The sequence below is a fragment of the Sturnira hondurensis genome, unplaced genomic scaffold, assembly GCF_014824575.4.
Source record: "Sturnira hondurensis isolate 20B ecotype Veracruz unplaced genomic scaffold, ASM1482457v3 Scaffold0021765, whole genome shotgun sequence".
Lineage (NCBI taxonomy): Eukaryota > Metazoa > Chordata > Mammalia > Chiroptera > Phyllostomidae > Sturnira > Sturnira hondurensis.
Window position 1 is genome coordinate 2,439,759 of NW_028094396.1, and position 72,089 is coordinate 2,511,847.

General features: G+C 41.2%; 1 protein-coding gene across 2 annotated transcripts; it reads right to left on the minus strand.

The window, feature by feature from the left end:
* Positions 1-2,347: 2,347 nt before the first annotated feature.
* TFRC (transferrin receptor) lies at positions 2,348-32,503 on the minus strand. 2 transcript variants are annotated; one of them, XM_037033650.1, is made up of 19 exons: positions 32,396-32,503; positions 26,116-26,174; positions 25,336-25,546; positions 24,213-24,393; positions 22,775-22,924; positions 22,546-22,648; positions 18,799-18,912; positions 18,338-18,436; positions 17,310-17,449; positions 15,219-15,376; positions 14,360-14,479; positions 12,697-12,782; positions 12,419-12,482; positions 11,006-11,073; positions 10,075-10,133; positions 9,781-9,862; positions 7,374-7,595; positions 5,898-6,038; positions 2,348-5,327 (listed from the first exon to the last, which is right to left on the minus strand). In XM_037033650.1, the coding sequence occupies exons 2-19, from the start codon at positions 26,149-26,151 to the stop codon at positions 5,085-5,087; spliced, it is 2,277 nt and encodes a 758-aa protein (XP_036889545.1). In that variant the 5' UTR covers positions 26,152-26,174; positions 32,396-32,503; the 3' UTR covers positions 2,348-5,084. The 2 variants fall into 2 exon arrangements, with proteins under 2 accessions (XP_036889545.1, XP_036889546.1); XM_037033651.1 differs by lacking the exon at positions 32,396-32,503 and adding an exon at positions 27,054-27,072.
* Positions 32,504-72,089: the final 39,586 nt, after the last annotated feature.

A 72,089-nucleotide genomic window follows, 5' to 3' on the forward strand; every position in this document is an offset into this window, starting at 1 on the left:
GTATAATTCCAACTACATGACACTCTGGAAAAGGGCAAAACTATGGAGACAGTGAAAAGATCAGTGTCTAACCAGGGGGTAAGAGGGAGGGAGGACTAAGACACAGCACAGAGGATATTCAGGACAGTGAAACTATTCTGTAGTGCACTGTAATGGTGAATGCATGTCATTATACACTTGTCCAAACCCACGGAATGTACAACGCCAAGAGTGAATCTTTATGTCAACTATAGTTTTGGGGTGATAAGGATGTGTCACTGTAGACTCACTGATTGTAACAAATGTCCTACTCTGGTGGGAGATGTTGATAGTGGGGTAAGCTGTGGGGTGAGGTTGCACAGAGTATTTGGAAACTCTCTGTTCTTTCTGCTCCATTTTGCTGTAAACCTAAAACTGCTATTAAAAAGTCCATTTTTAAAAAATGGGGACTTTCAGCCAAGATGGAGGTGTAGGTAGACACACTGTGCCTCCTTGCACAACCAAAATTAAGGACAACAAATTTAGAAACAAAAAAACAACCAGGACAGAAAATTGAACTGTATGGAAGTCTGACAACCATTCGTCCACACCTGTAAGAGCGGCAGCGAGGAGTCTCGGCAGGAAAAAGCGGTGGCTGGTGGACCCAGGCACACAGGCAGCAGCAAGCAGACCCCGCGTGCGGGGTGGTAACGAGCAGATCCAGTGAGGTACGCAAGGCCGGCTGACTGACCCTGGTCACACATTTGCGCGCAGATATACCAGACAAAAACAGGTAGTGAGACAGACCGCAAAACCCAGGGCCCCGGCCCTGGGAAATAGAGCCTAAAAGCACCGACTGAAAACACTTGTGGGGGTTGGGGTGCCTAGAGAGACTCCTAACCTCACAGGAGAGTTCATTGGAGAGACTCACAGGGTCTTACAACGTACACAAACCCCCCACCCACATAGGAACCAGCACTAAAGGGCCCAATTTGCTTGTGGGAAGTGGGAAAAGGGACCAAAAGCTGAGAGCGGAGCAAGCACCATTGTTCCCTCTGACCCCGCCCCCAAACATATGCAGCATAATTCCGAAGCTGGGTTGCCTCGCCCTGGTGAACACCTCACTACATAACAGGCACGACCAGACCCCCCCCACCCCAAAAGGCTCAAATGGAAGAACAGATCAAAGCCCCAGAGCCAATACATCTAAGCAACAAAGAGACAGCCAACCTATCAGATGCACAGTTCAAAGTACTGGTGATCAGGATGCTCACAGAACTGGTTGATTTTAGTCACAAATTAGATGAAAAAAAAAAGAAGGCTACATTAAGTGGAATGAAGCAAAATGCACAGGGAAACAATAGTGATGAAAACAAAACTGGGACTCAAATCAATGGAATGGACCAGAAGGAAGAACAAAACAACCAAACAGAAAAGAATGAAGAAACAAGAATTCAAAAAAATGAGGAGAGGCTTAGGAACCTCCAGGACATCTTTAAACATTCCAACATCCGAATTATAGGGGTACCAGAAGGTGGAAAGAAATAGCCACGAGTAGAAAACTTATTTGAACAAACAATAAAGGAGAACTTCCCCAGTCTGGCAAAGGAAATAGACTTCCAGGAAATCCAGGAAGCTCAGAGAGTCCCAAAGAAGTTGGGCCCAAGGAGGAACACACCAAGGCACATCATGATTACATTACCCAAAATTAAAATGGAGAAAATCCTAGAAGCAGCAAGAGATAAGGGGACAGTCACCTACAAAGGAGTTCCCATCAGACTGTCAGCTGATTTCTTGCCTTACAGGCAAGAAGGGACTGGAAGAAAGTATTCGAAGTCAGGAAAGGCAAGGACCTACATCCAAGATTACTCTACCCAGCAAAAGCTATCATTTAGAATGGAAGGGCAGATAAAGTGCTTCCCAGATAAGGGCAAGTTCAAGGAGTTCGTCATCACCAAGCCCTTATTATAGGAAATGTTAAAAGGACTTATCTAAGAAAAAGAAAATAAACATGTACAGTCAAATGACAGCAAACTCAGTTATTAACAACCACACCTAAAACAAAAACAAACTAAGTGGACAGCTAGATCAGGAGCAGAACCATAGAAATGGAGATCACATGTAGGGTTAGCAACAGGGGAGTGGGAGGAGGAGAAGGGGGGAGAAGGTACAGAGAATAAGTAGCATAGACGGTGGGGAGAAAATAGACAGGGAGAAGGGCAAGAGTAGTGTGGGAAATGTAGAAGCTAAAGAACTTATGACACATGGACATGAACTAAAGGGGGGGAATGTGGGTGGGAGGGGGTGTGCAAGATGGAGGGGAATGAAGGGGGGAAATGGGACAACTGTAATAGTATAATCAATAAAATATATTTTAAAAAATGACAGCTCAGTGTTCAAGCATTTTATTATATCAGATAAGAATCTCCACATTGTTGCACATACCAGCTTGTATACAATTAGAAGGGCATATCACTTACTTATAAACATATAGCTGAGCAGTAGGTTGAGATGTTTAATTAATACGTCATCTTTAGCCAATTAAAATTTCGAGAACATTCAAAGAGGAAACACAGTAAAGACTGTGCAAGTTCTAGAATAGGGAATAATGACAGACCTCACTCCTTTTATCCTTTACCTTCAAAATGCACGTTTTCTACATCCAGAAAAAAGTGAAAACCAGCAGATATACATAAGTCATATATATATCGTTTTCATCCAGGAATAGTAAGCCTCTTACTACTTATTGGCTTGTTTGATTGGAAATAACTCAACCTTAACCAGAGAAGGGAGTTTTCTGGAGAGATTTACTGCTGTAAAATGTATGCCCATTACTTACATTACACCTGAAGTCACTGAGCTTTTATTAAAGTATGATAAAGCATAATACTCAAACTGGGAATCCCAGCTCTGACCTTTTTACTTAGCTACACTAAATACTGAACAAGACAAAACACTGTGAAGACTAAACAGACTGAGTAGAGAAGCAATTCAGTGAGGCTGTAGTAATCTAGATCCATTTTAACTCAGGTAAGTGACACTAAGTTTAAAGAACCTTAAGAGCCCTGTGGACTTTTTCTTAGGTAACAGTATTGAACTGCTGTACAACAAACAGCTGATTATCAGGTTAAATAGAAAACCAAGCCTTCCCTCATGTGGCCTCAAACTTATTTGTTCACACCTCCACTTAACTTATGGTCGCCATAATTTAAGGTAGGTAGACACGAGCAAAGATCCTTTTGCAAGCTTCAACTGCCCACACCCCTCACTCTCCCTCCCCCCAGACATCCTATACTAGTTTCCCCTAATTTAAGCTAAAAGGTCAGTTCTGGATTTAAACTTGTATTAACTAAGGCTATAGGAGGTAACATGCACATAGGGAATCAAGTTATATTCACTTGTCAGTAGCAAACATTATAAACGTATGCTACTATCCTGATAAACAGAAGACCCAGAGAAACCACAAATATAACAAAACAAAAATCCTGAAGGAAGTAATTTTATCTTACTGTGGTTGAATTTACCCACCAAATGTTTAATGACCAAAAAATGTTTCTGCAACTAAAACGAGAAGATAGAGAATTATAGGGAGCTAGAAATACATGTTAGATACTAACGATCTTCAAGCTTTGAAGATGTCATTGCATGAAGAAAATTATGGGAAACACTGTTCCCGATAATTATGTACACCCTTAGTGTAACATATGGAGATCACTGTCTCCGATATAGACACTGTGGTAGGCAAAAACTACCTTGTTCTTTATCCATTATGGAAGACACTGCTCCCGATAATGTGAGTTAGGTATGTGACAAAGGTACTGGAAATTTTGCAAAATTAAAGTTACACCTTGGATAAAATGAGCTGTTAAATTTTGCATGTGAGTACTACCACAGCCTGAGTGACATTAATTCATAACTTGGTCACAAATCACTGCATTTAGGAAAACTACCATTTTTATCTACTTGGCTAAATGGAAGTCTAACTTGATTAGCAACCCTAATTAAATTCAGTTATTTTCTAATGGCTTTAAAATTTTTATTTGAGGCTGTTCTAAAACCCTCAAGTATTGACCATTATAATGCAAAACTTCCAGTATCTGTTGGGTTTTATTAGCAGATGCTGCTTTTATTTAAAAAAAAAAAGACGACAGTATAACTGTCATAATTATGGAAGGCACTGCTTCCGATAATTATCTTCTATAAAAAAAAAACACCATTTATAGTGAACTCTGTCACTGATAAATAAACAATAAATATCTCAGAGCCAAAATGATAGAAAGCTTTTCCAAAAACTTAACACTTTGACCAAAATTTGGCAGTGTGTTCTTTAAAGTCTGACAAACTTGAGTTTGATATTAAACACTTAAAACTGGTTCTCTTTCAAAATATCTTGGAAAAAACTAAACAAGGTTTAATGGGAGAGGGGACAGAGGAAAAGAATAGATACTAGGTCTTTGGCTTCTGGTCTCCTTTTTTCATAGATGATCTTGAGGTTGCACATTAAGGCATTACTCCTGCGACAAACAGCTGAACCTCATTTTATCTAGCAAGAGGACCTCTACTTTAGACCTTGTTGGTAAGAAAACAAGTCCTATCTCTTCTGAAAGTTAACTGTTTCATTCAGGGATGTGGAAACCAACTAAATCCTCAAAGAAGGCATTTATCTCATTTGGAGGATAAGGCCTCACACAACCTGGTATCTGCTATCTAGCATCAAATGAAGATGGAGAATCACACTGAGCTACCACTTTTCACCTTTAACAGATATCACCTTCCTCCTCCTCCTACTCAAATGATACCAGTTCATGTTATTAGGATTTAGAACAACAGTTCATATAACTAGATCTGACTTTTTTTTTTTATAACTGTAACGGGAAAGAAGCAGTTGCCATTACAAAGCACTTAAAATCCTAGAGAAAATGTTCTATCAGGAACATTTAAAAATAATTACTCACTTTAACTTGAATTGCAGGCACCTACCCTGTATTAAAAGTTGCTGCCTAAAGACATCTAGTAGTACCAAGATAATTTGGGTAGAATTTTAACAATATTAGGTTTTGTAGCCCTACTGAAAATTTAGCACAGCCAGCACAAGTCATAAGTACCATAAGTTCTGGGTATCACATTTAAAATTCATTGTCAATGTCCCAAACGTCACCAGAGAGAGCATTTGCAGCTCCCTGAATCGTCCAAGTAGCTAAAGCCAACTGGTTCCTCAACAGCGTTTCGTTGAAAGCACTGTTATTTTTTCGACGCAGCTTTAGGTGCTCTAGTAAAGCGGACAGAGTGTGAGGGCCAGAGCCCCAGAAGATATGTCGGAAAGGAGAATCTCTTGGAGATACATAGGGCGAGAGGAAGTGGTATTCCACCTGAAAGGCAAAACATACAAGAGAGCTTAAATGTTACGGTGTTTGTTGTGCGGAAAGGACCCGACAGTGTAAAACAACCGCCATTCTCTCGGTTCAAATGTTAAAATTGCCCAGGATATTGAGAACCCGGCTACTAATCTTCTAACCTTAGAAGTGTAAAGCCCAATGTCAATTCCTTTGCAAAAGCGAACTTTTTTTATGGTGGGCACACACATGTGAAAGGTTTACAAGTTTCTGCTACAAAAGAATCTTCTTCTTCCAAGCAGACTAAGATAAAAGCAGTTATGGGCTGGATCCGGCCAACAGAAATAGAAAATATGACAGCTAAAAATTATTAATGATCTCTTCTTCAAAATGTTTTCAAAGCCTAAAAAAATTAATACTAGGTCAAATGTCTCTTGTATTTACAATTTTGATGTTGGTTTTAGATCTTGTAAAAAGAGCTAAAATCTGTGAATTCTAAGGCAGCAAAGGATTCTTAGGCTCCTAGAGTTATTACTGTATTTTTTAGGAATGTACAAACTGAAAATTAACATATTTTACTTCCTCCTTTCCTATGAGTTTACTTACTCTCATGATACGGTCATTGATTTCCCTCATGACAAATTTGCTGGTTCTCTCTGCATTCTTATAATCTGTTGTGAGTTTAGAAGTAGCACGATAGAAGTCTCCGCGGGCAGAATACAGCCACTGTAGATTCAGACCCATCTCCTGAAGTGAAAAAGACATTGCATTCACTGTTAGGTGTTGCATCTCTTAGGATGTTATTCTATATACCTTCCTCATTTAGGTGTAGCAACTGAGATTCTGATAAAAGGGAGACTCCCAGACAAGTGCAAGACCCAGAGAAAGCAAGACTGCAGCACCTTGTACCAGAGGTTCGAAGCTCTACAATGAGCACTCCATTCGTATTTAAGCCCAAAATATAGCATAAGAATCACTCTTAATCTCATGAGAAACCATCCTCATCAAAAAATTTAACATAAGCACCCTGGCTGGTGTGGCTCAGTGGACTGAGTGCCGGACTGTGAACCAGAAGGGCATGGGTTTGGTTCCTGGTTGGGGGACATGCCTGGGTTGTAGGCCGGGCCACAAGAAGCAACCAATTAATGTTTCTTTCATCCTCCCTCTCCCTCCCTTCCCCTCTGTAAACATAAACAAAATCTTTTTCTCTATGGGAGAACACTTGAAGCATTTTGGGTCAACAAGCTCCAGATTTAGTTACTTCCATATGGTTAGGCACAGGTTTCTGATCAGTTATGATTTGTTTCAAGAAAGCCATACGAATTAAGACTTGTGCCTTAATTAGTGCCTTACTGTCTTAGTGCCTTAAGACAGTTGGCAACCACTTTTAATTTTATCACATAGTTCAACATACCCAGGATGAACACTAAATAAGACTGTAACTAACTACTGGCTGTGTTCACTCTCCACTGATGTCATTTCCAAATGGCACATATGTCCAAACTCACAGGTTCAAAGTCATGGTTGAGATCTTTACAGTCTCTGCAACCTAGCTCTTCATGGGTTGCTTGGAACACATGCACAACAGAAAACTTAACATCATCCTAGATTCTGAAATACTTGGTGTGGCCTATCCTAGGTCTATAACCAACAGCCCCCAACTTCCCTTTCAAATGAGTTATGGATCCTAAGCAAAATTACACCTCAGTTCACTTTAAAATATATTTTGGTTACCAATCACGTCCCTCCTCAGAACAGCTAAATATCATTTTTCAAACTGTTTTAATACTGCAGCAATAAAAACCTGGTTTTTGCCCTGGCTGGTGTAAGCTCAGTGGATTGAGCGCGGGCCTGCAAACCAGAGGATCGCAGTTTGATTCCCAGTCAGGGCACATGCCTGGGTTGCAGGCCAGTTCCCAGCAGGGGACACACGATGCATTGTGTGTTCTCAGCAGAAGCAACCATACATTGATATTTCTCTCCCTCTCTTTCTCCCTCCCTTCCCCCGTCTCTAAAAATAAAAAAAAAAAATTTAAAAAAGGAAGTAAAAAAACAAAAAACAAACAAACAATTAGTACTCACCTTTATGTCTGTTCTGAACTGGTTCATATCCCTCACAAATTCAAGTATTTCCTCATTATACATGTCATAGTTCAGGTTCAATTCAACATCATGGGTAAGTTTAATCATGAGCTGGCCAGCCACTTCTGCTGCTCCACGTGCCATTCTGTTCAACTCAGGGACTTTCCGATACAGTTCCTCATAGGTATCCTGGGTAGTACCTAAATAAGGGTAGTCCAAGTCCTGGAAAACAAAGTGAGGTTAATGCACTCAGGTGGGTTAGAAGAGTAGGGAGGTGCCTCATATTCCAGTCACACCATCAAGGTAATGACTGCAATTCTTCCCTTGTTTCTAGTATATTCCTAACCCCAATGCTATCCCTTACCCATTACTCTAAGAAGACAACACTTTTGCTACTTTCTTTTAATCTAACCTACTGCAAGAATGATACTTTCTTCTAGGTTTATGGAATCCCTGTTCTATTACACCAGATACCCAGAACAGATTTCTAGCCAAATTCCTTCAAGTTATACCCTTATTATCTTCTCTCTGGGAAGCCTGGCCCATTTTAATGAGGAGAGGAGAGAGCATGGGTGAAATGTATTTTCAATACAAAGTGATACTACTACTCTTAAACTAAAATTTGCGTTCTCCTTAATCAAGCAGCATTTGACCCATTCATACAATTTTACTTTTCTAACAAGAATGTCTGATGCTCACAAGAACTTCTACCTTCATTAGACAACTTTAGTGAGTAGTTCTTCAGCTCTAGTCCCTACTACTGTCTATAGCAACAATCCTTTGGTCTGACCTCAATTTTTTACTTTCAGACTGTACATTTCTGTATTATCTCTACCTGAAAACCAACACTGGTAGGTTTTGACATCTAAGATGTCATTAAGAGATTTATTTAAAAAACATGACTTCTGAAGGTCAACATGAATCATCCATAAATTTCCTCCGCCACAGGTGATGACATATTGCTCTTGGTAATGTACTAAATAGACATCATGACTGGCTATTTATTTATTTAAATTGTTGTTCAAGTACAGTCTTCTGTCTTTCACTCCCAACCCAGCCCACCCCCCAGTGCTCCCCACCTCCCTCCCATTTCCACCCCCTTACTTGTTGTCCATGTGTCCTTTACACTTGTTTGGCTATTTCAATATCATTTATACCGCTGCTCTGGCAGGTCAAGGGAACTCTACCTACGTTAATCTCCAAATCCAGATCTTTCATCACTCCCACAATTCAGACCTCTCCCCGTCTTGTGCCAGGTGAAGTCTAGTAAGGAAGGACCCGGCCTCTACTGGATCAACAATTTTGCAACCATGATTGAAATAAACATACTATACTAAACAGGTGGTCATAGAGAATGGGCTGTACTAACAAACTCATGGAAAATTCATGTATTAAAAGTTTCCTCATAGACGTCAGCACTTGCAGCTTCTGCTTAACCAAGGAATGACCCTGACCACAAGAAACTGAGCAATCATCAGCAGCTCTTATCAGAACCAGCAGAAATTCTGCCTGAACATCCTGTTCCCAGATATCAGCAGTGAAACTGTGGATTGAGCTATGAAACTACGTGACGGCACTCACAGGAGGTAACAATGAAACCCACCAAGAACAGAGCTGAGAAAATGCTCATCGCCAGAAACTCCTTAGTCCCCTCTTCCATGGTTCCCCTACATAAACTAGCCAAGACACCCGAGATGCTGAGATGGTAATGAAGGCATGAGCCGGCCATCTTCTCAGGTTTGTCAACTCCTGAATAAACAAACCTCTTTGCTTTACTTACCAGCACCTGTCTCACAAGTTTGCCTTTCATTAGGGCAGGCAGCTGATCCTCGGTTTCAATTATAATTTAAGGCCAAAGTCAACAGCTTCCACCCTGACCCCCTCTACTACCTCAAGGATCTCTTCACTTTCAGAAGAGTCTGCTACAGAGCGGGTCTTCATCATTCTGTTTATTCTGCCTATCTTTCAATGCCTTCTAATCAGCTCTTGTACAAAGCCAATCTTGTTTGCTTGCAACTCCGTCAATTCAAAGTTTTATCTCATAACAATCTTATATCTGTTTGTTTTTTGCTTTTACCTGAAATCCCTGCTTAAGAACAAATACTTGAGGCCACATTTCAAGAGGTAGCAAGAACAGCATTGTCCAGTAGAGCAACTGGTGAAATTGTTCTACACCTCCACTGTCTAAAGGTAGCCTTATTATTAACGGATCTTACTGAAGTTTCAGCAAATAAAATCAAATGCTAATTGAGCTGAGATAATAATTCTATGTTAAGACTGATCACAAGGTAGCAGGCAATAACTGTGTGTGTATAACTTCTTAGAAAACATTTTAAGCAGCCTGGGAAACTAGGTCTCAAAACTGATGAAAGATCCAAGGTAACGCTTTAGAGTTCTTCAGACTTACCTCACAAAAACAGAAAGAAACTGCTGGGATTCCAGAATACGCAAGGAAAGGGAAAGCAGCATTATCCAAAGAAAGTTTCTCACTGCAAGGGAAACAAGAATATGTTTAGCAAGTTTTTCAAAGGCCAGACAGTGCTACCATGCAACTTTATCCCTAGCCTCAATATCTTTGAGTGAATCTCTCTAGGTACAGGTAAGCTCACTGCAAGGTCATGTTTAGATCTCTACTTAACACAGAAGGTGCTACTGAATGATTGTTTTTCTATTAACTGTTCATTCACTTTTCTCAACTTACACTTTTTTGATCCAGTTGCTATCCCGATATAGAGGAAGCCCAGTAACTGGATGTTTCACCTGTAAAATAAATTAATTTATTATTAAAAGGAACCTTTCTAAAATATGTTTGTCTTTATATACATTTATAATATTAAAATTTTATCTCCTTAGAAAAAATGTTTCAAGACAAAACAATCTCAAGTTTCTGAAGTTATTCCTACTCAGCTTGTGTTAGGGTCTTTAGTTAAAATGAGCTAAAAATGTTTTCCTACATGATATTTTAAAGGTGGTTTAGCCACAATTTTAAAAACTGTCTCCTAGCCAGCCCTCAGGATGCCCTATCTCATTTCTGATTTCCTCCTTCTAGCACACCTTATACTACTGCCTTACTGGAGACCCTATAGTAATCACTAGTTTCCCATGCAGTCAAGGTTAAGTTCCCTGACCTGTGTTCCCTTCCAACTGTAATCACTCCAAGATATAGCCTCTAATCCTATTAGGCAAATCTGGTTCCTCACTCATTCTCAAAACTGTGGCACATCAGTAGCACGTCTGCCTTTATCCAATAAACATTTCATCTGGCCTCTTATTTAAGTTTTAGGGATAGTTTAAGTCCACCTAAAACCTTCCTTACACCCCGACTCTTTTGACAATCTCCTGGGGGCACCTACAGTACAACTTAGGCCTCATGGAATTCCGCTATATATTCCTGAAAAGACTACATGTTGTTTGAGTTACAGGCCCTTCATATATCACCTCCCTCAGCTTACGTGGTTTAACAGGCTGGGGACAAATAATCCAAGAGCATGACTGAAGTAATGCTGCTATAAAATTTACTCTCAATTCCAATTATTGGTTACTTATAATAGTTTAAATATCAATGTTGTTTATCTTGTGCACACTAGGCAAAAAATTAAGTAATACATTTTCATAATTAGGTACACACTTACATCTTGCATCGTTTTCTCAATAAGTGAATACAACAGTGGGCTGGCAGAAACCTTGAAGTTGCCGTCACCTGCAAAGAGATTATTTTAACATTGCCCCTTGTCTAGCCAAGCAATTTTCACACTGCTCCTTCTACAGCTACAAGTACTGAGCAAACAGGACAGGAGGACAATAGCCTAGATCAGAGTCATATGCAACAACTATCCTCTTAATGAGATAGATAAAAACGTGATTTAGCAAAGTTCTTTAGTGACAGCTAACCTTAATTTGATTCAACTGAAACACTTACTTCAAGTTGGTATACTTTAATATTAATGATTTGCTTTTTGGTACCTTTTTGGTTCATCCACTAAGGCAGTTCATCCACTCCAGCTAGTTATACTAAGCTTGCTATATTCAATACATTCTGCTGCATAGGTAAAATGGCCATAATAACAAATCTAATAAGCTTTTCTTTAATTGTAACTCCCCCTTTTTACTTCCCAATGGAGACATTTCACTATTCTGAGTTCATCCATTGGCTACATCTGCATTTATAACATTCAAACTCTAGCCCCGACCAGTGTGGTGTGGTTGGCTGAGTGTGCCCCTCAAAGTGTAAGGTCGCGGCGCTGGCTTGTTTCCTAGTGAGCGCACATGCCTGGGTTGTGGGTCCCCGCTGGGGCACATACAAGAGGCAACCGATAGATGTTTCTCTCCTTCTTTCTCTCTCTCAAAAAAAAAAATACATAAAATTTTAAATTGGTATTTCTATCTATGATACCACAATCTAGCAACATGTGAACTAGTCTCTATCAGTACCATTCTACATGGCATTGTTTCGTTCCTTCTGGTCTAAAATAAAGTCCAGACTGGTGGTTCTCAAACCTCAGTGCATCAGAACCACCTGGAATGCCTGTTAAACCAGTTTGCTGAACCTACACTCCAGTTTCTGACTCAAAAGGTCTAGGATAGCCCTGGCTGGTGTAGCTCAGTGGATTGAGTGCGGGCCGGCGAACCACACGATCGTGGTTCGATTCCCAGTCAGGGCACATGCCTGGGTTGCAGGCCAGTTCCCTGAAGGGGACTCACGAAAGGCAACCATACATTGATATTTCTCTCCTTCTCTCCTTCCCTTCCCCTCTAAAGATAAATAAAATATTTTTTTTAAAAAAAAGGTCTAGGATAGGGCCTGAAATTTTTTCATTTCCAACAATTCCTAAGGGATCCTGATGCTGCTCATCAAGGAACCACACTGAGAACCACTCTCTACACAAGGCAATCTGCGCCCATTTTATAACTTCATGGACCATCAAGAGAAAGCTAAGTCAATCTTTTGATCTGTATATGGCCAATGTAAATGGTAAAAAAGTAACAAGTTCTGCTTTAGAAGAGTTCATCTAAATTCATAAATAGTTAATGAAAAGAATACTTACTAAGGACAGCTTTATCCAGATTAATGTAAGTGAAAGCCTTTAAATGCAAGGAGGAAAGGTATCCCTAGAAAAAAGGAAAAATACCAATGTACTACATGTGTTAATCTAATTATCACAAAGTTACTATACTCTTAAGGGTTTCTTTTTTTAAACTTGGATTCTACTGAGATGAAAATATACAAAGGCAGAAGTGATATATACTCCAGTCTATCAGAGCATGGTTTCTGAGAGACGGAAAGTCATCCAAGTTTGGGCGCCACTCTGGGTCCAGTTCATACCTCCAGCCATTCAGTAGCGCCCACGGCTCCAAAGTCTCCCGCGCTCCAGCTGGCGAAGACAATGCTTCTGCTAGGCTTAAACCCACCTAGCAGACAACAAAAAGTCAGTTATATCTTGGGAAAAGTTATACGCAGGCAACTGACTTCAGATAAAATCCAAACTTCTCATTTAAGACAGCAGACTCAAAAATTTCTTTTCCTTTTGAGGCCCAGGTGAAAAAAATTTTTCAAAAGTGATACACATGATCACACTGTAAGAAAATAACTGTCGAATCACTGGGGTGCACAACTGAAACTAATAATATTGTATGTCATCTATAAGCAGTGAAAGTAAATTTCTGAAAATTAAGAAGTATAGGCAATCATTTGCAAATAAGATGTCAAGTACACAGCAAGGACCAGCTTATTGAAAGTCACTTTTTTTTCAGCTCTGTTCTTCAGGTCCCTTAACTTCTGGACCACGAGATACTTGAAATCACAGTGTATCTTCTTTGGGAACAATTTGCTTATAAGTCACTTAAAACACTGGATTACTTTAAAAACAACTGTTATGAAACAGAATAAAAATCATAGATTTAAATAACAGCAAAGAGTTTCCAGAGAAATTACATTAGTTCCTTTGGGACTGTATGTACCATTGCCCTCCATCCATTCCCTTTCCCAGTTACTGCATGAATGTACTTTTGTATAAGAGTTAAGCATTTCAATTTAACCTCTGCTCCAAAGATTCAAAATTGTGATGAAGATTTGCATGTGTGTGGGTAGGTGTAGGAGTGGCAAATACCACGGGAGAAAGGCTTGAAAGTAAGCCTTCATATATCATGTTTATAATACATAAATATATTCCACCTTATATTTACAAATGTATCAAATTATACATTATAATTTTATAACATAACAATAGATCTTAGTTCGGAGGTATGCCACTGCTTGCTTTTAAATAGATTACTTAGGGACCATGTTAGAGTTGCCATATCATTCTAGGTATGTCAAACTAAGAATTAGGGCTAAATATACACTTTTCAGTGTCTCCAAAGAAACAGATGATTCCCAGTATAACTAAGAGACTGGCCCTGGCTGGTGTGGCTCAGTGGATTGAGTGCTGGCCTGTGAACCAAAGGGTTGCTAGCTCTACCCACTCAGAGCACATGCCTGGGTTGTGGGCCAGGTCCCCAGTAGGGGGCACATGAGAGGCAACCACTCATTGATGTTTCTCTTTCTACACCTGAAACTAATGTAATACTGTATGCCAACTATGCTTCATTAAAAAGTCAAAGGCACCCTGGCTGGTGTGGCTCAGTGGATTGAGTGCCGGCCTGTGAACCAAAGGGTTGCTGGCTCTTCCCAGTCAGGGCACATGCCTGGGTTGTGGGCCAGGTCCTCCACTGGAGAAGTGCTAGAGGCACTCATCCATGTCTCTCCCACACATCAATATTTCTCTCCCTCTCTTCCTATCTCTCTAAAAAAAAAATAAAACCATGAAAAATAAAGAAATATATTTTTTAAAAAATCAAAGGCAAACATTACATAAGGCAATCTGCTTTGTACTTAAGAACTCAGGGTCTAGAAGGAGTAACAAAGGCAAAAGTGGGCAAAGCATATTGTAACATTTAAAACTATCTGTAACACATAGTTATTCAAGCTCTCAAAACGTGCACTCTACCTTTTAAGACCATATCAGAAAATACCCGGGCAAGTTCCAACAGAAGAGCTGTTCCCACACTGGATTTCACAGCTCCAGGGCCCCAGGCATCCCTCTGGGCCCCCACCACAACGTAGCGATCTTAAAAAGAAAAAAATTATACAATGAACTCTTAAACTGTTTTCTAAGTCGAGAAAAAGTGAATTTGTAGAAGAGTAAAAATGAAATATATGTATTAAGGATAAGAGAGCCTTAGAACTTTGGGGCTTAAAAATTCACACGGCAATACTAATCTTTTTCCTTATTAATATCGCTAGTCTTTTTCTACATTACCAATTGTTTACTCATATACTGTATTTGTCCTCACTTACTGTTTAATAAGCAACTGAAGTCCAAGGGCTTTCCATACTAAATAACATGACCATTTGATTGCACTGAAATAGACACATGACCTATTCACAGGGTCAGCAAACTACAACCCACACACCCATTCATTATGTATTGTCTATGGCTGTTTTCTTGTTACAATGCCAGAGTTACATAGTTGCAACAGAGACTGTACTGCCCACAAAACGTTTACTATCTACCCTCTTAAGTAGAAATTTACTGCTTGCTGTTCTACTAAATAATTAAAAGTGATTCATAGTCATACTGGTCAGTTTCTGACACGTTACTTTGCTAGTGCCTTATTAGCTCCCAATGATATTGACACTTCAACAATTCCCTTTAGGACAGATGAGATAGCGTTTCTCAAAGCCAAGCCAGGATTCCTCCTCTGGCCTCATGCTTAAGAAGAGGGAGAAAAACAGAAATACATAAGTAGAACAATAGAGAGACAGAGACAGAGAGAAAGAAAGAAAAAATAAACAAGGGTCTTTACCTGGTTCTTCAAAGCCTTTAATAACACCAAAGACATTTAAAATTCTTGTCTCTTTCAGTACATTGTTCACGGTGAGTTTCACATTCCTACTCTCTGTTGTTACCAGCCTACATGAAGAATCTGTTTTCCAAGCAGAAGGACAGGGTTGCTCCATATTTCTAGAAGTAAAAAACAGAAACCAACATTCTGGGTTATTGTTACTTTCCCCGGGTTTGTAAAATCAGTCCTCCTTACCATCCAGTAAAGTCACATAGAAAACTTACTCCCTAGTAGCTGTTTGTGTCTTATTCTGATCTGTAGTCGGTCATTTAAAAACCATGTGTTACTTCCTTGTTTAACCAATGTTTTCAATAAAAATCTCCTTACCTTTTTCTTCCAATGTGTGCCTTTCTAACAGAGACATGCTTATAGTGTACATTTAAAAGATATCAAGATCGATTCAGAATGAACTTTTTATGAACATATTCCCATATTTCCATGAACTTTCCATGAACATATTCCCATATTTACTAGCTCTCTCCACTAAGAAGGGTGGTGTGTATACAGGCTTATCTCAGTTATAAAAGAATATCCTCATGCTCCTTGTAATTAAATGTTTTCTCCTAATTTCTCTGAAGGGCTTACCTACATAAACACAGTTGACCACTGGACAACACAAGTTTGAACTGCTTCCTTCTGATTTTATTTATTTTTTGAGACTTACTTTATTTATTTTTAGAGATAGAGTAATGGAGGGAGAGAGAGAGAGGAAGAAAAACATGGATGTGTGAGAGAAACATTGATTGGTTGCCTCTTGCACACCCCCAACCAGGGACCTGGCTCTCAACCAAGGCCATGTGCCCTGACTGGGAATCAGATCGGCAGCCTTTCAGTTCATAGGCCAACACTCAATTCACTGGGCCACACCAGCCAGGGCCTTTATGATTTTATTAATACTTATTTCTAGCTTTATTGTAAGAATATAGTATATAATATATACAATACATATAACAAAGCATGTGTAATCAGCTGTTTGGGTTATTGGTAAGACTTCCAATCAACAGTAGGCAATTAGTAGTCAAGCTTTTGGGGAGTCAAAGTTGTACATACATTTTCAGCTGTGTAGAGGGAAGGGTTGGTGTCCCAACCCCTGCATTGTCCAAAGATCAACTGTATATCAAAACATTATTACCCTTCACTATGCAAGGGTAAGACCGGGGGCTGGTTTCACAGACCGTGGTAGGAAGAACCTCTAAGTTTGGTATAAATCGACTAACAATCACCTTTCACAAATGCCTCTTAGACTCAGATAGCATTATTAATAGTGACATAGTACCTCGCAAAGTCCTTACACATAGATGCTGTTCGTTTGAGACCAATCACCTCATTAGGTAGAATATATTTTAGCTATCCAATTAAGCCAAAGGAACATGATTAGTGGGGTTAGAGTAACTCGCTCTACGTCACACAGCAAAAAAAGTTTCCTGTGACTGTCCAAAACTAGATCTACCACATATGCCAATACCAAGTAAGAATCTAGACAAAAATTAATGACACATACTCTAATCAGACTGGATTCTGTTTTTAAAGAGGGGTACTAATACACTAGGGATATCTAGGACTAATCATGGCTGCAAACATCTGGAAACTGTAGTGAGAACTGAAGATATTAAGTCTTTCATCTATAGACAAGAAAACTTAAATTTTTCATTGCTAGAAAGAAAATCCAGAACCAATCAGTGTCACAGGGAATAAAAGTCAGCTCAACATGAATTCTAACACATCTCCAATAACCCAATAGGTTGCCATAGGCAATAAAGCGCCCCACGACAGAAGTATTCACACAGCAGCTCTGCCAGGAATCTTCCACAAGGAATTCGCTGCACGAATTGAACAAGGCCTCCTTGAGTTTACAAATCCAGTGTCTATTATCACTTTATGGAAGAAAAATTTCATTTTTATCTACACCAAGATGGCTATCCATCCTCCAAAATGTTCTGAATTTGGAAAATTAGAGCCAATTGTTTTGAGATTTAAATAAAATCAACTTAGATTATTGCTCTGTAATCATAAAACCTCACCCTCCAAGACAGTTTTCAAATATGAACTTACTCAAACAGTTTCTCTGCAGAGGCTCTGGAAATTGTTTGGACGGGTATGTTAGGCAATCCTGATGACTGAGATGGTGGAAACTGAGTGTGATTGAAAGAAGGAAATCCGGGTGTGTAAGGGTCACCTGTGCCCAGATGAGCCTAGTAAAACAAAAGAGGAGTCAGCTCTATCAGATACTTACTCCAGCAGTTTCCCTGGAAGTTCAGATTCAATATAAGGCTATATACATATAGCCCAAGCTTAGTTTAGCACCTTAAAGTATGGAAGTCTGAGTGGCTCTATGATCCAAGACTCTTGATTTTATGACATGTACCAAATTCTCAGTTGAAGACACCACAGTAGTCTCCCCATACCCGTGAGGAATATGCTCCAAGACCCCCGCTGGATGCCTGAAACTGCAGATAGCGCTGAACCCCACATAGCCTGTTTTTCCCTATACATACATATACTTCATGCTTCCTCTTTCGCATATCTGAACTGCTAGCATCACTACTCTTGCACTTTGGGGCCACTAACAAGTAAAATGAGGTTTTCTTGAACACAAGCACTGTGACAGTCAGTCTGATAACTAAGACAGCTACTTGATGAGTGTGTGTGCAGGTAGCGTGTACGGGCAGGTAGTGTGTGCAATGCTGACATGCTGAGCAGGGGGATGATCCAGTCCCAGGCTGGATGGAGTGGGATGGCTCAAGATTTCATCATGCTACTCAAAAAGGCTCACAATTTAAAACTTACAAATTATTTCTGGAATTTTCCATTTAATATTTTCAGATGGCAATTGACGGTGGATAACTGAAAGCAAAACCACATAGAAGGGGGACTCCTATACTGATAAAGTACTTTTATCAATAAGTAGTAACTAGGTTTCAAAGTCATGTAACCTATCTTCTTGCTTATTGCTAAAACTCTCCCAGAAAAAAAAAAGCATTTAAGGCAGAATTCTAGCCATATGTCTACTAATATAAGTAAGAGCTAGCAATAATTTGGAGAACCCAAAAACTAATTTAATATAAAAAATAAGAACTCACATGTCCGAAGAGCGGAAGTTCCGCATCAATAATGGGAAATTTAGTACGGTCCATGTAGATCAAAACACCTATTGCATTAAAACTTTCAGCATTCGCAACCTAAAGAAAAACACATAAAGCTCAGAATATGAATATCTAATCATATAAAATTGTAAGAATACATACTGGACTTTATTCTAAAGAACAAAGGGTTCCAAAGTATTACATAAGCATTTTTGATGAGTTCATCTTCACTGAAAGACTAGGAATACAAAATAATCCAAGTGGATACACCATAGTTTTGAAGTATCCTATTCACTTTAGATAAGTAGGACTCCTTGAGTTCTTTAATAAACTGAATTACATCATCAGATATGAGAGTTTAAGGTTGCTGGCCTTCGGAACATAATAAAGTTAACAATACCACTTAAATGAAGAATGATATGACACCAACGTGTTTAATAACTTATACTCAAACTCACCTTTTCAGCAAAAGTGATTTTCCCTGCTCTAACGATCACTAAAGATCCATTCACAGAAGTGCTTAAACTCTCAAAGTCTTGTTTAGTGCCATAATTAGCATGGACCAGTTTACCCTAAAATAAAAACATTACATGTAATTACCATTAGGTTATTAGAACAGCCACAGAGTCTGAGACAGAATGGTTTTCAGATCAAGATTTCTGGCCTCCTATATTCATCTTTCATTATCCCATGCTATCTTTAACATACATTGATGTATTTACGTTAATTTACGTTTAATCTATTTTTATATTTCTTCAGACCTCTTGGAGGAAGAGCAAGGGTAACAGAGACATACACCAATACAAACTTTGTAGGCCAGCCAGGGCAGCCAGCACCAGTCACACAATGTTCCTGCACTTGAACCCCAGACAAGTGAGGATATACATAACAACGGGTCTTAATGGAAAGTTCTGACAATATTTTTGTCCTAAAGTGGCCTATTATAATAAAGTGATTTGCACAGATCAACTTTTAGGTGTTTATATACGCTGTCATCATTAATACTCCTAAACTCTGTTACAGTTCAGATGTATAGCTACAAGCTGACATTAATAACCAAGTATCTAAATATAGAAAGCTTGCAGAGGAACTAAAATCTTCAAAGTTTTAGGGTTTTTCTGACAGAACAATCCATGCACCTCCAAACCACAGCTGATACGTAGCCAAATAAAGTGATACACACAGGTAAGCAGGAAGGCAGAGAATAACCATAAAACTTCATCTGGCTTGGAAGGGCTCCACTAGATAGACCCCTGATATACATGCATGACTTTTTTTAGTTCTTTTTCAAGAGTATATTTTACTGATTATGCTATTATAGTTTTCCCATTTTTTCCCCCTTTTATCACCCTCCACCCTGTATCCCCCTCCCTCTACACTCCCCCGGCCTTAGTTCATGTCCATGGGTCATACATGTAAGTTCTTTGGTTTCTCCATTTCCTACATTATTCTTAACCTCTCCCTGTCTATTCTGTACCTACCATTTATGCTTATTCCATGTACCTTTCCCCATTCTCCCAACCTCCCCACTGAAAACTCTACATGTGATCTCCATTTCTGTGAATCTGTTCCTGTCTAATTGTTTGCTTGGTTTGTTTTTGTTTTGTTCTTGTTTTAGTTTGGTTGTTGATAGTTGTGAGTTTGTTGCCATTTTATTGTTCACATTTTTGATCTCCTTTTTCTTAGATAAGTCTCTTTAACATTTAATATAGTAAGGGCTTGGTGATGATGAAGTCCTTGAAATTGACCTTATCTGAGAAGCACTTTATCTGTCCTCCCATTCTAAATGAAAGCTTTGCTGGATAGGGAGATTTTGGATGTAGGTCCTTGCCTTTCACAACTTTAATTACTTCTTCCCAGCTCCCTTCTTACCTGTAAGGTTTCTTTTGAGAAATCAGCTGATAGTCTATGGGAACTCCTTTGTGGGTAACTGTCTCCTTTTTTCTTGCTGCTTTTAAGATTCTCTCCTTATCTTTAATCTTGGGTAATATAATTATGATGTGTCTTGGGTCCAACTTCTTTGGGACTCTCTGAGCTTCCTGACTTCTATGTCTATTTCTTTCTTCAGATTGGCAAAGTTTCCTTTCACTATTTTTTTCAATGAAGTTTTCAATCTCTTACTATTCCTTTTCTCCTTCTGGCACTCCTATGATTCAGATGGTGGAATGTTTAAAGTTGTCCAGAGGCTCCTAAACCTCTCCTCATTTTTTTGAATTCTTGTTTCTTCATTTTGCTCTCACTGAATGTTTATCTCTTCCTTCTGGTCCAAATCATTGATTTGAGTCCCAGTGTCCTTCCCTTCACTGTTGTTTCCCCATGTATTTTTCTTTATTTCATTTTATATAGCCTTCACTTCTTCCTCTATTTTACATCCATACTCAACCAATTCTATGAGTATCTTGATTACCAGTGTTTTGAACTCTGCATCTGATAGGTTGGCTATCTCCTCATTGCTTAGTTCTTTTTCTGGAATTTGGATCCATTCTCTTATTTGGGCCATATTTCTTTGTCTGGGCGCACCTGTTATGTTTTAAGAGTGCGAGAGCCTTAGGTAGTCACCAGGGCAGAGCAACCCTCTTTGCCATGTTCTTGTGCTGTCTGTCGAGGAGGGGTCAGAAAGGGAACAATGCTGCTTGTTCAGCTCTTACTCTGCTTCCCATCACTTCCCCTGCTATCCATAAGCGAATTGTGCCCTGTTGGTGCTGATTCCCGGGTGGGTGGTTCTGGGTACATTCTAGGACCCTGTGGGCTCCTCCAATGGACTGTCCTGTGAGACTGGCAGTTTCTCCTGCTACCACAGCCCCCACAGGTTTTACAGCCTGAGGTTTTCTTTTCCTGTCGCTGGAACCCTGGGTTGTACAGTCTGTCTCTCTCCCCAGTTGTTCCTCTCAGTTTATCTGCATGTACAAGAATGTGGGATATCCCGGTCTGCCAGCCACTGCCTCACCTGCCCCAGTCTGCCAGTGAGGACCACTTTATCACGAGTCCTCGTCACCCTGGCTGCCCGTCTCTTCCCTCCTACCAGTCTGGATGAGCTTCTTCTTTAACTCCTTGGTTGTTGGACTTCCATACAGTTCTATTTTCTGGCAGTTCTGGTTGATTTTTGTTTTTAAGTGTGTTGTTATCCTTTTTTGGTTGTGCAAAGAAGGGAAGCTTATCTACTTATTCCTCCATCTTGGCTGGAACTCTCCATATATGTGATTTTTAACCTGAAAAACCTAGATAAAGCTATTCTATGTAGCTGTTTTTTTTTAATTTCTGTAGTAGTGTGGCTACACTTGTGTAAGTTTTATAACAGCAATCATTAAAGAATCAAGCTAAGACTAGACTGCAGCCAGGACGATATTGGTATCTGTCCCCACATTAGGGGGAATCTGATATATGCATTCATTCCGCAAATACTACCTTATGTCAGACACCGTCCAAGGCTGTAGGATATAGGAGCAAATGAAACCAACCCCTAGCTCTCTCTGATTTTATTTTTAGAGAGAAGGGTAAGGAGGGAGGAAGAGAAGGAGAGAAACATTAATCAGTTGCCTTTTGCACTCTCCCAACCGAGGACCTGGCCCACAACCCAGACATGCACCCTGACCGGGGATGGAACTGATGACCTTTCACTTTGCAGGAGGACAGTCAACCCACTGAGTGCCAACCAGAGCCCCTAGCTCTTTAGTAGCTTATATTCCAGTGTGGAACCAAATGAATAATGTATCTTGGGTACCATACGTGCCATGAAGAAAAATAAAGGGAGGTAAGGGGAAATGATTAGAGGACGGACATTTTTGATAAGATAGTCCAGGAAGACTTCTCTAGAAAGGTAATGTTAGAGGATAGAGACTTGCACCATGAGGAAATAAGCCATGCAGATATTTAGAGAAGACTGGTCCTGGCAAAGGGAAACGCAAGCCTGTAACAGCCTTGAGGTGAGACTGTGCTTGAATCTGAGTGTCTGCGGTACAGCAGGGAGGTTAGAGTGTTCAGAACAGAGTGGGAGAGCAGAGCAGTGGGCCACGTGGGGCCTTGCCAACCAAGAAGAGGACTTGGCATTTTATTTAACCATGGCACAGGAGGGTTAAGAACAAGAGTATCTCATGACCAGAGTTGTGTTTTACAAGTCAATTTATACTGTAAGTCCTGAGAATGACAATAAATTTTCGGGTTATTCAACAGAGAAAACAAGTCATGCGCTGCCCTGCCTTACTTACGGTAACTGTCCCAGCCTTGCTGTATGCCACGTAACCCGCAGGGTTCTCCAACAGGTACCCGGTGCCGCTGCTCACGGCCATTATGGTCACTGAGTTTTGAGCACTGTTAAAAAGACTTAAGTTAAAATGAAGCTAATACCACCACTGGAAAAAAATTAAATGGCTTTAATATATTTAGTCTTTGCTATTTTTATCACAACTAAAAGTAGCTACTTTATAAGCAACATACCTGCCTTTGACCTGAATCTTAACAAAATGCTCATCGTGCCAGGCTTTGCTGAGTTGAAATTTACGGAATTGACCTTCAAGATAAAAAGCAAGGCTTTCATCTTTTTGAGATCCAGCCTCACGAGGGACATAGGCATCTTTATTTAGCTGCCTGGAGGAAAAAATGTCACTGTTAAACCAACTAAAGTTTAATTTAAAACAAACATTAAACTCAAATACCAGGCAAATTTATTTTCAAATTAATACTTTTTAATAACATTATGTAGGTTTTTAGGTATACACCATTATAATTTGATATCTGTATGCACAACAGATATTCATAACCAAAAGTCTAGTTTCTAACAAGTAACTTGTTTTAAAATCATAACTCAATACTTTCCATAAGAGTTAAGATAGATTAATGGTGACCCAAAATGTCTGGACTAACCAGATAAATGTAGAAGAAAAAACTGTGCCCAATATCTGAAGAAATTTATGACTTCAAACACGTTAAACCCACTCATCAACTGGAAAGCACTCCTTCAAGAGCCTCTTCCCAATACAATATATCTGCTTAGGGTAGTTTTAGGGGAAATGAGCAGCTTCCAGAGGATCTTTCATGAGATCAATGAGGTAGTATTACTGTTGGTAAACTCAACATTACAGCTTCCATTTTCACCTACTTTGAAGCACTGTGAACCCCCCAGAAGCAAAACCGCTTATTCTGATCTGCCATGGCCATCTGTAACTATACATGGCAGGTTAGTTATTTTGTCTTTTAGGGGGGCTGGGGGGGCAGACGATACACTCACATCATCTATGGCTGTACAATATACCTGTCATACAATATACACAAAAGTATTCTTAAATGGAATAAAAATGCCAATGTTTCTAATTTAAGACTAAAATAGTTATTGTACCACTGAAACTACAGGAAACTAGTAAAAAACAAAAGATGAATTTGTTTTTTACAGAGTCAGATATACGTCTAAGTAAGATCTTAAAAATCTAAAGATAGACACCCTAAGGACACTTCTTAGGACATGAATTAATGAGTGAGAACCAGAAGAAATCAAGGAAAAATAGAGACATATCCAGTTGGGCAGCCAAGTTCGTCTTGATCTAGAGGATGAAGGCTACTGATGCCCTGGAGAGCTGCAGAGCTCAGCACGACTTAACAGGGGTTAAGATAGAAAATCAGAGCAAAGAAAGTCCGATAGCAAGCAACAAGCTACAAAGAAACAGATGACAAAAAGATTAAGGACCTGTCATTTTTTTTTTTTTTTTTTTAGAAAAGGTGAGTCCCCACAAAAATTCTAACTTGTCCCTAACAAAATAGTTTGAATTCTTTACAAATCCATACTCTCTGCTAAACATGGGAAGTCTCCCTTACTCTTTCTAGCAGACTGTCACCTTTGTTTAGGTATTGAGGTTAAATTTGTGAAGTAGCTCAAGCTTACTTGATTGTGTTGGCGAAGTCCACGTTATTCAGGTTCTCTGACAACATTGCTTTGAGGTGTGACCAAAACAAACGGGGAGGTGTTTCGGAAAGGTACTCCTCTGTCTCCGGAGACTCCGTTATTTCACATTCAGCTTTTGGTTCCACACGTGTACAGTAGCCCAAGTAGCCAATTATAAATCCTAAGGATGAAAAGTTTCAGAGCTCAATTCACAGAATTTCATTTACAATCTATTCCCAAAAGAATTTTTAATATTTTCAGCTGAGTCTGGAAAACACTGGTTTTAGCCAAACTTAAAGCAGTTTGAAAGTAAATAATGAACCTGCTTTATATATTTTAAACTATTTACTCTAAGAAAATATATACTAACTTTATTTTATTTCTTTATTTTTATTTATTTTAATTTTTAGAGAGGGGGAAGGGACAGAGAAAGAGAGGGAAAGAAACATCAATTGGCTGCCTCTCACACCTCCCCCCAACTGAGGACCTGGCCCAAAACCCAGGCATGTGCCCTGACTGGAAATCAAACCAACGACCTTTTAGGGCCAGTGCTCAATCCACTGAGCCATACTAGCCATGGTAATAACTTTATTTTAAAGTTACCTTTTCCAAGTATATATACCTTTTCTTCCCAGAAGCCTTCCTTGAATCTTTGAGCCAAAATTCTATGCTACAAATATTCTGCACATATTTCTAGTATAACATTCGCAAATAACACTGAAATGATTCACATGTCTCTTTCTCCCACCAGGGTAAACCCAAAGACAGGTACAGAATCTTAATGATTATATTCACAGAACCTAACACAATGGCATATAAAAAGGTACAATAAAAATATTTGCTGAGCCCTGGCTGGTGTAGCTCAGTGGATTGAGTGTGGGCCTGCGAACCACACAATCTCGGTTCGATTCCCAGTCAGGGCACATGCCTGGGTTGCAGGCCAGTTCCCAGCAGGGGACGCACGAGAGGCAACCAGACATTGATATTTCTCTCCTTCTCTCCTTCCCTTCCCATCTAAAGATAAATAAATAAAACATTTTTTTTTTAATTTTGCTGAACTGAATTAATGAACTCCCGAGAGTTAGTGACAAGAAACGTTTAAGTTTTGAGTGGCCACGCTTACCAATGAAGAAAAAGATGATTACAGCAATAGTTCCATAGCAGATACTTCCATTAAACCTTTTTGATTTTGCAACATGGGCAAGATTACTCCTCATGTGACTGTCATCATTTTCTTCCTCGTCTGCTGCTAGTTTCATCTCCACACGACTATTGTCGCCATCCATTTGCCGTGCAAGACTAAACCGGGTGTATGACAATGGTTCTCCACTAAACTGGGGTTTTTAGAGAGAGAGAGACAAAGCATTATGAAAAAGAAGAAAGGGAGTAGGAACACTTACAGAAAGTCTGGTCAGGTACTATAGTTATTATTGGGCCATCTCTGTGACTTGTTATACATTCTTACGGAGAAAGAAGTTCTCCTTTCAAACCATTATCCTTCCATGTGCCCAGTTGTGTCAGTGGCAGGAGAGTCAAAGATCACACACCGACCTTCCTCTCATTCAGCCTTTCATTCAGAGTCTCTGTTATGTATATCTACTTGTATGCATTTTGATCTGTGCTTTTTTTAGTTAACGTGACCTACTTGCAGACCCCCTCCACCATGTCCCAAATACCCTGCCTTCCGACAATATTTTCCGTAATTAATTCTACTCTAGATGAAATATACAAGGATTTTTCTTTTGTGGAATGAGTTAGGCCTCAAGATCACCATTTCAAATGTAAGTGAATACCTGATAATAGCTCTGGGTATTATTTCATGCTTAGTTGGTGAAAGGCATTATTATAGACTTCATATTCTTACAAACTGGCAACAAAGAAATGCAAACCTAAAATATCTTACCAAGTTAGAGAATGCTGATCTGGCTTGATCCATCATTCTGAGTCACCACACAGAAGAGCCTAGTAATGTAATACAGAATTATGATAATGAGATACATGCCATTGTATCAGATTAATGAAGGCTTTTCATTACCATGCTAGATTTTTATGTATCAAACTCACTTTTAAATGTACCACCAACTTTCTACAAAGGGTATTTGACAAAATATTTAGTTTACATGACAACTAAATTTAGTGTGAGGTAAACATGATAACCACTACACTACAGAAACTAGATTTGGTGTAATCTCTGATTACATCTCAAATTAAGGTGGAGTGGGTGTGAGGGTAGCTTGAAGGACATTATTGGAAGAAATAAGAAATGTGAGCCCCGGCTAGTGTGGCTCAGTGGATTGAGTGCTGGCCTGTGAACTGAAAGGTCACCAGTTGATTCCCAGTAGGGGCACATGCCTGGGTTGCAGGCTAAGTCCCCAGTTAGGGGTGTGTAAGGGGCAACCAATCAATGTATCTCTCACACCTTGATGTTTGTCTCCATCCCTTCCCCTCTCACTAAAAATAAATAAAATTCAAAAAAATTTTTAATATAAATTATATATTGGAATATAGTATTGTATTAATGTTAGGTTTAGGGAGTGTGATGATGGTATTGTGTTTTGGGAGAATTCATTCTTAGGGAGATTAACAGTTAAAAATTTAAGGATAAAGTATTGTAATATCTATAACTTACTTTCAAACAGTTCAGTTTTTAAAAAGTATATAAGAAATAAAGCAAATGTGGCAAACTGTTAACAATTAATGAATCTAGATAAAGAGTAAATATGGACATGCACAATACTTTTTCAAATTTTCTTGGAGGCTTGAAATTTTCAAAATTAAAAACGTGGGGAAAACTAGTTAGATTATCATCCATGGTAAGTAGATTTAACTGAATTTAGTTACAGGGACAAATACAAAAGACGATAGAGTGGCACCTGAAAAAAAAAAGCCACAAGTAGAATTAAGTCAAAACTGATCATGTGATACAGACCAGTAACAAAGCATCTCCAATAGAAAAAGAGAGCCCTGGCTGGTGTAGCCCAGTGGATTGAGCGCAGGTTTGCAAACCAAAGGGTTGCGTGTTGGATACCTAGTCAGAGCACAGGCCTGGGTTGTGGTCCAGGTTCCCAGTAGGGGGCATGCAAGACACAACCACACACTGATGTTTCTCTTCCTCTCTCCTACCCTCCCCCTCTCTCTAAAATTAAATAAATAAAGTATTTTAAAGAAAAAAGAGAGAAAACCTGATCCTTCTGATTAAGAACAGTTCCTATGAATGATCTGATAGATCTTGAGGCAAAAAGCATATACAAAAGACAAAACACAGAGTGCACTATTTTCTAGATGGACTCTAGAAGAGTCCAATGAGCTGAGAGGTTAAGCAAGTCATTCAGACCTGAAAAACGATACTTTAAAAATGTGTTACAGGGTTATAGAAATTGTGTTCTCATGTCCAGAAATATCAAGAAATTAATGTTAACTTTTTTCAAGGCAAAATACACCTCTGTAACCAACTGAGTCCTAACTGGTTTGGGTGCATCTAGATCCTTGATAGTGATTATACTGAGATGCATAAAAATTAACATTTACATCATGCTATCCATTTTACAGCTTTTCAGATACAAGTGTATTTACAGCACATTTAACACCCACGTGGCACAAAGCAAGTTGTGAGATACATGCAGACTGTAAAACATGACCTTCTATAAACTGAAACTAGAAGTCTATCAAAACCTATTAATAAATTCTTTTAAACTCGTTCGTTTTAAAGACTGGAGCCAATAACCAACAAATAGGTCATATTCTTAGAAGCACAATCTCTTGCCCCATCTGGTGCAAAACGCTTATCACGGTCACTGCACCAGAACCGTGCAAACCCAATCACCAGAGCCAGAACTGGAAGGCCCCGCCCTGAACCAATTTTAATCACCCTTTTCTAGGAAAAAACAACCGACCAGTTTAATTCTCAACCAAATCAGCCACTCCTCAAGGTTTCTAGTTTTAAATTAACTTTAACACTAGAGGGACAATATATTTAAATAAATGAGATTCATCGATTGCAAATCTACAAAAACAGGTAGGGATTAATAGAACATGTAATTATGGTTTTTATGTAATTGAAATCCAAGTACATTTTTGAGTGGGAAAACAGATGTTAGTTATTTCTATTTCAATCCCCAGTGCAAAATTAAAACCATAACATTAAAAAAAATCAAGTCAGAGGGAAAAAAACTATGACCCAGGTAACTCCTAGTTTGATCTCACCATTGAACCTCACAACTGTGAAGAATACAATAATTCTATGATGTCCACAAAAATGATTCCTGGAATTTTATATACAACAAGTCTGAGTCATTCTTTCAAAATTACCTCACACACAGTAAACTTTTCTATTTAAAATAATTCCTTAATGAATTGTCTTCCAACTGTAATCACTCTAAGTGCTCTGAAAGTGCGGAAGAAAACCTTCCATACTAGTTGCAACAATACTATCCTGTCTATAAAGAAATAGTTCTGTTGAAGGCCACATCTACAAGCCAAGTAATTCTTATTTGTCTTATTTCAACATGGCACCACCAATGCTGATAATCGATATAAGAAACCATCTATCACCTGGATTTTCATTCATATTAGCCATTGATATTTCTTTGGTGTTCTTAATAATAACTGGAAAAACCATTCAGTTTCTCACATCAATGAAAACAGAGCCCCATGTGCTTGGAACATGAAATGGAAGGAGGATCTGAAATGTCTTCCCTAGAGTCGTGGGATGGAAGGCAGGAGACAGCAAAGGTACTAGTTAGACTAGTCTCAAACTTCTTAAAAATTCAAATCCTCTTATTCCCACTCTCTTCAAATATGGCATTAATTTCTATTTAATTTTTTTCACATACAGTAACTAACTTGAGGTCTTCAGCTCCTTTGGGGTGTCTCAAAACCAGGGGTCTGCATATAATACATACAGAGAAGGTGGGGGTCGGGGGTAGAGTGCAGGAGATCATCAACCAAAATATACTTTCACCTATTTTTTAACACACTCAAAGCTGCTACTCCATTTTACCTGAAATAAAAACAAGACACTTGTTTGTTTTAACTGAAAAGCTCACTTCAATTTAGAAAAGAGGCCACAGTTTCAAGACCTTGGAGCTCATGTAGGTGAAGTTCCTCTGCCTGCTTGAGGCTCTGTTCTAGAGACCTTCACTGCCCTCTGCTTTCTCCAAAATGGGAGACAATCCAGCCTCTGTCTCTGCCCTCTAACATTCTTCTGTTCTTGAAGTCCTACTCATTTTTTCCTGGCTCAGCTCAAGGGCTACCTCTGTGAAGAATCCTCTGATTTTCCTGTCCTATATAGTACTTGACATGGAATTACATTATAATAGAGAAATTTTACTTAACAATATAGGGCCATGGTTAATGTATGAGGTTCTTTTTTCATATCACTTAGAAATGATAAGAAAAAGAATATAGCCCTGGCTGATAGATGGAGGGCCAGCCTGGGAACCAAAAGGTCACCAGTTGGACTCCCTGTCAGAACATGTGCCTGGGTTTCAGGCTAATCCCCAGTAGGGGGCGCAGGAGAGGCAACAACACATTGATGTTTCTCTCCTTCCCTTCCCCTCTCTCTAAAAACGAATAAATATTTTTTAAAAAAGAAAAAATATATAATGAAAACCTTATACTTGGGATCTTTTCCTATCCTTGCCACTATTATGATTTATCCTGAAATTATTGGGCAAAGCTTGACTGAAGAGTTTTTTAAAAGCAAAAAAGTATTATTTATATGGTAGGGCTCCAAGACCTCAAGCAATTGGTTATAGATACCCACTTTGCAAACTACTTCCCTAGACAGCTACCCATTTGCAGGTGAAGTACAGGAACTCCTGCAAGGCCCTCAGAACTCATTAATTGTATATACACAGGATGACTTGTAAAGAGCAGGCCAAGGTTTTTACTAGCTTTAAGAGTCTAAATTGAAAAGGCAGTGGAGGAAATCAAACAAAACAAGTAGCATCTTTATTCCCATTCAGCTTTCTGAAAAAAAGATTGCCTAGGGGAAGGCCAGGACCACCTTAAGTCATTGCAGTTTATCTCTGTAGTGCTCATCAAGGAAAGCGCAGATATACACGAAAAGTTCCAAAGTCTCAGAGGATCATTTTTAAATAGTTTTCATTGTCTGATTCAAACTTAGCTGTGAGCCTTGCTCCATTATAGATAAGTGCATTTTCAGAGGCAAATAATTGCCACGCCTTAGGGCAGAGTTGGCCAAGGTGTTCTTCCCTATCCAACAACCTTCAGCACAAGCTAGTAGTACGCCATTACTTGACCAGAACGTTCCATCAAACACAAGTTAAAGGGTGCTATGATATATTCAGACTTTTGGAAAATATTTTATAGCAATGACAAAACTTTTAATTCTAGATGTTCTTGTGAAGCTCATTGAATTTATTACAATCCAACAGTGAGGGGGGAATAAAACAGAAGGTCCTACAAGTACTTTAGAGCACCTAAATCTTCACAGAGAAAAACTTGTCAATCACCTAAAAGGTTTGTCAATAAAGTCAAACTCCCCAGCTCAGAAACAATGGAATCAGCACCTAGTATTTCAAACTCATATTTAAGCAGAGAATAAAGAGATCTAAACACTTATGTAACAGAGCAATTACTTCCCACTTCAATCCTGTTAACAGACCCCCTTCTCCTCCCCCCCCGCCCGCCAAAAAAAAAACAAAAACAAAAACGAAAAGAGTAGCAACCAATTTCTCTGACAGACCCAAAGTCACTACAGTGTGCAGAGGGAAATCGTTAAGTGAAAAGAGCCAAGTCAACAAAATACTATTCTTACCCACTCTCCCCTCTACCACCTTTTAGAGGACTGTCCACCAGAAGCACTGACACAAATGGCCTCTAAAGTATTTATCAATACAGCACAACCCTTTGACCATATCGCTAATTTACTGAAGCAAGCGGATTCCAGTCCAGAAAGCTTTTACTAAACCTCTAAACCAAAGCTTTCACAAAGTAGAAATTTTATTCCCNAAACGAAAAGAGTAGCAACCAATTTCTCTGACAGACCCAAAGTCACTACAGTGTGCAGAGGGAAATCGTTAAGTGAAAAGAGCCAACTCAACAAAATACTATTCTTACCCACTCTCCCCTCTACCACCTTTTAGAGGACTGTCCACCAGAAGCACTGACACAAATGGCCCCTAAAGTATTTATCAATACAGCACAACCCTTTGACCATATCGCTAATTTACTGAAGCAAGCGGATTCCAGTCCAGAAAGCTTTTACTAAACCTCTAAACCAAAGCTTTCACAAAGTAGAAATTTTATTCCCGAAGTCTCCCGTCTCACAGTGAGGGGAGCCAAGCAATCTGAATATCCTCAACGCGTTCGCTGAACCTGCGGTGTCCAGTTAGCTTCTGTCTTGGGAAAACTGAGAACCCATACACAAGGCCAACAGGCAGCGTGCGGCAAGGAAGATCAGGTTATAAGAAGCTCAAATGTACAGCTTCCAGAAAACCCCATCTAAATGCCTAGGACATTCTCGTAACGGAATCCAGGCCAGCTTTGTCCTTTTCAGGAGTGAGACCAGGTCCCGGAGCGAGCGCCGAGGAAGCGGAGGGCTACGAACTCAAGGTCACCCAGGTACCCAGACAGCCATTCCCTCGGGACTCTTCCTACAGCAGCCACGTGCTCGCAGCAGAGAGAGCCAACCCTGCGGCAGCACGGCTTGCCCGCGCAGGGCGGACTCCTGGATTCCGAGGCCGCGGCTTAGGGCTGTCGCACGAGGACCTGTATTTTTTTAAGGGCCAGCTAGGGAGGACGAGGGATCAGGGTGGCCCGAGGAGCCGGAAGCAGAATTGGCGGGGCGCAGAGTGACAGTTGAGAACCCCTCATTTTGCCCTCAGAACCCTAACAAGGAAACCAGTCCCCGTTCGGCGACTGAGGCAGGCAGGGAGCAGAAAGAAAGAGAAGGGCAGACCCTCTCTGCACTGTGGACCCATTCCGCTGCACCTGCAGCCCGCTCCTCACGCCGTTGCCACCCCTTCCTCATCCGCACGCGGGCGGATTCCGCTCCATCCCTCCCGCTCGCTCCACCCGGGGGCGCGACAGCCTCCTCGCGTCCCCTGCGGCTCCCCGAGGATGCTGGACAGCACTAAGCAGGGCGGTCCCGCAGAACGCCCTGATCAGCCTGCGGGACAGGCGAATCGGCCGAATACTAGCAGCGGCGCGACACTCACTCCGCAGCCTCCTCGGTCCGCCGTTAACCTAACCTCCGCCGGCCGACGCTGACACCCTCCGACGGGGAAGCAGCCCCTGCCAGCAGTTTATAGTCTGGTCCCGCCTTCTCCCACCCCCCCGCGGGCCGTGCGTCACTTCCTGCCTCACGTACACCCAAGGTGGCGCTCGGGCGATGGAGCGCCCGGGGCGAAGGGTGCCGAAAGCACCCGGACAACGGCCGGCCTCGAGCGCGAGGGGAGGTTCCGGGGCGGGATCAGGGTGTCGGAAAAGGCGAGGCTTCAGGTGCCTGGGGCTGGGGGAAGCGAGTGATTGGCACAGTCCGTCGCTTCGCGGTTCTCCGCCGGGGTGTGGCTCATAGCGTAGCAACCCGGACCCTTCACTCTAACCTTGACTAATCACCAGGCATTGCAGAGCAAGGTCAAAGTCGTTAGCGTTTACTCGTAAAGATTGGATTCTTACAATGAAATAATCCCTTTTAAAGCGTATGTCCTTGATGGAATTATTGTGCAGAGATACTTTGCAGTCTTAGAAATACTTAGGATAAACAACGAGGAAAAATAATTAAAAGCAACATGCAAATTTGTACTTAGGAAGTAAAAAAGCTGCATGTGAACCAAGACTGGCAGTGCTTCACCTACTGTTTAATGCATGAGGGGATGGAAGGGAAAACAGAAAAAGTGATTCTTAGAATGATAGAATTGTATGTGAACTTTCATGTTCATTGCCATTATTATTATAGGATTGTGCAATGCATAATAAATAAAATTGAGTTTTCATTTTTTACAGCCTTTCCCCACACCCTCTCCCGGCCTCTGATCTGTAACAAAAGGTCCAGTGAGGGAGATTAAACAAGTTTACAAATAGGGACAAAGGCGGCGGGGTGGGGGTGGGGGTGGGGGTGGGGGTGGGGGGTGACCCAGGCGATTGGGGCCACCGGAGCTATAAAAGGGTTGTAAATAAAGCTTTTACACGATGAGAGCCCTGAAGGGTGTAGAACAATCCTTTAAAGTATAAGTCAGCCCTGGTTGGTGTGGCTCAATGGATAGAGTGCCTGATTGCCAAGGGAAAAGAAGCTGGTTCGATTCCCAGTCAGGGCACATCCTTGCTTTGCGGACCAGGTCCCCAGTATGGGGCGAGCCAGAGGTAACCAACCACACATTGCTGTTTCTCTCCCTCTCTTCCCCTCTCTCTGGGAATAAATAAGTAAAATCTTTTTAAAAAAGAATGATCAGTTTATGCTCTTGCTCTTCCCTTGATGCAGCGATATATTTGGGGTCTACCCACCGCCTTTCCCTTTACCCCTGTTTCATAAAATCCCTCCCAAAGGAGAACTTTTAAAAACCTATAAGCAGGAGTATGTCTGTACCTTAGTGGATGTACACAGGAAAAAGTTAAAACTCGAGGAATAGGATGGATATGAATTAACTGTGGAGGGGCGGCCTTGAAATTAAGACAATGGGCCTGTTGAGTTTCCTCTCTCTTTCCTAGACGTTAAAAAACAAAAAACGGCTCTGCCTGGTGTGGCTCACTGGATTGAGTGTCCGTCCACCTGAGAAGCAAGGCGGGTGTCTGTTTCCATTCCCAGTTAGGGCACATGCCTGGGTTGCTGACCAGTCCAGTAGGAGGCCAGTGAGAGGCAACCAAACATTGATGTTTCTCTCCCTCCCCTTCTCCCTCCCTTCCCCTCTAAAAATAAATAAAGTTTTTGAAAAAACCACAAATTTAAAAAATTCCTGGTATCCTGGTGAAAATCTTAAACCGTGTGGAAAAACAGGGGCCTTAGGAGATGGTGGTCTGGACTGAATCTATGAAAACCCAAATTTAAAAAAATATACATTTACTGAAATAATAAAAAGGAAGAACACCACCTTAAAGAGTGTGTCAGTTATGTTTTTTATTTTCATGCTTTTACTAGTACTAGCGGACACTAAGCAATTAAATACCTTTACTGTCTCTTTCTCCCGAGAAGCTTTGCAAGATCTCCCTTCTCTGCAATTTCAAGTAGATGAAAATAAATCTGTTGTGCTTTGTGCTGAATCTATATATACTGAAAGGTAATTTTGCTCTGTCTGGCATTCCATACAGATGTTCCATTAAACAGAAAACCACAGGCCCAAAATCTCATCATTTGTGCTAAAAGCCAATAATACCAAACCTAGATTTAATACCTGATCTCATTACAGTTTCAACCTCTCCCCAAAATGTAATTTTAATTGACCAGTCTGAAATTTTCCACCAGTAGGGTAATTTGTCACATGGGCTCCCTTCATTGCCCCCCAATCCCGTAGAAAGAAGAGGCAATCTACATGCTATAAAAACATCTCATTCTTTTTCCCCCTTAAAAAAAATCTCTCATTCCAAAATAATCTTTTTAAAAATTTTTCTAAATTCTATTTTTAATTTTAGGGAGAGAAAATGGTGGCAGGGGGTGGGGGCTGGCCAGAGAAAGAGTGATTGGCTGCCTTCCGACTGAGGACGAACGTGCAACCCAGGCCTGACCAGGAATTGGGCTACCTTTTGGTTTGCCCAATGACACCAACCAACTGAGCCATACCTGCCAGGGAAATCTTTTCTTTTAATAGCTCCCATGACCCAGCTTCTTTCTATAAAAACCTTCCTTTTTGTACACCCCTCAGAGCACCCTTCTAATTGCAAATGGGATGCTGCTCAATTCATGAGTTGCTTAAAAAGCCAATTAGATCTTCAAATTTACTCAGTTGATTTTTTTTAAAGAGTTCAAAGGTTTTACTTTTTCCATCTGACTTTGGTTGTCGTTGTTGCACTATTACATAGCCCTAGCTCCTGCTTCTGAATGACTCCCAATACTGGAGTCGTCATCATGCTTGCAAAAAGGTTAATTAAGTTTTTGGTCATCTCTATTTAAACTATAACTGAAATGGATGTTATTCAATTTCCAAACTTTCCACAAACTGTTTCATAAGACTTCCCTTACATTGGAACTAAGATCTCTGCAGTTCTTTCAAAAGGTACACAGAAAAATTTTTCATGAAGTTATATATACTAAAATTTTGCATGAAGGAAACTGGAAGTTGTAGAAGAATAAAACAATGTAGGAAAAAAAAGAGGAAGAGCACAACATTGGGGCCTAGGGAAACAGCTCAAAGCCTGGAGTCAAAGAACTGCGGTTCTCAACTTTGAGCCTGGGTTGTTATCAACTGTAAAATGGGAACAAAAATACATGCCTGAAAGAATTTCTGTGGTCTTCAATGAGATAAGGCAGGTGCAATCTCCTAAAAACACACAGTAAACTGACACGCAGCCTGGGGGGGATCGTGTAGAGTCAGGCCTCCAAGTGGTGTGGAAGAAGACATCTACAGGCCGGTGCAGGTATTCCCTGATTTTGGAAAGTATGCCTTCTGCCTCTTTGCTCTTTAAAATAATTTTTTTACAAAGATTTTATTTATTGACTTCTAGAGAGAGAAGAAAGGAGGGGAAAAGAAAGAAATAGAAATATCAATGAATTTGGGGGTCCGTGTTGCCTTTCATGCACCCTCAACTGGGAACCTGGCCTACAACCCAGACGTGTGCCCTGCTTGGGAATCAAATCAGGGACCTTTCAGTTTGCAGGCCAGTGCTCAATCCACTGAACCACACCAGCCAGAGCACCTTCTGCTGCTTTGCTTTTATGAAAGACCTATATTAGTGTCTGGTTTTTTTGTTTTGGGGTTTTTTTTTAAAGATTTTATTTATTTATATTCAGCGGGAAAGGGAAGGAGAGAGGGAGAGAAATATCAATGTATGGTTGCCTCTCGTGCGTCCCCCGCCTGGAACTGGCCTGCAACCCAGGCATGTGCCTTGACCGGGAATCGAACTGCCATCGTGTGGCTCGCAGGCCCGCGCTCAATCCACTGAGCTATGCCAGCCAGGCCTTAGTGTCTGTTTTTGATAACCAAAAGAAATCCCTGCCCCCCCAAAAAGGTGAAGTGGGGGTTGGGTGAACGAGATCAGCTTTTTTTTTTTTTTGCACTGAGCCAATAGAGAGGCAGTCTGCACTCCCAGCAGCAAGAATGTCCCTGCCAAGCTCCTTCCCTGGAAACAACACTCAGCACTTTGGCATCACATTACCACATTTTTGAACAGTGTCTGTGAGCATCTGTGCTTACCTCAATTTATGTTGTGCATCTGTTAGTGATAGGGGAACTGAAGAGTTGGTTTAAGTGCTTAAGGCAACTGGAAAGCTATTATTCCAGGAACTGGAATGCATGACTCTAAGAGGCCGACAAGGAATTCAACCTCTTGCCCCAGTGGGTCTGCAAGCCATGGAGATGGTATCTGAGCCATTGTGTTCTAGGGAGGGAACATCTTGTGATACAGATTGTTGAAGAATTGTTGATCAACAGATAAAGAAGTACTAGGAAAATTGCCACTGGACTGTAACTCTTATCCAATTAACCTTCTTTTCCAAACCCCTTACCTGCCCTTTCTTGTCCTTATAGAAATGTGGGCTTGAAATGAAGTGTAAAATGGTCTTTTAGGGTACATAACCCACTGTCTTCTCAGATCACTGGCCATCTGAATAAAGCACCCACAAAAATTCACTCCTTGTCTTTGCTTACCTGGATGGTAAGTGGAATCTCTTAGGTCAGCATTTCTCAAACATTTTTGACTACACTCCATGATAAAACATCCATTTCGCTTCATGACTCAGCACACACGTGTGTATGTGTGTCTATATATATGTGTGTGTTCACATGAAACTGAAACAAAAGTTTCATGAAATAATACCCTTGCTGTGTGCAAAGCAGTCTCAAATTCTCTATTTAATTTTTAAAATACTGATTTCAACCTGTTAAACTTGATTTTTCAATGGGCTGTGACCTGTGTTTGAAAACCACAGTCTCCTCTCTCAGAGCACAGGTTATTTCAGTGAACAGGACAAATGACTTGCTCAAAGTTAAATTTCAACTCCCAAGGCTTCTCCCTGTTACTTTGTCCACAGTTTCAACTTTCTACCACCCTACGCCTCAGCAAATATTGATCGAGGGTTTATGGGTTGGGAGGCAAAGTTAAAAAACATAGATAAAGCCTTCAAATGATTTTAAATGCTGGTATACACTGTGGTCAATCATTACAGAACTCTGCCCATCATTTAGTAGGTCCTCACAGCAACCACTACAGAAAACACTACATTCAGCTTTGACCACAGCTCCTATTGACAAGCCGTATTTATTTACACTGGAATCTGAAGCCTAGGGCAATCACTTTAGGACCAGAACCATAAAATAAAAATGTGGAGCTCTGGAAATTGAAATAGGATGTACTCCAGAAAATAGTAAACTGCCAGTTCATATATTTGAGGTTGGTACTATTGTCTGTTTTATTTTGCATTTCTCTTTTTTTAAATACTTGAAAACCTTCAGTTTTCTATTCTAATACTATTGACTAAATTAATTTTTGTTTTCCCTGTGCTAAAAGGAAGCTCACATGGAGAACATGGAACAGGAGTTAATATAGAGAAATTTGCCCCTACTTTATAGCAATTGGTAAAAGTTACTCAGGGCAAGGAGAGGAGAATAATTACTTTTTACATTAATTATGATGATATGTATGCCAATGAGTATAGTGGACTAGTTGGAGTTTCGAGCAAGGTATAAGATATGTGAGACTCTATTTAGTCCCATCTGGAAGAAACAGAACTAGTTTCATAACTGAATTTCAAGTTTGGGTAGAACTTTAACTCATACAACATCTCTGGCCTATAATAAATTTGCAATGAACATACGTTGAGTTCATTGAACAAAATCCTACTACTTCACCAAGTGGTTATCCAGCTTCTATCACTTCTCAAAACAGAAGCCCTTGGGTAGTTCAGACTGTTGGAAAATTCTTACTTACGTTAATCTGAATTCCCTCTCCCACTACGTTCCATAAACTGGTTATTGCTTAAAGACTACTCTCATCAACGTGTGGTTGCCTCTTGCCTGCCCCCCACAACCCAGGCCTGTGCCCTGAGTGGAAATTGAATCAGCAACCCTTTGGCTCACAAGCCAGTGCTCAATCCACTGAGCCACACCAGCCAGGGCTATTCCTCTGCCCTAAAGTCTACAGCTTTACCCTGGCTGCTATGGCTCAGTGGACTGAGTGCCAGCCTTCGAAGCAAAAAGGTTCAACTCCCAGGAGGCACATGCCCAGGTTGCAGGCCAGGTCCCCAGTTGGGGGTGGGCAAGAGGCAACTGATCAGATACATCTTTCACATATGGATGTTTCTCTTCCTCTCTCCCTTCTCCTCTCTCTAAAAATAAATTAAGTTAAATTAAACAATAAAAACAATAGCCTTTATGAATCCTGTCAGTCTGCTACCACATCCACTACCTTAACCGCCACTGCACATTGTCAACTCATGTTGAGCTTTCAGCAGAACTTAAAGTCTTCTTTTTTAGCCTTAAAAAAAAGTTCTCAACTTAGGCAGTTGAGGGTTGGCCTTTGGAGCCGAGAGACCTGGGTTCAAAATCTAGTTTTGCTATGTACTAGCTAGCTGGACTAGAATTCCATATTTCTTCCTTTTCCATGGATAACGTGATACATACACACTGTTGTCGTCTGATACATGACATGTAGACTGTCTGTCCCAGTTTATCACTAGTCTAGTCAGCAAGTCATGGAGAAGAGCCTAGTCTGTTTGGCTGGGAACATCCTTGCTTATAAGAGCTGAACGACAACAGCTAAGATGTATCGAACATATACTGTGTGTTGGGAACAATTCAAACCCTCTACAGGATTGGTTCGTGTAATCCTCATAACAACCCTATGGTAAGAATTAATATTATCCTCATTTTTCAAGTGTGAAAACTGGCATTATAAGAAGTTAAAGAAGTTGCCCCAGATTTCGGGGCTAATAAGTGGTGACGATCCCACCTCAAACCCAGGCAATCTAGCATCTGAAGCCAGCCCTAAACAGTGCCGCTGCACTTTCTCTTTCCAACTCTAACCGTGACACAGACTGTCTGCGTGGACGGCACTACAGACTCCTCCCCAACGCAGGGGTTCTATTCAGGGGGCTCAGGGACCGTCCAAGTGGGATTTGAGAAAATTTAGTACTGGGGGATTTAGTAAATAAAAATTATTTATTTTTTATTTCAGATTTAATTTTATTTCAGAATTTGGATTTGTGTTCATGTTGAGTGAGGAAGCTCAGATAATTCTAAAGCTAAGACTTCGTTGTGTAACTGATCCTCCAGAAGTTGAAGTCTATGTCTGACAGACTTGAGGTGCCTTCACATTGTCTCTGCAAGACAGCTGATTCTGCTAAATTCTGAGAGTGTGTGTACCTGACTTTGATAAGGATAGTTATTGAATTAAAAGAATTATATTAACTTTGTTTCCAAAATTCCAATGAGTCAGTTTGCTTTTTCTTGTTTTCATCTTCCCCCTTTCAACATCTGTAGCTGGCAACTCTTTTGCTTATATCTGAGTTTCCCTTCCTCTGTGGTATAAATCTGGCATCTTAAGCTTCCGATAAACTGTGTGCCATATGGCAAAACATGGCCTAATTTGAAGACTTTTTTTTTAAGGCAAAAAAAGAAGACTTTGAAAGAACTTCGAGAAATGCTGGGTGGCTGCTGATGTCAGTGGAGAAAGTGGGCAAATATGTAAAAAAAAATCTTGCCAAAGGAAAATTAAACCTAAATCCCAAGTCAGCAGATCCACTGGCCAAGAAAAATATCATATTGTCAGAAACTTTTTGGTTTTTTCAGCTTAATATGCCCAAGACAGATTTTCTCTTGGTTTGGAAAATGATACTGACACAAATTTTATTTTTCATACATTGAAATGTGGGCAAGGAGGTAACTGTTCAGTGGTTACACAGGTGAGGGCTGGCCTGGCTCCCTCTGGCTCATCTCAGATCATTCCTAACTGGCAGGAAAGGCCGCCTCCCGGAGCTGGGGCTCCCAGGGTCTGTCCGCTAACATTCACCGAGCCCTACTCTGCCCAGGTACTGGGTGCTTGTACTCTATTGTCTTGTTTTCTCCTCCCAACGATTCTGTCAAAGAGGTACCATATCCATTTTATAGTTGAATAAGTGGAAGTGCAAAGAATACAACAATAATTGGCTTTAAGTGGCATAAGTTTTTAAAAGCAGAGCTTAGCTTCATATCTATGAGATCTTTTATCATAAAACCACTTTTCACTACATCCTAGGTATTGAAATATTGTCCAGCAGGCAGATGGTTGTAGCTCTACGTCCAAAGTAGAATGTCTTGCTGCCAAGATGCATCCTGGATGCTACACACATAACCAACTTAGGAAGGTCTGAGTCCACATTGTAATTGAATCTGTTGCCACTGACGTAAAGATAAAGACAAAGTCACCAGGTGCAATGTGCCTGGGATAACCATCTTCCAGAAATGCTTCCTGGAAGTAACCTATGCTGGAATGACATTGGAATTTTCTTAACTGATGAGATGAAGGTCCACAGCCTCCAACCAGGTAAATGTAGGGAAGCCAACCTAAAATGAAATCATGATAAACCATTTCCAAACATCATAAGATTACTGCTTCTGAGACTGAGTTTAAACAAGGATGCATTTGAAGAGACCCACTGGCTTCTGTAGTCAAGTCAAACCCATAAATTAGGGTAAGCAATGGCAGCAGAGAGCTCCAAAGAGAAAGAGATTCCAGCAAACCAGAGGCATCTGTGTGCCCACACCCCCGACTGTTTCCAAGTCTGGTGTGGACTGTACTAAGGAACAGGCAGGGTTCCCTGCGGGCACTGTGATGAATGAAGCTAAAGTGGATACTGAGATCCACATGGAGTCCAGACCCTAGCCCAGGGCTTCTTAAACTTGAATGTACAGCACTGAGTCTCCTGGGGGTCTATTAACCTATAGATTCTGACTCAAATGTCCATGACTTTGGATCCCTTCTAAAAAAGATCCCTGGTGAGGCCCAGGCTGCTGGTCTTTGGAGCACATTTGGGTAGAGTTCAGAAGAAAAAAAGGTTTTCACGAGCTGTTTCTCCAGCACTTCCCATAGAGGGGGCACACTGGCATGAAAGTAGTTTCTGCTTGGCAGTAATTTTTCTGCAGCTGTGGTGGCCTATTATTCGACAAAGTTGTCTAACAGACAAGGACAATTCCTGGGTCATCACAGCTTGAATCAAACAGCCTTCAAGGCCATCCAACATCTTTGCCAAACCGACCACTCATCCTAATTCTTGAGAAGATTTTGCCTCCTGAGAAGACACAAGGCTTGCCCCAGACAGCAGCTCTCTTGCTTCACTCAAATGAACAAACAGGCCTCATGAATCAGTGTGTTGTGCCTTGGGCAGCAGATTGTCTGATAACCCTGAGTGAACTAATAAAATAAAATTGAGTTTCTGAAACTGAAATAGAAGAATAACCTAGACCTATTGTGAACTTCACCAAGCACCCGGGAAGACCAGCTGAGCAACTGGTCCCTGCAGATTCTGCTCTGGAACCTCTCGTGCAGGTGGGGCCAGGGCCGGAGCAAAGGTAAGATTTTCCAAAACAATTAAACACTACCACCAACCAACCACCACAAACAAACAAAATTTCTTACTGAGAGACGAAAAGAAAACAGATACTGAATCACTGCCACCCCCTCCCCAACTCATAAGATATAAAACAAGGAGACCACAGAGTGTGCATTTGGGAACCTGTTTTTGGAGTCTGGTTGCAGGTGGGCCTGAGTGGGGCACCAGCCTCTGCCTGCTCTCTCTTCTCTACCTCTGTGAGTTAGAAAAGAGAGGTGGCTACCAGGCAAGGACACTCACACTTAGAACTGCAGAGGGTCAGTGCTGGTGCAACGCAGGTGGCACTGCTGGCCCTTGCCTGGGAATGGCCTCTCAGAATCACCTTTCCTGCCCAGGATAGCCCTCCCCTAGAGACTGAGACTGTGGTGAGGATGGCACTGAGCGCTGATTCCTCTTTAAGGCTCTGTCCCTCTGCACTGAGGCCACAGACACTGCTCCAGCCTGTCCTTACATCTGCGTGGTTAGCTCCTGAAAGGTGCTTGCCCCGACCCATTTCTCTCTGGCCACTTAGTGCAGTCATTGGGTTGGGTCATGAATGACCCTAAACCAGCATCTTGCCTGGGTAGGAGGGGGCACCTGTCTGGTGCTTGTCTACGCAGCATCAGCTCCCTCTGTCAGAGAGACTCCATCATCTTGTCCTGTTTCTAAGCCTGAGCCTGCCTTGGGGGCAATCGGTCAAGTACCTACTCCCTGCCTGAGGGCTACCTCTGATTTTCCACATGTTCACAGAATAAGTAGACTGAGTCTGTGAATGATGAGCTTTTATGGACTCAGGGTCCCATTCTTCTCGTCTTGTTCCCGGGGGTATTTTGTCAAAAACTTACAGGGAACCTACTGTGTTAGGTGCTGTGTCGAACCCTGGTGATAAAGAGCTACCTCAGAAGACTTCTTTTGGATTCTCTCTGATGGCTGATCTGTATTTCAGAAGCCTGTCATTCCACTTCTACAGCATCAAAAGTCTTTGAAACATTAAGATAAGCATCCCTGTTTCACATTTAGATATCACTTAAAACAGCTAAATGGCCAGCACAAAGCGTCCATAGAAGTGCTCCAAGAATTTTTGTAAAAACTGTTCGCAAGAATTTTATCTATTTACAAGAATTTTAATAAAAACCAGCTAGACAATAGATGTACAGATGCCATGAATTATCTGAGAGAAAGTACATAATGAATTAAAGGTCAGGTGTCCACATAATCCCATCTGGACCTCTACAGTGGGATTCCTTCTCACTGCACAAATACCAATTTGTCCTCTCTCTCTCTCTCTCTCTCTCTCTCTCTCTCTCTCTCTCGCCCCCGCCCCCCACCGCTCTCTCTCTGCCAGATCTTTATTCTCAGGTGCCTGCTGGACACTTGCATTTGGATGACCCACTCAAATTCAACCTGCCTCAAAGGGAACCCAACATCCTCCTCCACAAAGCTGGTGCTCCTGCCTTCTTTCTTCCCTGCTCATGGCACTGCTTTATAGATTAAGAGAACAGTCCTGGCAGCCCTGGGGTCTCTCCCCATAGCCACCTAGTAGGTGCTGAATAAATGTTTCTTGGATGGGGCCTCTTTAACACATGAGCGCAGATGAAACCAGCTCACTTATTGGATAACTTCCCCTGCCCTGACTTAGGGAGAATAACTAGACTGTGTGCTGTTGGTGACTAGTAGCTAATAGATTCCAGCATCTCCAGTTTTTGAAAAATCAGAACTTACTCTTGGGAGAGTCTTGAGTATCCTCAAAGAAGGGAAAGAGGTATTGACACATTCTTTCCTTGTGGTTGAAGGGTGAAGACTTCATCTTAGTTTGGCTCCATATGACTTAGTCTGTGTTGAGTGACAGTTTCTCTTCAGAGTACCAAGCTAGGCTCTGAGGGGAGGCTGATATCAAACAAAAATGTGTTGCCAGAACTATGTGCTGTGTATGTAAGTGCATCAAAAATGGTCAAGAGGAAGAAACATAATACGAAGAGGTAATAAATAATCAGGGAAACTGAGGGTGAGGGATATACAACAACTCTGTACTATCTTCAAAATGTTTCTAAAAACCCAATGCTGTGCTAAAATACAAAGTCTATTTTAAAGGAAAAAATGACATAAATCGTGAGTTGTTACACATTCAGGAGTTGCCCCCTCTTGCTCGCTGCTCATAGACACTATCTCTCCTGGACAGAGCACACCTCTCTGTATAGCGTCAGGCTAGAGGAATGAGACGGCTCTACCCTCCTGACTCCCTGTGGCCTCCCTCTCTCTGCCTAACTCCTGCCCTGAAGAAGAATCAGCTAGCTGTGGCCAGCCTGGGTCCAAATAGCAGATTTTCTTGGAAGGCTGTCAAGGAGGTCTGGACAGGTTCAAGGTATAAGAGATGCACAGAGAGAGGTTGAGTGTGCACCTCTGAGGCTAGGGCCATTTCTTCTTATGTGCTATTGTTCCTGTGCAGAGCCCTCCCTTCTCACAGCCAAACCTTAATCTGTTTTAGCCTGATGAACTCTACTGGCCCCACCATGATGACTCCATGGGACCCCACTCCATCACAAAGGTCCACAGGCCCCAGGTGGGTACCTGCTTTGGTGTACCCTGAGACTCTTGCTTAGTGGCCTCAGACCCAGAACTGGTGCTGAGCTTGGATCTATATCATCCTGGTAAACACCAGTTGTCCCTACCTGGTGATGTAAACCTGCCTAATGCTACTTGCTTGCCAACAGAGGCTTTTTCAGTGGCTGAGCCTGAAGGGCAACCAGAAGGTTGAGGAGGATTTCGGGGTGGCTTGGGCTACTTTGATGACCTGCCTCAGGTTGGTACTGGTGGAAGCCCACTTCAGCTTGGCCCATTCCACACAGACCCAGGCCCAGCAAAGGCAGCCACCAACCATGGACCACTTTGTAGCTTCTAACATGTAGCCCAAGGCTGGTCACAGAGAGCATCTGACATTGACCTGCACTAGAGTTCCTCCAAAGAGTCTCAGAACCAATACACGCAGTTGCAGGCTTCAGATCACATCAGAGCACAACCCAATTAGCTCCACAAGCAGCACATTCAAAGGGAGATTTTGGCAGGCACCAGACCCTGTTGTGGTGAATTCTGCTTTGTGAGATCAGTTCTAGCACAGTAGCTTGTACACTGTGGTTGGGGTCAATCCTCAGAGTCAGCCAGTCTAAGGGCCAACCCCACTGACAGATGAGCCAACAGCAATCAAGACTAAACTACAACATGATCTGCACAAGAAATATTCCTAGAGCACCTAGCTCAGGAGGTCATGGAGATCGTAACACTGAGTCCCACAAGACTCAGTGTTGTACATAAAGCCTAGTACATAAAGCCACCATACCCTACGTAATGCACAGAAACAAATACAGAGAAGCAACCAAAATGAGGAGACAAAGAAACACGCTCAAATGAAAGAACAGAAGAAATTCCCAGAACGAGCTAAATAAAGCGGAGGCAAGCAATATACCAGATGCAGACAGAGTTCAAAACAGTGGTTATAAGATACTGAAGGAATTTGGTGAGAACTTCTACAAAGAGATAGCAAGCACAAAAAAAAGAACATAGAAACCATGAAAAGGAACCAATAAGAAGTGAAGAATACAATGTTTGCAATGAAAAATAAACTAGAAGGAATTAATAGCAGACTAGATGGAGCAGAGGATCAAACCAGCAATTTGAAAGAAACAATAGCAAAAAACACCCAGTCAGACCTGCAAAAAAAAAAAAAATCCAGAAAAAAGAGGATAGTTTAAGGGATCTCTGGGACAACATGAAACACAAAAACATCACATTGTAGTGGTGTCAGAAGAAGAGAGAGCAAGGGGTTGACCATCTGTTTGAAGAAAAATAGTGACTGAAAACTTCCCTAACCCAATGAAGGAAAAAAACACACACACGTGCAGGAAGCTCAGAGAGTTCCAAACAAGATAAACCTGAAGAGACCCACACCAAGACACATTGTAATTAAAATGGCAAATGTTAAAGCCAAAGAGAGAATCTTAAAAGCAACAAGAGAAAGACAGTTCCCTACAAGGAAACTCTCATATAACTGTCAGCTAATTTCTCAACAGAAACATTGCAGCCCAGAAGGGGTTGACATGAAATGTTCAAAATGATGAAACACAAGACCTACAAGCAAGATTACTCTACCCAGCAAAGCTATCATTTAAAATTGAAGAAGAAATAAAAAACTTCCCAGACAAGAGAAAGCTAAAGGAGTTCATCATCACCAAACCAGTATTACAAGAAATGTTAAAGGGACTTCTTTGAGAAGAAAGGGAAAAAAGAGGAACATAAATACATATAAATAAAATGGCAATATCTATCAACAATCACTTTAAATGTGAATGGATTAAATGCTCTAATCAAAACACATAAGGGAGCTGAATGATTTCTTTAAAGACTGATATATATGCTGTCTACAAGAGACCCATTTCAGATGGAAAGACTCACACAGACTGAAAGTAAATAAATAGAAGAAGATATTTCATGCGAATGGAAAAGGAAAAAAAAGCTGGGGTAGCAATACTCTTATCAGACAAAATAGACTTTAAAACAGAGGCTACTATAAGAGACAAAGAAGTGTTACAGGAGAAACTCCCAGAAACTCGGCTCTTCTTGCTGATGCAGTAAAAATTACAGATCAGCAAGTCTATTAGCATGCAAGCAAGGTATGCTGATGATCCGTTCTCATAGAAGAGACTGGGCCTAGCTAAGGTGTGGGGGAAGGGAGTGGAAGACATAGGTTCAGGGCAAAGCAGGGTAAAGGCTGTGGAGTAAGGGTGGCCAAAGGCCCGGGTGGCAAGCGTGCACCCCAGGTCTTTGTTCTGAGGACTTATATAGTTAGAGGGATGGGGGTGAAGGAGTTACATATTGATTGACCGGTAAATGTTGTGCCAGCTTTTCTGGGGGGATGTGATGACCTAAATGTAGGTATGTGTGGGGGTCTGTTAGCCTGAATCCTTATCTTGTTCCAGACTCCATTTGTTCATCTTGTTATAAAACAGGTACATGACAGGAGGCAGTTAATTGAAGTTGGGGCAGTTACCCAAAGTTATTTATGGGCTCCTTCTGTAAGCATTAGGGACTCCTTCGTAACAGACAGTGACCAGAGGTAGGCAATTAACCAAAGTTCTTTTATGGGCTTCTTCTTTAGGCATTGTGAACCCCCTTGTCTTCCCCTTTTCCAGGCTTTGGGATGAATACACAGTTTCAAGGATTCCCTGCCCAGATGGTGGAAATGATACTGAGGATTTCAAAGATTGCCCTCCTCCCGCGTTAGCATGCTGTATCCTGTGATGTTGGAACACCTGGCAATGTTATTGGACCAGGTTCAGACAGCTGAGTTAGTGGATGAGACATGTCTCCCTCCTCCTCCCTGCCTTGGTTTTGCTATCTATCCTATCTAGCAGAAGGACATTAGATGATAAAGGAGTCAATCCACTGAGAGGATATAACACTTATAAACATTTATGCAGCCAACATAGGAGCACCTAAATATATAAAGCAAATATTGATGGGCATAAAGGGAGAGGTCAACAGTCACATGGTTATAGCAGGGAACTTTAATGTCCCATTAACACCAGTGGATAGATCTTCCAGACAGAAAATCAACAAGGAGACAACAACCTTAAATGACACACTAGACCAGATTAATTTAATTAATATTTTCAGAGCACTTCATACCTAGCGGCAGAATATGCATTCTTTTCAAGTGAACATGAAACATTTTCCATGATAAATCACATGTTAGGCCACAACATAAGTCTCAATAAATTTAGGAAGATTGAAATGATATCAAGCTTCTTCTGTGGCCACAGTGATGCGTAACTGGAAATCACATACAAGAAAAAAAACCTGAAAAACACACAAACACATGGAGGCTAATAGAGATGTTACTAAACAATATACTGATTAATAATGAGATCAAGGAAGCAATGGAAAGACACATTGAGACAAATTAAAATGAAAACACAACAACACAAAATCTAAGGGACACGGTGAAAGCAGTCCTAAGAAAGAAATTCCTAGCATTCCAGGCCTATCTCAAGGAACAAGACAAATCGCAAATAAACAATCTAGTTTTACACGTAAAGAACTAGAAGAAAAATAACAAACTAAGCCCAAAGTGAGGAGGGGGAAGAAAATAATAAAGATGAGCATGGAAATGCATAAAATAGAATCTAAAAAATCATAAAAGGTTAGTGAAACCAAGAGCTGATTCTTTGAAAAGATAAACCAGATTGATAAAACTTTAACAGATTCATGAAGAAAAAAAGAGAGAGGATCCTAATAAGTAAAATCAGAAATGAAGGAAAAATAACAATGGACATCACAGAGTTACAATGGATTGTAAGAAAATATTATGAACAACTAACTATATGCCAACAAACTGGAGCATTTGGTAGAAACTAATAAATTCCTAGAAACATACAATCTTCTAAGACTGAATAAAAAAGAAACAGAAAATTTGAAGAGACCAGTTACAACCAACTAAATCAAAACACACACACAACTCCCAATAAATGAAAGTGCTGGGTGGCATCACAGGTGAATTTTATCAAACATTCATAGAACTAACACCTTGCCTTCTGAAACCATTCCAAAAGATTCAAGAGGAAGGTCAACTCCCAAGCTCATTTTGTAAGGCAGCATTATCCTGATTGCAAAACCAGACACAGACACTAAAAAGAAAGAAAATTATAGGCCTATATTCCTGATGAACACAGTTGCAAAAACCCTCAATGGAATATTAGCCAACTGCATTCAGTAATACATTAGAAAGATCATACACTGTGATCAAGTGGGATTCACTCCTGGGATGCAAGGTTTGTACAATATCTCCAAATCAATCAATACGATATACCATGTAAACAAAATAAAGGATAAAAATTATATGATCATATTGATAAATGTAGAAAAAGCTTTTGACAAAATCCCTCACCCATTTATGATAAAACTCTCAGCATCGCTGGCTGGCATGGCTCAGTGGACTAAGTGCCGGCCTGTGAACCAAAGGGTCGCTGGTTTGATTCCCAGTCAGGGCTCATGCTTGGGTTGTGGGCCAGGTCCCAGTGGGGAGTGTGAGAGACAACCACACACTGATGTTTCTCTCCCTCTCTTTCTCCCTCCCTTCCCTTTGTTTAAAACTAAATAAATAAAATATTTAAAAAAACAACTCTCAGCAAACTGGAAATAGAGATGACATACCTCAACACAATACAGGCCATATATGATAAACCCACAGCTAACATCATACTCAATGGGAAAAACTAAAAGTGGAGAAGGATGTCCATTTTCATTACTATTACTCTACATAGTACTGGAAGTCCTAGCCACAGCAACCAGAAAAAAAAGAAGAAATAAGAAGAATTGAAATTTGGAAGGAAGAATCAATAACCGTCATTATTTGCAGATGACACGATGCTGTATGTAGAGAACCTTAAAGATCCCAACAAAAACCACTGCAACTGAAGAACAAATGCAGTGAAGTATCAGGGCACCGCATAAATACCCAGAAATCAGTTGTATTTTTGTATACCAATAATGAACTATCAGAGAGGGCAACTAAGAAAACCATCTCATTTATAACTGCATCCCCCAAAAGTAAATGCCTAGGAATAAACTTATCCATAATTTTTCAACCTGTACCTGGAAAATTATGGGACACTGAAGTAAGAAATTGAAGAGGGGAGGGGGATGGTGGGACTGAGTGAAAAATGTGAAGGAATTGAGAAGTACAGATTTTAGTTACAAAATAGGCATGGGATGTAAAGTGCAGCTCAGGAAATATAGTCAATAATATTGCAATAACTATGTATGGTGCCAATTGGGTACTGAAAATATCAGGGGGAACACTTTGTTAAGTATATAATTGTTTAACCAACATGCTATACACTTGAAACTAATACAAAATAATATTGGCTATAAACTGTAATTGAAAAGTATTTTAAAATTAAAAACAAGAAAGAAATTGAAGAAAATACAAACAAATAGGAGCATATACCATACTCATGAATAAGAATTAATATTGTTAAAATGTCCATACTAGAGTAGGTGGAGGTAGAAGATGGTCTGGGGGGATAAATGGTAATGGAAAAAAGTACAATAATAAATAAATAAACTTAGTTAAAAAACGTCCATATTACCCAAAGCAATTTATAGATTCAACACAATATCAATCAAAATACCAATGGTGTTTTTCACAGAACTAGAACAAATAATCCAATATTTATATGGAACCACAAAAGATCATGAATAGCCACAGCAATCTTGAGGGGTGGGGACCCAAAGTTGAAGTGTGAGGGAGCCTCACCCTCAGAGACCCCCATCTGCCATGGATGAGAATAAGTCTACCAAGACATGACCTGCTTGGGGAGGAAATGTGGCTAATCTCTCAAAAGAGAAGGACCAGGAACCTGTTACTCAGTGGGCTTTTGTTGGGTTTTATTTGCATAGGAATACAGGGTGTATAAGTAAAGCTCATCAATCATTGTCAGGAAGGAATGATTAAACAATAGATAATATTCAAAGAACTCTGAGGGCTTATTCTGAGTCAGGGTCAGAAAGCTAAAGAGCCATAAAACTTTGGGGAAACAAACTCATTTTGTGATTGGACCTTTATCATACAAATTGAGGGTATTAGCAAAGTAGGTTTCACAGGATTTCATGCATTCTTTCTTAGGCCTGATCACCCTGGGGAACTTGCCCTTTCCAACACAGGGCCACACCCACCTCCAGCATTGTTTCAGGCTTAAGGCATTGTTTCAGGCTTAAGTCAGGCAGGGCAAGTAAGGCAGCTAAGAGATTAGGAGACTTCTTGCAGACAGAATGAGGACCCAGGCTCTGTCGAAGCCAAGGCACAAGGGTCCATCACCCACTTTTTCTATAGCCCCCCAAGTCCTTCCCTAAGGGCACCTTCATGACCGTGCCTGCCTTAGGTCATCCCTTCCTTGAGGAATCTTACCTATCATTGGCTAACCAAGTCATCTGCCTGGGGCCAAGCAGGATAAAGAGAAAGCAGGCAGAGGCGGTGCCCCTGCAAGGAAGGTAAGCTTTGTCTCCTAAGTGGCTTACGGTGCCAAGGTCTTCTTAAGTCAGCCTTAGCCATGAGGGTTTACAATTTCTGAAACCAGGCAGGGTGGTTCCCAACATTGAAGTAATCACACTACCTTATATCGAACTATACTACAAGGCCATAGTAATCAAAAATAGCATGGTACTTGCATAAAAATAGACATATAAATCAATGAAGCAGCATATGGAGCTCAGAAATAAACCCAAGTCTATATGGTCAATATGTAACAAAGGAGGCAAGAACATACAATAAGATGAAAACAGGTTATTCAATAAATGCTATTGGGAAAGTTAGATACATGCAAAAAAAAAAAAAGAGAAACCCTGTCACTTCTTACACCATATACAAGAATAAATTCAAAATGGATTAAATACCTAAATGTAAGACTTAATACATAAAAATTCTAGAAGAAAATATAGACAGTAAAGTCTCTGACATTTCTCTTAGTAATATTTTTCTAATATATCTCCTCAGGCAAGGGAAATTTTTTTTTTAAAAAAGGACTATAGCAAACTAAAAAGTTTTGCACAGCAAAGGATACCATCAGCAAAATGAAAAGACAATCCACTGAATGCCCTGGAATATAGTCACCAATGAGTGATCCAGTAAGGAGTTAATATTCAAAATTTATAAAGAATCCTGTACAACTCCACAGCAAAATACAAACAATTCAATTAAAAAATGCACAGAGGACCTGAAAAGACACTTCTCCAAAGGGGACATACAGATGGCCCATAGACATACGAAAAAGTGCTCAACTCACTAATCATCAGACAAGTGCAAATTAAAACCACAGTGAGTTATCACTTCACACCAGACAGAATGGCTATCATCAACAAATCAACAAACAACAAGTGTTGGCAAGGATGTGAAGAAAAGGGAACCCTATTGTACTGTTGGTGGAAATTCTGCCTAGTGGCAGATTAGCACAGCCACTGTAGAAAACAATATGGAGTATCCTCAAAAAATTATGCTGCCTTATGACCTAGTGATTCCACTTCTAGGTATATATCCAAAGAAACCCAAAACACTAATTAGAAAGAATATATTCACCCATATGTTAATTACAGCATTATTTACAATAGCCAAGATTTGGAAGCAACCCAGGTGCCCATCGGTAGAAGTAGACGAGTGGATAAAATGGCTCTGTGTGTGTAATATATATTCCATTATATTTATACCTAGAGAGGCACCTGAGATGTATGGGATATATATATATATATTCTATTATTTGACAGAAAAAGTCAAATATCATGTGCTTTCACTTAAATATGGAATCTAAAGAGCAAAATAAAAAACAAACAGAAATATACTCATAGACACAGAGATAAGACTGAAAGTTGCCATAGGGGAGGGACATGGTGGGGCTGGGTGAAGGGGTTGAGATGTACACATTGGTAGTCACAGAATAGTCACAGGAATATAATGTACAGCATAAGGAATAAAGTCAATAGTATTGTAGTAACTATGTACCATACCAGGAGGGCACTTTGAAAAGCATGTAATTGTCTAACTACTAGGCTATACACCTGAAACCAATACAAAATAATATGAAATGTGAATTATAATTTAAAAACTTTAAAATAAATACAAAAGCTGAAACTTAAGGCAAGCTATAACTTGCTGGGGATTCGTTAGACAAGGACTTCTGGGAGTTCAGAGAAGGGAAGTCTGTAATCGGGGAGATCTAGAGGGGCTCCTGGGAGAAACAAGACCTTGAAGAGTCCTGAAGGTACAATCTCAGCAGACTGTGAGCGTGTTGACATCCCAACACTGGAGCGTATGTATTCAAAAGAGCTCATAGAGGCGAGGAAGGCAACTTTGGAATCAAATGAGCTTAGGTTGGAATTTCAGCTTAACTCTCTAAGCTTTTAGCCATACTTACCTTTAAGTATCTTGATCTCTCTATCTCAATGATCTCTTATCTATAAAATAGGAATAATAATCTCGCAGCAATGTTTTAAATGAGGTACTGCATGTAAAGTCTTTAGCACAGTATAGTCACCTTAGAAAGACTCAAAACACGCTGCTGTTGAAACTCCAGGTCAGAATGACCCCTAAACTAACTGCACCCCTGGGTTCTTCTAAGTGTCTCACTCTCAGGTCTCATTCAGATCAGATGGCACTTGCCCCCTGACTTTCTCACCTGACTCCTGGCACCCTTCTCCCTCTCCATAGCCTCCATTTAGGTCCATGAGGCTTTCTACCATGGGTACCAACCACCCTGCCCTAGCCTTTTCCCTCTTCCCCAGGTAAGCTATTCTTTCTGCCTCTCCCCATCACTGATTATGGCTTCCCTATCCCCTTTTCCCATACTTGTCCTCATACCTGTTAATCCCTCTGGGGATCCTTAAAACCAGCACTCCTAAGGCCGTATTCATGTGCCCCTATCACAGTTGTATCTTTTTTGTTTTTACTTCACCCAAGGACATTTTTTTATTGCTTTTAGAGGGAGAGGAAGGGAGAGAGAGAGAGAGAAACACCTACGCTATAGAGAAACACTGATCAATTGCCTCTTGTACACGCCCCAACCCGGGACCAAACCAGCAACCTGGTTATGTGCCCTGACTGGAATCAGCTGCAGCCTTTCATTCTGCAGGATGACATTCTAACCAACTGAGGCACACGGACCAGGGCTCACAGCTCTATCTTCAGATTCATCTGTACATTTAAAATTGATAATAATTTTAAAACTCAAAATTAATAATAAAAAGACCATCTTATGCTATGACACTTTAAACCAAATGTATAGTTTTCCCACTATAAACAACAAAATCATGAGTGATAGCTAAGCATTTTCAGAGAAACATAAATAATAGCTGTAGTACTCAATAGAAAGGTGCCATCTGGATTTCTGGAAAGGGTCACAAAACACACACGGCCCCGGGGAAATCTCACATGAGAGGTTTTGAGATGACTGGTTTAGTAAATCCCTTCCCCTGTATGGCACAGTCCTTTACTATTAGTAGAATGTGATGTCCTTGGACATCTGGTGTTTATAAAGAGAGACTGATAACATTAATCAGTGGTTTCCTATCTCCCTCCCAGGCACACCCTCACTTTTCTGTGGTTTCCCATGGCCTTGGATCCATCAGAGAAGTAAAGAGCAAGATTAGCAGAGGGCCATAAATTTAGATCCTAGGTCATTTTAGCTGAGAAGTCCTCTCATAGCAAGAACTCTTATTCATTGCTCCTGGGCGTGTAAAGTGGTAGAGCCACTCTGGAAGACAGGTTGGCAGTGTCTTATAAAATTTAAAATTGTCTTACCATACAACCCGGCAATCATATTTTTAGGCATTTACTGAACTGATTTGAAAGCTTATGTCCACGGAGAAATCCACCTGTGAATGTTCAGAGCAGCTTTATTCATAAACTCCAAAAACTGGAAGCAACTAAGATAGTTTTCAAAAGGCAAATGTGGTGAATTCCGAAAATTCTAGGAAAAAAACTGTGGTGCATCCATACAATAGAATACTATTTAGCAATAAAAAGGAATGAGCTATCAATTCATTCAACAACATGGAAAATATTGCTAAATGAAATGCATATTTCTAAGTGAAAGAAGCCAATCTTAAAAGGCCGCATACTATCATTCCATTTATAAGACATTCTAGGAAAAGGAAAAATTACAGAGATAAAAATATATTACTGGGACTCTGGTCAAGATGGCAGTAAAGGCAAACGTGGTACTTGCCTCCATGGACAACCACATCAAAATTACAACTGAACTACAAAACAGCCATCGTTCAGAACACCAGAAACAGCTGAATGGAAGTCCTACCACTATGGACTTAAAGAAGAGACCACTTTGAGACAGGTAGGAGGGTCGGAGACCTGTAACTGGTTGGTCTCACACCCGCATGTGGCAGATAAAAATCTGGATACCTCAGGAGTGAGGGGTCCCAGCCCCACAGTAGGCCCCCCAGCTGAGGCCTCCAGGAACAGAAGTTCCCCCATAAGAAAAGTCCCAGGAAGAGAAATCCCCATAAATTCTGCCTATAAAAACCAGTGGGGATTGAGGCTGAAGAAGACAGAAATTTCTGGAGTCCTAGGCAGTTCCCCCTAAGGGCCCACATACTGACTTACTTGAACTCACTCCCTCTGAGTCCCAGCATGGGGGCGGCAGCTTGAAAGGCACCTGAGATGTATGGGAACTGAATTGTCTGACATCAGGACAAGAGCTGGGGGAGAGCTTTCTCCCAGACAGATGTGCTAGCAGAGACACTTATTTCTTTGACGAGCCTTTCCCCAACAGAGCTTGCAGGCAGGCACTATATATGAGTCTCCATCAACTGGGCTCGCATGGTTTGCCTCACTCTGCTGATTCCCTGACACACCACCCCACCCAACTTTCAGGCCCACCCAAGATGTTTCCAGTGGTATTCCCATATGAATGGCTTGTCTTGGCTCATGATTCAGAATTTTCTAAATTTTCTCAAACAAGCAACATTGGCCTCAGAAGCCCTAAACCCCTTGCTAAGTGTCTCCAGGCCTGGCTTGTACACATCTGGCCTAGGTTCATAGCTTGGCCTCCCCTGAGCACCTCCAAGCCCAGCACAAGTAGCAGCCATCTGCAGATAGCTTTGCAGTAGCAGTTCTACCTAATATACAGAAATAAACATAGGGAGGCTGCCAAAATGAGGAGACAAAGAAACATGGCCTAAATAAAAGAACAGAACTAAACTCTAGGAAAAAAAATACCCTAAACAAAATGAAGAAAAGCCATCTACTAAATGCAGAGTTCAAAACACTGGTTATAGGATGCTCAGGGAACTGCCTGGGCTGGTGTGGTCCTGTGAATTGAGTGATGGCCTGCAAACTGAAAGTTTGCCAGTTTGATTCCCAGCCAGGGCATGTGCCCATGTTGTACGCTAGGTCCTTGGTTGGGGGCACGTGGAAGGCAGCCAATTAATGTATCTTTTGCACATTGCTGTTTCTCTCCTCCTTCTCTTCTCTCTAAAAGTAAATAAATAAATTTTTTTTTAAAAAGATGCTTAGTGAACTTAGTGAGAATCTCAACGGCATAAAAAAGACCCAGTCAGCAATGAAGGATACACTAATTGAAATAAAGAATACGTTATAAGGAATCAACAATAGGGTGAAGCCAAGAATCAAATCAGTGATTAGGAACATAAGGAAGCAAAAAAACCAATTAGAACAGCAGGGAGGAAAAAGAATTAAGAAAATGAGAATAGTGTACAGAGCCTCTGGGACAACTTCGGGAGTACCAACGTTTACATCATGGGAGTCCCAGAAGGAAAAGAAAGAGAACAAGAAATTGAAAACCTATTTGAAAAAATAACGACAGAAAACTTCTCTAACTTGGTGAAGGAAATAGACATAAAGTTCAGGAAGCACAGAGAGTCTCAAACAAAATTCCAAAGAGGCCCACACCAAGACACATTATAATTAAAATGCCAAAAGTTAAGACAAAGAGAATCCTAAAGGAACAGGAGAAAAGCAGTTAGTTACCTACAAGGGCATTCCCATAAGACTGTCAGCTGATTTCTCAAAAGGCCAGAGAAACTTTGCAGGCCAGAGGGAGTGGCAAGAAATATTCAAAGTGGTGAAAAGCAAGGACCTAGCAATCAACTTAGCCGGCAAAGCTATCATTTAGAATCGAAGGGCAGATAAAGAACTTCCCAGACAAGAAAAAGCTGAAGGAGTTCATCACCGCCAAACCAATAATATTAAAATGTTAAAGGGCCTTCTCTGAGAGGAAGAATAAGAAAAAAATTGTGAACAATAAAATGGCAACAATACATATCTATCAACAATTGAATCCAAAAAGCAAAATAAAGGAACAAGCAAACCCAAAATCATAGATACAAAGAATGTTTTCATGGTTGCCAGATGGAAGCGGGATTAGGGTAATGGGCAAAAAAAGTGAAGGGATTAAGAGGTACAAATAGGTTGTTACAGAACAGTCATTGGGATGTAAAGTACAACATAGGGAATATAGTTAATAATAATCTAATATTATAATTACGTATGGTGTCAGATAGGTGTGAAACTTACCAGGACAATCACTTATTAAGTTACCTACATAATGTCTAATCACTGGGATGTACTCCTGAAACTAATATAATAATGTATGTCAATTGTAATTGAAAAGAAAAAATAATTTTAAAATTACAAAAAATTTTAAAAATATATCACCAGTTGCCAGGGGTTTCAAAGTGGGCAGGGTTGAATAGCTGAACTATCTTTTAGGCCAGTAAAACTCTTTTATATGAAACACTGCATTTGTCAAAACTCATAGAAATTTACAGTACAAAGTCTCAACCTTAAGGTATACAAATTTAAAACAATAAATTAATGGGGTGGGGAAATCCCAGAGTAGAATACAGACTGTGATTTTTAAAAAATCTAACTCTTGTCCTGACTGGTGTGGGTCAGTGGATTGGATGTCTTCCCAGAAACCAAAAGGTCACCAGTTTGATTCCCAGTCAGGGCACCTGCCTGGTTTGTGGGCCAGGTCCCCAGCTGAGGGCATGTGAGAAGCAACAGACAGATGTTTCTCTTGCTTCTCTCCCTCTCTTTTGCCCTCCCTTCCCCTCTTGCTAAAAATAAATACATAAAATTATTTAAAAATAAAATAAAATAATCCAATTGTTATTAAAATGTATGGTATAACCTCACTGAAGGGAATGGAGGGAAAGTGTTGACCTAAGTGGCTTTGGAAATAAATGGAGACTATAAGACTAAAGACAAAAGGAACTGTACATAAGCACTGTATTCTAACTTCTCACTCCTGGAGTGTGAAGTTACAAATAAGCAAAAGGAAAAGTGAGAATAAATCATGTAATAATACTAGATTAGGGTTGGAGACATCAGAATTAATCTGTTTAGCTTGATATAAATACAGCTAGATATACTGGTATATAGTAACAATTATAGATGTGTATATATGCACAGATTAGTATACACATATAAAATAACAGAAAAAGCCCTGGCTGGTGTGGCTCAGTGGATTGAGCACTGGCCTGAGAACCAAAAGGTCACTAGTTTTGCTTCCCAGTCAGGGCACGTGCCTGGGTTGCAGGCCAGGTCTCCAATGGTTGGTACACATGAGAGGCAACCACACATTGATGTTTCTCTTCCTCTGTTTTTCCCTCCTTTCCCCTCTCTCTAAAAATAAATAAATAAAATCTAAAAAAAATTATGCACCATGACCAAGCAAGATTTATCTCAGGAATGAAAAGTGAGGAAAAAAACAAATAAAAACGATCAAGTTGGAAAAGAAGTGAAACTACCTCTATTTGCAGATGATAGCACATACGTATATGGAATTTTGTATGGAATTTGCACATGGATTTTGTATGTGGAGAATTTTAATCAACCCACTAAGAAACTGGGAGCATACACATGTGTATTTCCATGCTTGGTTTAGCCCAGAGGTGCTAGAAGCAACAACACCCAGACAGAATGGGCACAGTGGTGCTCGGACCTTTGCTTCTAATTCCATCTTCAATAAAAAGAAACAAGGCCCATTGAAGAAATGGCTGGGGTAGGTGATACGTAAAATGAGCCTACTGGCTGCAGAAAAGGAAGGAAGTCCTCAAGAAGAACGAAATGATGGGGTGCGTCTGTAGTACAGGGGCCGCCTGAGGGAGCTCCCCAAGAGCCAGAGCTGAACAATTGGAGCAACAAAGGAAATAGCATGATACTGGATTATAACCAAAAGTATAAAATAAATATCCATTAGATCCTACTGATATAAATAAATGATGGACTAAATAAATAATAGGGAAAGAACAATCTCCTGTACAAAGGAATCCCCAAATAATATATAGGATGTAGATATTGTTTCATGAAGGAGATGGGACATAACTTCATACCCCTAAAGTTATGGACTGTGCATAGTGATTTCTTTCCAAATAGTACAGCATGAAAAGGGAAGAAAAAAGAAAACTTTACAAATAGTACCTCAACTAGGTGATCAAAGTTAACATTAACAGTGGTAAGTCATGTTGCTAGTACCATTGATATAATGTGATGGAAGTTGCACCCCACCCTGAACCCATGACCCCAATCTATTTATGAGGAAAACATCAGATAAATCCCAATTGGAGGACATTCCACAAAATACCTGAACAGTACTCCTCAAACTGCCAAGTTCACCAAACACAAGAAAAATCTGAGAAACACCCACATTCTAGAGGAGCCTAAAGAGATATGACAAGTACCTATAATGTGGTATCCGGATGAAATCCTAGACAGAAATGGAACATTACATAAAAACAAAAAAAAATCCAAATTAAGTATGAACTTTAGTTAAGAATAATGTATCAGTATCGGTTCATTAGATGTGATAAACAAACCACAGTAATGTATGACATCAGCAGGAAAAATTGGACGTGAAGTATATAGTCAGTCTGTATGATTCTTGTAATTTTTCTACAAATCAAAAATATCTTTAAAAGATTTTATTTATTTATCTGTAGAGGGGAAGGAAAGGAGAGAAGGAGAGAAATATCAATGTATGGTTGCCTCTCATGCATTCCCTGCTGGGAACTGGCCTGCAACCCAGGCATGTGCCCTGACTGGGAATTGAACCGCAATTGTGTGGTTTGCAGGCCTGCGCTCACCACAGGCTTGCTTTCACTGCAGAGGCGCTGCTGTGACTCCTGTTCCGGATCATGATTCTTTCTCTGCTGAAGCCCTAGGAAGTCAGAATCAATTCTGAGGCCTAATTCCAGCAACTGCGCAGGACTTCAGAGTGTGCGTTTTTGAGATAGGAGCCCTACCCGCCTGGTTTTATCTTGTGTTTGTGTTCCCGTCGTCTTCAAAAGGACGGAACGGTTAACACCACAGACTTGGAGCCAGTCCAACCTCCTGCCTTGCCACTCACCAACGGTGTGACCCAAGGCGTGCTTAGCCCTGTGGGGTCTGCATCCTTGTCCGTAAGATAACAGTGCCGACCTCACAGGGGTGTCCTGAGGGTTGGTACAGTCATCTGTGGAAAATAAGCAGCCTAGCACACAGCCTACAGTAGCACCTAATAAACAGTAGCCAATAGGAGAATTTAAAAGTTGTGCTTCTCTCCTTTGCCACCTCACATCCTCATTTGGAATGATACAGGGGTAAAAGCAAATATGAAGATAAAACTCTCAGGTATCCCAGACTTTTCCCATGCACCTATCAGACAAATAGAGAGGAAACTGGAAATGTAATCAGAAAGGTGCTTGTTAGAATGGATTTAGGACAGGAGAAGTCTGTCTCTGAAGATTCCCTGAGATTAAAGAGACCTGTTTCACCCAAGGTCATGTCCTCCCAACAGAAAAAATTATTCCAGCTCAAGAGCTTCCCATTTTAGGATCAGCTGAGGCCTGCGTTGCACGCAGGCCAACCTCTTCCAAACCTGCTGCCCTCCCTCCCCGCACAGGTAAGTTCTGAGGGTTTCTCTAATCAAGCTTCTCGTGTGCACATCTCCTGCTTGGTTTGTTCCCCAGGCACCCTACCCCCAACAGCTGTCAGCACTGATTACTAAGTGGCCTAGTCTCTGACAGTCCTCTGTGTTTGTGAGCACGTGCCCACCTAGTCCCCTGACCGACAGGGCACCGTCCCCTTAAGGAAGCTTCTGGACTCGGTCATCTGAAGAAACTTATCAAAGTTAGAGATTGGGGAAAAAAACAAAGAAAATCCCAATGTTTCCTTCACTCCTGCTCAAAGAAAAAAAATTAATTCTACAAACCACTAAAGAGGAACCATCAAAATCATACTTCTCAGAAGTACTTAGTGTTGACGTTGCTTAACTCTGAAAGGCTCTTTAGTAAAAACGGAGGGGGCTTTTTTGTTGTTGTTTTCCCTCTGAAGTCTCAAGTTAAGCAAAAGGGGAAAACACACTGTTTTCACTGGGCAAGAAAAAGTGCAAAAATCTTCAGGGCTACTGAAGACTTTAAATGTTAGTAACTCCAACTCCAGGGAATTGAGCAGAGAGGGAACGCACACAGAGAGAAAGGGTGAAGCTGGCCCTGTTTGCTGAGTGGGCCCGCAATCTTGTTGAGCAAGACGGCCATTTTACTTTCTCCAGGACTGGAAATGACTGGAAATGACCGGAAAGCAAGAACAGAATGAGACTAACCACTCCCTACAGCCACAGGTAGAAGATAACACGAGAACACACTGCAGCCTGGTGTTATGAGGCCCCAACAGCCCAGGGGCCACACAACAGCAACCCCCCTTTTTTAGCCCAATTATTACCCAATAAAAGCTCAAAGCCCCCACTCTCAGTCCTGGTGTATCTCTCCACGTCATGCCCCTCTCCTTTCTTGTAGAGTGAATAACATCTTTATTCTCCACACTTTTTTCTCTTTGTGAATTCTTTCACAGCCCCCCACCTCACCTTCACCAACACCCTAACACAGAGGTGTCACATCCAGCTTGCAAAACCAGGCTTAACTCTTAAAAACACTTTATGAATGTAATGTTCTCCTGGGTGACTTGCACTGGCTGGTTTGGTGCCAATATTTAAAAAAATGCAGGTCACTGATCTGGTTATAGATCAAAAACGAATGCACCTGCAGTGGTTCAGCTGAGAGGAGCTGGACAACATAGTAAATCTTATGGGACGCATGGGTGACTATCCTAGATTCCCAAAGAGGGTCCTCGGAGGTCCTCGACACGGTTTATGACTGTGTACACATAAAGTGTGAACATGTTTTTAAATGTGTATTTTATCACTTTTTGGTGGGGGCAGAGTCATAATAACAGTTTTTTGACGGGGCAAGATTTTCTCCTATACATTACTGGGGGTGCAGAGCAGGTACTACCAAGTGGAGGGGTGAGTGAGAGAAACTCTCCTCTGCATGGGAACGGCTCGGTCTCCTCTGGTCTGACTGCCAGGTTAGCTCCATCTCGTGTTAGAGGAACCTGGCGTTGGGTCTGTCGACCAAGCTCACCGTGATTGCCTGTTGTCAGGTGAGAAATGTTCTGATTTCCAACTGACATCATGCATGATGGACACTGAGTTTCACCCATAAAGCTACTCTAGCCACCAATGTTATATTGGCTTTATTTTGATATAAATTAACTATTATTTGTGTAACCTCCCACCAGAATCACATACTTGTTCACTTTTCTTGTATATGATCTAGACTATGCTTACTACTTAAATAGGATGTCATATGAGCCATTACTCTGTACTATACCCTTTATTAAATATCAAGGTTGCTTTTCTTTTTCAAGAATTAATTGGTCTTCAGTATCTCTACCTTTTGTTAATTATTTTAAGAAATATATTTCGTTTTATGCACATAATTACATTTATGACCCACCTGGTTTTAATTACATAAATTACATTTATGACCCACCCTTGAGTGGCGGAGCTTGGGAGAGAAATCTGAGTGGCCATGTTGCTACTCCCTATAACGTACAAAGGCATGAACCCATGTCCAGAAAGTCCCTTTGAAGAGAGAAGGGTGGTTGTTGGTACAAGACTTTAGAAATATTGTTTTTGTTGTAAGGTTATCAGTGTCTACTTTTTTCTTACTATTATGATTTTTCAATAATAGCATCATCTCACAGATGCAGCAGAATGTGGAATTTAACTGGCTGGAGCAAAGGTTGCCCAATACAGCCCGAGGAAGGCTCAGATCAGAGAGAGGTCCAGGCTGAGGCAGAAGACGTGGGGCTTCATGCTGAAAGACTGCCTCGTTGTCACTTGGAATTTAATCTGTTGCATTTACATGTTTGTAATTTCTTAATGGTAGCAACTTTAATGTCTCTCTATAAGGAATTTTGATACACACATATCATGCATATCATGCAGCTATTGGAAGGAATGTGGTAGAGCCCTGGCCAGGTGGTTTAGTTGGTTGAAGCATCCTCCTGCGCACCGAAAGGTTGCAGGTTCAATTCCCATCGGGGACGCATATGGAAGGCAGCCAATAAATGCTTCTCTCTCACATCAGTGTCTCTCTCTCTCTCTCCCTTCCTTTATCTCTAAAATCAATAAACATATCTTCAGCTGAAGATTAAAAAAGAAACAAAAGAAAAAAAAGAAATGCAGTAGAGCTCTCTTGCACTGATAGCAAATCATATCCAAGATAGATTCAGTGACAAAGGAAACTGCTATAAGGTTTCCTCTGGGAGGGCAGGAAATGGGTGCAGCAGGCACTGACCGGAAGCAGGCATGAGGAAACCCTCACGGTTTGGGAACTGTTATATATCCAGCTTTGAGTAGTGGTTACATGGGTGTATTCCGTAATCGAAAACTCATCCAGACCCTGGATGGTGTAGCTCAGTGGATTGAGCACCAGCCTGCAAACCTCAGGGTGCCCTGGTGTGACCCAGTCAGGACACACGCCTGGGTTGCAGGCCAGGTCCACAGCTGGGGGAATGTGAGAAGTAACTGATCCGTGTATCTCACACACTGGTGTTTCTCCCTCTTCCTCCCTCCCTTCCCTTCTCTCTAAGAAAATAAATAAATAAAATCTTTTAAAAACTCATCCAGTAGAGCAATTAAGAACAGTGAATTTTACTTTATGTAAATTATACAGCAATAAAACAGAGCAAGATGCAGATTAGCATGTTTAATGTGATTTCATTTTTGTTTTAAAAGAAGAAATATAAACATTTTACTTTTACGTGCTTAAAATAATTTCTGAAAGGATGCTTAAGATTTTATTGATGATGGTTCAAGCTGGTGTTTCTCAGTGGATTGAGTGCCAGCCTGCAAATTGAAGGGTCGCTGGTTTGATTCCCAGTCAGGGCACATGCCTGGGTTGTGGGCCAGGTCCCCAGTAGGGGGCTCATGAGAGCAACCACACATTGATGTTTCTCTCCCTCTCTTTCTCCCTTCTCCTTTCTAAAAGAAATAAATAAAATCTTTTTAAAAATGATTTTATTAATAATGATTAACTCTAGGGAGTGGGTCAGGAAGAAATTTGTTTTTCATTTCATAGTCTTTTGTAGTATGTTTTTCCCCTTCGTGCATATATTATACACACATATAATTATATTTATATATTACATTTTTATAGTGCCATATTTATTTCATTAGAAGTCTGGCTGCAAAGGCCTTCCTGAAGCCTCTATTTAAACATACATAGTAGTGACTTAAAAATAAAAGAAACTTTTCATATTGACTAAGAAAGAACTCCCCTAACTACCTCTGTTCTACAAATTCAAACATGACAGATTCTCCACTTTGAGTGGTTTTTCAAGAGTAGTCACAGTAGGCTTGTGGTAAGCCAATTGTTTGGACCTAATGACCCAAACGTGGCCCGACTGATTTTAACCATGTTCATATCTAGTCCTTGAAGCATTTAGCCATACGGGTACCATCCTTGTTTGTAAATATCTATCTCACCTTGTGAAAAAGTGAGGATGATTGTAAGATCTTAAAAGAAAATTCTGGACCATAGAAAATTACTTATCTCTGTGGAAGAAGATAAGTAACAAAACAGAATGTCAGGCTCACCACACCGCACCGTTCTTACCAGATTCACTTCAAAGGCAGTGAGTTTGGGAATCCCCAGTGGTAGTCAGAACCCGTGTACGCCCTGCTTCATTTGTGAAAACAGTGACTCAGGAAGCTAGAAAATATATGGTGTTCTCATTAACAGTAAATTAAAAATGAACAACTTTAACAATCCATAGCTTATTTTCCCCCCTATGTAGGACCTACTTCTGGAGAGGCCCAGAGGGGATGCTAGGTGAAATCTTATAAAATGGAGTGAAAAGAAGGGGCCTTGTTTGTGCAGTTACTACTGAATTTAGAGAGCACACACATTTCTGTAACTTAGTAAAATAGAAAGAACAAGTACCCTGCCTTTTATTATACTAAATATATATATACACACACATATATATGTACATATATATGTATATATGTGATTTAAAGAGATAAATATGAAAGACCAAACAAAAAAACAATATAGAAAAGCATCCTTATGACTTTGAAATTGAAAGTGAATTTTTAAAAATTGATTTTAGAGAGAGAAGAAGCGAGGGAGAAACACAGATTCATTGTTCCACTTACTCATGCATTCTTGTACCCTGACAAGGGATGGAACTCTCAATCTTGGTATATCAGGATGATGTTCTAACTAACTGAGCCACCCAGGCAGGACTGGAAATGATTTTTAAAAAAATATTTTATTTACACCCTGGCTGGTGTAGCTCAGTGGCTTGAGCACGGGCCTGCAAACCAAAGGATCGCGGTTCGATTCCCAGTCAGGGTACATGCCTGGGTTGCAGGTCAGTCCCCAGCAGGGGCCAGTTCCCAGCAGGGGCTACACAAGAAGCGACCATACATTGATATTTCTCTCCCTCTCTCTTTCCCTTCCCTTCTAAAGATAAATAAAATCTAAAAAAATAAATAAATAAAATTATTTTTTTTAAGAAAAAATAATTTTATGTATTTCTTTTTAGAGAAAAGGGAAGAGAGAAAGAGAGGAAGAAAAACACTGTTGTGCGGTTGCCTCTCACATGCCCCCTACTGGGGACCTGGCCCGAAACCCAGGCACGTGCCCTGACTGGGAGTCGAACCAGTGACCCCTTGGTTCATAGGCTGGCACTCAATCCACTGAGTCACATCAGCCAGGGTAATTTTTAAAATAAACTATAAAAAGCACAAATCTAAAAAAGAAAATATTGATAAATTTTATTACATTAAAATTAAAAACGTGTTTTTGTTAAAAGAGTCCACGAAGCAAAAAACAAGCTGCAAACATATTTTTTTGTAACAAATATATTGCTAACATACATTGATGTGGTCACCGGCAAGCAGTGTCCACAACATTGTGGATGAGATGGGACAAATTCACACAAGACTACCAAGTCCTTTGGAGGAAAAGGGACAGCATGGCCACTCTCTTAAGGGGAGAGTGGGGGAGAGCCTGCTGACCCTTGCCTTGATAAGCTTTTATTGTTTTTCTGGGCACATTACATTAAGGCTGGTCCTCACTCACTATGCACAGGTTCACTTTAGGTTGTTACCTTTTACAGAAAACAAAGGAGAGAGTGTTGCTAATTACATCACAGAAGAAGGATATTTGCAAATGCAAAGGGAAAAGTGGTTGAACTGGCTACACTCGTCCTTGGAAGGTTTAGCACAGATTTTAGGAAGTTACTTTAAAGATATGCAGTAAACGTTTGCTGCCTTAATTCAAGGTGAGGGAGTTTTAGCAAAAGCAAATCTCATAGCCTAGGTACAATGCAGGCCTGATTCCCCACGGGAGAACCTATCCGTGGGTGTGGGTCCTGTGTACTGGACCTTGCTTTCCACTGGCCTTTCCAAGTGGGAGCTGGGCCCGTGCCATGCAGAATGGTCTTCCATAATATATAATCAACAAATTACTTGTATATAAAACATATTATAATTCAATAAGTCATTTATATATGTTATGTGTACTACTTTGAAAATATGTATTTCCAATAAAAGAATCATGGAAGACAAAACACAGATTTGGAGCTGGAGTGGGCCTGCATCTTAACAAACTCAGCTGTGTAATGTTATCACACGTGACCTTCATAATAGGTCCTTCTCTGTGGGGCTCACGGAGCTGTGAGTGACAGTGCATGTGCGAAAACACCTGACACATAACAAGAGCGAAAAATGGTTAATGATTATAATTATTGTAAGTAAATAACAATGTCAGAGCAGCATCAGAAACAAATTTAGCTTCTTATGTCCTTCTGATTGATGTAAAACAGAATGGCCCTGGCCAGTGTGGCTCAGTGGACTGATCCCTGGCCTGAGAACCAAAAGGTCACTAGTTTTGCTTCCCAGTCAGGGCACGTGGCTGGGTTGCGGGCCAGGTCCCTGGATGGCCATGTGCGAGAGGCAACCAGGTCGATGTATCTCTCACACATGGATGTTTCTCTCCCTCTTTTTCTCCCTCCCTTCCCCTCCCACCACCAAAACACAGAATTGCTTCCACCAAGTGACTGCCTATGGAGGGGAGGGGTGTGGTATTGATGGATGGAATGAGAGTGTTAAGCTCCAAGTTATTGGTCCTGTTCTTCCCACTTGCTGGCTCTGACTCAAACAGCACCTCCCATACCGAGTCCCTGCAGAAAGCCACCAACCAGCCTGGCCTGGTTGGGGTGGCCTGGTGAGGAAACTGGATTCTGGGGGTGAACACCGGGAAGAGAAACCATCTCAATATAAACACCTTCCTGGAATGAACTTTCATCCTCAAGGCTGGAAGCCTCTCTCATCAGCAAAAAATACTCCTTAGCCCACCTTACATTTTTAAGTAGGAGAAACCAACCTCTAAACCTCACTAGGTCCTGATTCAGCAGCGCTGAAACCAGAAATTCTTACTTTGAACGGGTTTGGCTTCAGAGAGAAATTCCCCCAGATTCTTGGCTCATTTTGAAATTGTCTATATTGTTCCTAACCACACTTAGAAATGTCAAGATAAAAATACAAAAAATGAAAGCCAAGGGACTAACAACACACACACACACACACACACACACACACACACACACAGAATGGGGTGAACAAGGCTGGTTTCAATCCTCATGCCTGAACCAATCACAGTGAGGCCAGTGGAGAAAGTCCCAGGCTCCCAGGAGCACTTCTCCCTGAAAGAACCAGAAAAAAAAAAAAAAAAGCCTATTCCTACGGGGACTGTAGAGTCAGGAGTCCCTCCCTCTGGAGGTGTTTTTTTTTAAGACTTAATTTATTCAGTTTTAGAGAGAAGGGAAGGAAGGAAGAAAGGGAGAAAAACATTGATGTGTGAGAGAAACATTGATCAGTTGTCTCTTGCACACCCCATCCCAGGACCTGACCTACAGCCCAGGCATGTGCCCTGACTGGGAATCGAACCAGAGACCTTTGGCTTCACAGGTGGGCACTCAGTGCACTGAGCCACACCGACCAGGGCCCTTCCAGAACTTTTTATTAAAAAGCTCAGTGCTCAGTGGCGGGGGCAGATGGAGAGTGGTGGCCTGTGGGGGCTGGAGCAGATGACTTCCATGGAATGAGCAGACAGCCCTAATCACACCATAAATAAGCCCATTCTTATCTTATCCTGTGTCCGAATTTTTTATTCAAAACTATAGCTACCATGTCCCTTTCATTCTAGGGGGTTTTGAGGAGTCATTTGTTTGTGTAATGAGAGCTTAGGTCAAAAAAGTTGGGTCCTTCTCCAAAACACTGAGGGAAAAATGAGCTTATTGTAAATGACCCAAGCAGTTCTGGCCTCAAGGGCATGGGCCATGCAGTCCTAGTGCCCCATGGCCCCGAGTGTGGACAAAAGTCCCATCCAGACTGCCCCACCCTCACAGCGAAGGGCTTAGAGAGATGGCTAGGATTGGTAGAACTCACAGTGGGGGCTGTGGCTTGGCATGGGGGTTCAGCTGGACCATGAGAAGCCCAGAGCCGAGCTCAAGCAGACGCTCTCTCTCTCCTGTCCCCTTGCCACCTTGACTCCTCGGGCCAGACAGAGCAAGGGTGAGACATGTGCAAGGGAGAAGGGACATCCAGGCCAGGTCTCCCAGGATGGCAACTGATGGGGAGCCAGCCAGGAAGTCAAGAAGAGAAAAGTCCAGTTTCTCCAAATTCACATGCCACATGCCTGCAGGGCTCTTGTGGGGAATTCAAGAGGGAAGTTGATCCACAGAGGCCTGGGTGGGTAACTTCCTCCTGTGAGTCTCTGCTAACAGTTTTCCACTCTCCCCGTCTTTAGCCAGAAAGCATCTGTGGACGTCAGGGAAAGGACTCCCCAGGTCAGGAAAATTTATTGTGATGCCATGTCAAGCATTAACACATCTCTTTATTTTGGATCTTTATTTATCTATCTGCCAGGTCGTTAAAGCAGAACCTGAAGGGTTATCCTCACACTCCAGAGACCTGTCTCTCGTTCTCAGTGAACTGGCCTCAAAGTAGGCACTGAGTTGTGCCCTAAAGACAGAATGACAGGTTCAAACTCTGATATTTGGGGGAATTACAGACAAAATCTGGAACTTTCGTTAGAATACCTATAGAATTACCCCTCATTGTTGCCAGTGGATTCTTTCCTTGATGGTTAAATTTGCAAGTGATTCCCACAGGACCCTCTTCAGGGTAAACTCACACCTCCCTTTCTGACAAGTTCAATAGCTCTAGGGCAGCGTTGTTCCGTAGAAATGCAATGCAATTCACAGAGGTAATTTTAAATTCAGTAGCTACATTTAAAATTAAAAAAGGAGAAACAGGTGAAATTGATTTTTAAAAGTGTTATTTCACCCAAAATATCTACAATATTATAGTTTCAACATGTAATCAACATAAACATTAACACGATATTTTATGTTCTTTTTGTCATACGAAGTCTCAAAGCCTGGTAAGTATTTTACACTGGTAGTGGGTCTCAGGTCAGAGCAGCCGCATCTCAGCTGCTCACTCTCCCAGGACGGGGTTAGAACATCAGGTCCAAAATTTCACAGCTTGACCTTCCGGGTCCTTCTTCACTTGACACGCATTTACCAATGCAGGCATTGTTACCCTTACTCCAGAACACAGAAAAGGGATCTCAGAGAACTTCCCTCATTTTACATCCAATCCCACGTGAGCTCAGACACGGAGACCCGCCCGAGGTCACACAGTGTTTAGTTGCCTCACTAAGGCTTTCCTGACTTCTGGAACAAGTAGAACTGTTCAAGCCAGTTTAGTGAATGAAGTGCAGTCACCTACAGTGATAATACTGGGGAGAACTAATGAGTAGTTGGTTCTCTGCTCATGGTTCTCTGCTCTGCTGATGGTTTCTAGTTGACTCCCACTTCTTACAATTCGTCATCCCCACAGCCAGCCCCATGACTGCCTTACTGGCTTGGCAGGCTGACCTTGGGTGACTACTGGAGAAGTTGCCGTGAGCTCCACATGCCATCGGGATTTGTAGACAGTCACCCTCGGGCAAAGCTGGGGGCTCCACAGCTCTGATGCACCACCAACTCTCTGTTCCAGGTAAACACAAGACAAGGTCGGGGTCTCCTATGTGCTTCCACCTGCTGGAGGCAACCAGGGAAAGAAATGGAAGTGACATTCAGATGTACAGAAAGCAGGAATCAGGGCAGAGAGGCCCGGGGGCCAGGCACCTTCCGCAGGGAGAAGGAAGACAGAACACAGAACCTCCAGATGCCCTGGTCTCAGGACTAGGGCCAGTGGGATCCCAGCTACAAAAGGGCCAAAGTGGCCTGTTTCAAAGCTCCTCAGACTTTAATTCTCACCTCAATCCCCTGGGAGTCTTGTTGCAATGAAGATTCTTCTCAGTAGGTTTGGGGTGGAGCATTCCTAACCATCTCCCAGGGGATGGTTACTGCTGGTCCAGGGACCACACCTTATAGCAAGGGCCTATCCCACCCACCTACAGGTAAGTGGCCCCACCAGGCTGGACCCAGCTGAATACTTCCCCCCACTGAGAGTTATGGAACTAATAGTGGCAGCTGACACCCACAAATAAGCACTGCTCTAAGTCCTTACGGTAACTCATTTAATCTTCACCATAGCCCTGTGAGTTGGTGACTATTATTATTTTGCCTCTTTACAGTTGAAGAAATCAAAGCACAGAGAGGTCAGGTGACTTGCATAGAGCTGGTAAGTGATAAAACTGGAATTTGAACCTGGGCCACCTGGGTAGCTCTGCGCATTTGGCCAGTGGTCTCAAAAGACACTGAGGCTGACGTGTACTGTCTCAGCTAAAAGTGATGAATATGTCTGTGGTATATTAGCAGAATCCTTTCAAATTGTGATGAGCTTTCTGAAATTTTTTCAAAATATCTGTAAGCCTTCCCCTCACTAGGGGTGGCTTGTAAAGTATCTTTTATCTTCAAACAACTTCAAAGCTTGCTTGTATGTTTTTTTTTAAAATAAAAGTTTAGTTTCTCAGGAATGCTGAAAGGGTGTTAAAAGCAATTAGTATGGGCAAAGGAGTTTCATCTCTGACATCCTCGCTATGGGAGACGGGGTCTATTAATACACTTCAAACACTGTTGATCCGTCTTCTCTCTAGGAGGAAGCAGGGCTGCGTCACCCTGTTGGGTCTGGGTGCCCCATTTGTTCTCTGTCTGGTCCAGTGGCCATTTGTAGCTGTGAGAGGAGCTAGGGGAGGGGGCTGAGTGCTAGACTGGGCCTGGCCCTGCTTTGTCTCCAGGTGGCAGGGTGGCCTGGTCGGGGTTAGGTTTCCTTGTTTGTGCTGTGAATGGCCTGGAAGACTCTCTGAAGTGCTAGCATGTGGCCTTTTCTTTTTGAGGGTTCCTAATCTTTGTCAGGATTTTCCCAGTAGCTGCTGATTTTCTGTGCAATGGACTGTTTCCATCTCGGTGATGGGGTCCTGCAAAAAAAAAAAGAGAGAATCCCTAGAGAAGGCCTAAAGCAAAGGCGAGAAATTCTTTGGTGAAAAAGTCTTCATACGATCCTGGTTTCCTCTCAGTGACCTGAAGCCCCCTGACTTGTTCCCAACACACACTTCCTCATTGGAGTCCCATCACCTGGATATTTTGGAACCTGCTTGACTTCCGCCAGCTTTCCCTTCTAGCCCTGGCTTAAATTCCCTCACCAGCTCCCTATCACCCACTCTCATCCCAGCTCCAGGTCCCTAGTGTTCTGCTTATGCTCCTCCAGACAGCTTCGCACCGCCCAGCTCCCTGTGGGTGGTCCCTCAACCTGCAATCCCCTTCTCCCCTCCATGCCTTTTTATGTGCTGTCCTACCACCTGGCATGCCTTTCCTACCCCTGACTGCCTAGCAAACTCCTACTCATCCTTCAAGACCCTCCTCAGGGGTGCTTTCTGGGAAACTTTTTAGGATCCACCTGGGTAAAACAAATCACCCATCCTTTCTGCTCCACTGTATCTCACACTGATCAGAATGAGCTTTCATTTTTATCAGTTTGAATACATTCAGCAGCAGGTCGTCGCAGAACACCTGTCTAATAGTGGCTTAAACATTTCTTTCTCTCTCAGTCAACTGACGGGGGACTCTTCAGGGTTGGTTCAGCAACTCAACTCTGTCAAGAACATAGGCCACTTCCCTTCTGTCATCCTTAGCACTTAGGTAGGTCTTGCCTCACGGCCACAAGGTAATGGCTATAGCTCCGAGCATCACATCATTGCACCCTAGCCTCCACAAAGGAAGAAAGGAGGGTAGAAGAAAATGGGCCCTTTACTTGTACACTTGCTCTTGGACTGCTGGT

What these genes read in the sequence shown, in the direction of transcription:
- TFRC (XM_037033650.1), bottom strand. Translation starts at nt 26,151, where the DNA reads ATGATGGATCAAGCCAGATCAGCATTCTCTAACTTG. An exon ending in TCTGCAGAGAAACTGTTTGA is followed by an intron (nt 15,377 to 17,309) that starts GTAAGTTCATAT and finishes TTTTACTTCTAG; the next exon opens with AAATATGGAGCAACCCTGTC. An exon ending in TCTGGATAAAGCTGTCCTTA is followed by an intron (nt 11,074 to 12,418) that starts GTAAGTATTCTT and finishes ATCTCTTTGCAG; the next exon opens with GTGACGGCAACTTCAAGGTT.